The 70,987-nt window shown below is 45.6% G+C and overlaps 2 protein-coding genes across 3 annotated transcripts; both read left to right on the plus strand.

The window, feature by feature from the left end:
* The first annotated feature begins 26,552 nt into the window (after positions 1-26,552).
* On the plus strand, positions 26,553-39,447 carry FBXL16 (F-box and leucine rich repeat protein 16). The gene is made up of 6 exons (XM_081338594.1): positions 26,553-26,739; positions 31,799-32,511; positions 35,234-35,742; positions 37,330-37,414; positions 38,110-38,173; positions 39,220-39,447. Exons 2-6 carry the CDS (start codon positions 31,813-31,815, stop codon positions 39,366-39,368), a joined length of 1,506 nt encoding a protein of 501 aa, XP_081194720.1. The 5' UTR covers positions 26,553-26,739; positions 31,799-31,812; the 3' UTR covers positions 39,369-39,447.
* Positions 39,448-53,721: 14,274 nt separating this feature from the next.
* On the plus strand, positions 53,722-67,875 carry WDR24 (WD repeat domain 24). 2 transcript variants are annotated; one of them, XM_081338106.1, is made up of 10 exons: positions 53,722-53,858; positions 55,114-55,643; positions 57,463-57,640; positions 58,844-59,525; positions 60,770-60,885; positions 62,095-62,216; positions 63,371-63,475; positions 63,920-64,257; positions 66,353-66,537; positions 67,499-67,875. In XM_081338106.1, the coding sequence occupies exons 2-10, from the start codon at positions 55,163-55,165 to the stop codon at positions 67,665-67,667; spliced, it is 2,376 nt and encodes a 791-aa protein (XP_081194232.1). In that variant the 5' UTR covers positions 53,722-53,858; positions 55,114-55,162; the 3' UTR covers positions 67,668-67,875. The 2 variants fall into 2 exon arrangements, with proteins under 2 accessions (XP_081194232.1, XP_081194233.1); XM_081338107.1 differs by lacking the exon at positions 53,722-53,858 and adding an exon at positions 54,080-54,381.
* The last annotated feature ends 3,112 nt before the right edge of the window (positions 67,876-70,987 follow it).

A 70,987-nucleotide genomic window follows, 5' to 3' on the forward strand; every position in this document is an offset into this window, starting at 1 on the left:
TTGTAAGTTGAGGATGGCCTGTAAATATTTGCTGAGTTATAGTTCCCGCAGCGCTATTCTCCTTGTGACTCAGGGCTATTGAGAATAGTAGGCCTCCCCTCCTTGAAAATATATACAGATGCTACAACTGAATTGAATACATCTGTTGCCATTAATATCTCTGTGGTTCATACATAGGCTTAACCATTTAAGTTTGTGCATCTATTTAATCTAATTTATTTTACTAAAAGCCAGTTATGATTCCTCCTTACACCCAATAAAATGTTCTTGGAAGAGTTGACAATAAAAGAGAACCAACATGTAAAAGATAACCCATAAAACCTAAGTACGGCATAAAAGTCAGCAGCAGAAGAGGAAACAAATAGCATAAACCACGCTGCCACATCAACAATAAATTAACAGTTGAAGGACTAGAGATTAGCTGAGATCGTTCCAAAACTAATACGAGAAATCAGTAAATGGGGAGGGAATGAATGGACTGGAATGGAATGCATCCATTGTAGAACATTTCAAGAAGTCTGTACCCCAGTGTTTCTCAATCACAGCAGTTTGAAGATATATGGTCTTCAATTCCCAGACTTCCCCAATCAGCCATGCTGGCTGGAGAATTCTGGGAGTTGAAGTCCACACATCCTAAAGCCGCTGAGAAACATTGTTTTATACCATTGGAATCTACTAATACCTAAGGTAGTTTTCCAAAGTTTGGTCATTGTATATATAGCCCAGGGGTAGGCAACCTTGGCTCTTTTATGACTTGTGGACTTCAACTCCCAGAATTCCTGAGCCAGATGGAATTCTGGGAATTGAGGTCCACGGTCATAAAAGAGCCAAGGTTGCCTACCCCTGGTATAGCCATTTAAACACCCCCCCAGACGAAAGCAGATACAGTTGTCTTTCAAGGAATTATGCAGTAAAGCTTCTTCACAATCCACTTGGTAACAAATATTTTGTAAACTTGTTCCCGTGTTGCTGTAAAGCAACGCTTTTCAAACTTGAGCTCTTTTGAGACGTGTGAACTTCAATTCCCAGAATTCTGGAAACTGAAGCCCGCACATCTTAAAAGTGCCCAAGTTTGAAAAACACTGCTCTAAAAGTTTGTTTCTTTTTCGCCTAACCTGTTACACAATGTTCTGTACCAGCCTGCTACCGGCCCTGCAGCAAAAGCAGGGACGACCCCTTTACAAACGGCAAGAGGCTGGAATAAAGCCTGCCAAATTTATTCACATAAAACAAAGCAAGACAAGACACCAACCATAAAACACGAGCTAAGAAGCAGGAACAATCCAAGCAGTTGCCTTCAGCAAACCAGCCCTCCCACACATTCCCCTTAAATACAGTTCAGGGCGTGGCCTCTCTGTGCCTCCTTCCGAGGTGCCCCATTGCCTTCCTCTGTTTACTCCTGACTGCCTCCTGCGTCGGGCGTCCTTGAACAGGAGGTCATCTTCATCCACGCTGTCAGGCTCACACAGCTGGGTCTGCATCGTGACCAGATGAGAGGGGCCTTGCTGGGGGCTCTCATCAAGCTGTCCAATCCCCTCAGCAAGCTCTTCAACACCCCCCCTCCTCCTCCTCTGAGTCGTCCGACCCAACTGCCGAACCCACAGGCTGACCCTGAATCACAACACACAAACCCAACTGTGGCCAACTCAAGCAACTGCTCAAACCCCATTGCTTTCACAGCATTGAACATTTTCCTGTGGTTTACAGACTATTCAGGAATTAGCAACCTGCTATCTTCCACTTAATTTGAACTACAAGCACCGGTCTACGGTAAGGAATCGTGGAAGTTGCCGTCTCAAATATCTGGAGAAGAATGGGATACCCCTAGTGTGATTTTTCTGGGAATTCCTTCTTTTTCAATTGCCTTACAAGCCCCCCCCCCAAAAAAAAATCTTGCTGTTGTTTTCTAATATTCCAGAGATAATAGGGGAAAAGAGGAACAAATTATTCTAAAACACGTTTCTCATTTGCTGTCAAGAGTAAAATATCAGGTTGTTTAACTGCGGCGTGTGTGAATTTTCACAAGAGTTCAGCGATGCCAACAGTAATGTTTACACCTCTCTCTCTCTCTCTCTGAAATTATCATAATATAAAAATCAAAAATTAAAAAAAAGAAAGGTAATAGGGAAAGAGAAGAGTCGAGGAAGAGGAAAAAAACAAGTTAAAAAAGGGATCACCCTCCAATGTCTTTCAGCAGAGTAAAATAAAAATAATGAAATACCTCACTTTTTTACTTTTACCTACCAGCCATTTCTATAAAACACACTTCTCTAATCAGCAAAGCCTACAATCAAAACTTCATTTTTTCCCCTGTCTTTCAGCACAGAGTCCAGAAGTGCTTTCCAGGTGGAAATATTTTCACTTCTGAGTTTCTTAGCCAGTGAAAGGCCTTGACCCTGAATTAAAAGACCTTGCAAAAGTTGTGTTTTAAAACAACAACCGCCCCCACTTCCAAAAAAAAAAGTCATTGATCACAAGGCATTCCCATAGGAGATACCCAAAAGAGCCATCAGTTTTCATCATCTTTATCAGAAAGCGAAGCATCTGGTCTATGTGCCTGACAGCGATTCAGTACCACAGGTAGATGGCACCGTCTCAAATGGACCAGGATAAGAATTCACCCATGATGCATTGCATAAGATTTTCCCAAAGCGGAACAGCTGATGGGGATCCAGCTGCAAGCTGCCTCCTTCACGAATCAAGTCTGTCTCGTCTTTTAAGGGTTCAGAAAATGGTGAATGGGGAGCCGTATGTTTGCTTTTTCAAAATGTGCAGCAATTCACAAACCCAGGCAAGGAAAGTGAGAAGACGGGAAAGGCAGGGCTGCTGTCCTCAGGAAAAGGATGTCAAAGAAGTGAAACCCAAGCTTGGCTGTGTAAATAGGGCCCTCAGGGGACTGATGGATGCTGTGTGTGTCTTTGCATTGTAGCCAGGCCCATTAACTTGCTGGGAGGAAGGGGGCTTGGGGATGTGGGCCTGATCGTGCCTGGGAGTAAACCTTTGCTCACAAAGACGATCTAAGAATAAAGACTCTATTAAAGGCATTTCAGCCGAACCCAAGAATGCTACAACTCTAAGTAGGTGTATAATTCTAACTATAGGACAATGATGCAGATGAGAGATGGTTTGGTGGAGATGTTAAAAGCACCAGGCTGACACAAAATGACAACAGAATGGATTTCCAAGACAGTATAAGCAAAGAGAACTATTTGGTCTGTGTACTTCCCATAGAAAAACAGGGTGTGCCGATAAAAAGAATAACATAAGACAAGAGTTCCTCCAAGCATCTCAAAACTCTTTTAGCCACCATCAAGAGTAAGCACAGCTTTCTTCCACAGCCCTAGATCCAGCTTTACAAGAATATTTGCCATGGATTTAGAGAGTGTCCAGATCTTAAGACTGTGTCTTAAGATTATGCAGTAATTTCAAGTCTTATTCCTAGGAATCAATACAGTTTCTTTGTATTATCCATATTACCAAATACTTCTGAATTTTCCCGTGCTAGATTAGTGTCAAGTATCGGTTTACACACGTCTCTTCATAGAGTTACTCCACTTCCCATAAATCCAGCTGGGGAACACAACAGTATGAGGTTAGCCCATCGATCTGTCGGTTAGATGTCTCCCATCTAGGAGGGGGGGAAAAAGTCACCAAGTGACAAGGAAAAGTGTCCACGTTTGTTCTTGAACCTTCTATAAGACCTGTTGACACCAACAGGTGAAGCTTCTCAGTACAAAATAATGCAGAATACAGAAAACAGGGCTGGAAGGGACCTTAGAGGTCTTCTAGTCCAACCCACTTGCTTGAGCAGGAGACCCTATACCTTCCAGACAAAGGGTTGTCCGGTCTCTTCTTGAAAACCTCCAGTGATGGAGCACCCACAACTTCTGGAGGCAACTTCCGTTCCACTGGTCAATTGTTCTCACTGTCAGGGATCCAAGATCCAAGCAATCTTTCGAATTCTCATCCACGCATGCGGCACCTGGGTCAAAACCGCAGAGAACAGAGATCCTGCTTTGTTCTCCCAACATGCTCAGAATGCGCTTCCTAGGCAGATCCTTGCAGGCCAATCAAGCTGCCTATTGTGTGGGATGATGAGGCGAACGGCGTCATGCGCTTCATGTGCAGCGCTCCAAATTACGTCTTCATTCACATCTGAAAGGAGAAATCAGCCCATCCGCGCCTTGATGGAGATCGCCCTGCTTCACCAAGCGGCCGTTTCCTTCCCGGGGAGAGAGGCTGGGCTAAGTGCCAGCCCCTCCAGCCTTTCAAACCTAGAGTTGTTGATCACAGCTCTTCCTTGGCTTTGTTATTGCCACGCTGTTCCAAGAGGTGAGAGAAACTCGCAGGTGGAGCGAAGCCGATGGCCACGCTCCCCTACAACCTCACGAAAGCTGCAGTGCTGCTGGCAACGTGCCACCCACACAACGTGGCAATGATAGCCTTTTAGAGAAGCAAAGCAGTTCAGAGAAGGAGGAACGTTCTGGAGAATGGCACAGGTTATGCAAAGGTACATGGTCGCATTATTTAAAGAAGGGGGGTCGCTGTAATGGTTTGGGGCGGGGAAGGGAAAGAGAGAGAAATGTTTCCTTATATATCCATTTCCAAAGATGCGTAGACCAATTGTAGGATGCATGAATGGAAGGGACATGCCTGTTGTTTGGTTATGGCTGAAGAAAGTGGGTGAGCCCAGCAAATCGTGACTTTGTGGGTTGTGTAAATCTCCTTGTTGTGGTGGGCCAGAATCGCTAGCCAAGCCTACTATACTTTGCAGATTCATCCACTTGTTTCTTTATCTGACCTGGGTCAGGATGTCTTAGGAACACTGCCATTGTATAACTACTTGTTGGTCATAGCATTTTTATTGTGGGAGAAAGGTGTTCCTGGCCATGGAAACCCCTGGATATATGTCATAATGCTGGCTTATAGACACCAAGTAAAATAATGCAAAGTAAGATAATGCTGGCTTATACAGGAAAACAAAAATGTGTGTGTTTCAGAAAATCTAAACTGAGAATAAGAACTGAGGGAGTTTTCTTTCCCCCCCCCTCTCCCTTTTCTCTTTCCCTTTCTTTACCAGGAATATTCTGGTGGCCTTGTTTCCTGCTGGATCAATCCAGGTTTAATTTAGGAAGTTTTCCATCTCACCCACAGGTCCACCAGATATATTCAAGAAGCCTGCAAATGGGATACTAACACAACCCTCTCCCCCTCTCTGATGCACCTAGCACGGTGTTTCTCAAGTTGGGCAACTTTAAAAGCCAATAAACGGAATTCTGGGAGTTGAAGCCCACACGTCCTACAGTTGCCCAACTTGACAAACACTGTCCTAGCAAGGAGAGATGGATTTACACCTTCAGATCTACTGGCATCAGAGCTGCGAATTTTGGGAGTTGTAGTCAACATATACAGGGGCCCCTTGGTAGTCAACTGCTTTGAAACTCATCAAATTTGGTACTCAGGGCATTTTGACACGAAAATTTTGTCCTGGTACTCATTGTTTGTTTGGTACTCAATGCACAAGGTAGAGTTGTCGGTGTCGACTATCTTGTGGTCACATGAACAAAACAGGCTTGGCAACTGACACATGACAGTTGCAGCATCCCGGGTGTCCCGTCATCCCCTTTTGCGACCTTCTGACAAGCCAAGTCAACGGGAAAGCCAGATTTGCTTAACAACCGTGTTACTAACTTAACAACTGCAGTGATTTGCTTAACAACTGTGGCAAGGAAGGTCATAACATGGGGCAAAACTCACTTAACAACTGTTTGGTTTAGCAACAGAAATTTTGGGTTGAGTTGTGGCTGTACATTAAGGACTGCCTGTAGCAGGAAAAATGGTTGTTAATGAGGAGTGGATTGTGTGATTATTTTTGAGCCCTCCGTCAAAGGGGAGCAAAGGAACTTGAGATAAGACACAAACTGGAGGAAAATGAGCTCCAGAAATTCGGCTGTTGTTGTTATGCTGTGTTGGTACTTTGTGTTTTGTTTGGACCGTGCTGCTGTCACAGCTTCATGCCTCAAGCCACACATAGGGTTTCATTTTTGCTCTTCCTCGCTTCTCTTGTTCTTGTACACCAACTCAACAAATGGTTCCACATGTTCTTTTACATCAGAGTGTTTGCTCCTGACGCACTGTTGCAGCCTAGATGTTGGTTTTCACACACATTTGCACAGACACCGTGGACCAATATGGCTACAATTGGTTGGATAAATATTTCCTGCATTTTCGAGGACTTGCACAGTCGTGTAACGTGCAAATCTAACCTTTTCAATAGGCTGAACAATCTTTCAACTTACAGCCAGAGATGATGGTTGATGTTTCCTTTCAATTTGTTTTATCCCTAGTGTTGTTTCATTTAATTGCTAGTAAGATACACGCGTCTTTCACGAGGATCTTTCTCTTTCCCTCCCTCCCTCCCTGCTTTCATGCTCACCATACAACTTCACAGTGAAAACTTTCTCCCTCCCTCCTTCCTTCCTTCCTTCCTTCCTTCCTTCCTTCCTTCCTTCCTTCCTTCCTTCCTTCCTTCCTTCCTTCCTCTTTTCCCGACCTTCCTTCCTTCCAACATCTTCAGAGTAAAAAATCCCTTCCTTTCCTTCCCTTCCCTTCCCTTCCTTCTTTCCTTTCCTTGGAATTAACAATCCTCATATCGAACTCTTCTTGGATACATGACCATTAGGTGCAACTTCTAACTGCCCTGTTGCTCACACCTTGCTTCCAGATTTTCACAGTCTTTTATTTTTTGAGAGGAAGAGCACAGATTTATTTGTGGAGTGACTGCATAACACAGTCCCTTAAAAATCTTAATTAGCTTGCCAAGAGGACACCCCCACCCGTCGCCTTTCCACAAAGTAATCAGGACTAGCCATAATTTGTGGGGGAAGGTGTTTGGTTTTGGTTTTTCCCCCCCTCACGTGGTCGCAGGGGAATTTTCACAATAGGGGTAGAGCCTTTGTCCAATCTTTCCTTTTTCCCCAGTTCCCCCAGGCGTGCGAAGGTAAGCAGGATTGACCTGGCTAGTCCTTGAATTGGGAGGCTGTGGTTTATAGCTGAGGCTGCAAACTGGAGAAAAACAATTATCCTCCAAGGGAGCGGGTGACAAGCCACTTCTGTACCGCTGCCAAGAAAATTAGATGGATATGACCATGAGGTCACCCGGAGTCAATTGGCGTTGGAAGAAAAGGTTGGATTCACAAGTTAGTCCTCAATTTACAACCATGATGGGGACCAGGATTTCTGTTGTTAAGCGAGGCCATCGTTAAGTGAGCCCTGCCTGATTTTGCAGCCTTTTTCGCCCTGCTTGTTCAGCGAATCATCTAAACCAGGGGGCTCCAGCCTTGGCAACTTTTAAGACTCGTGGACTTCAACTCCCAGAATTCCTCAGCCAGCAAAGTCCACAAGGTTGGAGACCCCTGATCTAAATTGTTAAGTAAATCCGGCGTCCCCATTCACTTTGCTCGTCCGAAGGTGCCGGGGAGAGTCGCAAATGGCCTTGCTTAACAATGACCTTGAGATGCTCTAACCGTCATAATTTACACGCCGGTTGCTAGGGGCACGAGTTTTGATCACATGACTCTGGAGATGCAGTGACAGTCATAAGCTCAAGACCAGTCGCAAGTCACTTTTTCCAAGTTCAAACGGTCACTGAATGAATGGTTGCAAGTCAAGGACTATCTGTAGTTTAGTGAGACAGGTAGTCCTCGTCTTACGGCCACAACTGAGCCCCAAAGTTCCGTTGCTGAATGAGACAGGAGGTGAGTTTTGCCCCCATTTTACGAGCTTTCCTGCCACGGTTGTTAAAGGGGAATCGCTGCGGTTCAGTTAGTAACCCGGTCGTTAAGTGAATCTGACTTCCGCACTGACTTTGCTTGTCGTAAAGGGGATCACGTGACCCCGGGACACAGCAACGGTCGTAAATGTGAGTCTGTTGCCAAGCGTCTGGATTTTGATCAGGTGACCGTGGAGAGGCTACAAAGGTCGTAACTGTGAAAAATGGTCGTATAAGTCACATTTTTTAGTGCTGCTGTAATGTTGAACAGTCCACTAAATGCCCTACTGCAGATGTAGCCCTTCCCATCCTGGCTACTGTGAGCCTAGTTCAGGGGTCGGCAACCTTGGCTCTTTTATGACTCGCGGACTTCAACTCCCAGAATTCCCGAGCCAGCATAGCTGGCTCGGGAATTCTGGGAGTTGAAGTCCGCGAGTCATAAAAGAGCCAAGGTTGCCGACCCCTGGCCTAGTTCCAATTTCTCCTGTTTTTGTCATCTCTCAAGATCCAGATTCCCTGCCAAGGAAGAGACACATTATCTGATTGTTACAGTTCAGCTCATTTGAAGAGGGTCAAAAGCTTTTTAAAGGAATAGATGGGTGGTCGGGCGAATAATGGATTTTTGCTTGGAAAGACTTCTCTTTTTTTGTTCTCTTTCTCTAATGTCAGTTCTTGGTTTGATGAAAAGCCCAATGGATTCTTTCTTTTCCTGCAGAGGGCCCGTCCACCACACTTGGGTGTGTGTGGTGTGTGGGTGTGTGTGTGTCTGCATTTGAAGAGAGTGAATCTAGTGGAGCAGCAGGAAGCAATTAATTGTTTGGAGAAGCCAAACCATGTTGGCCTCAGACTTTTGACCTGTGGTTAACTGAACTGTGGCTTATTCAGATGACCCAGTTTTCTGAGTTTGCGTGACACACTGAGCCAAAAGAGGAAGGCTGGGGCATGCTTTGTGCAGCATCCTTAAGCTCAAGTGTGGGGGGAACTAGCTTGCACTTCAGGGCAACATGCCAACGTGGCTTACCTGCTCCAAAGGGAGAGAGAAAGTAGAGAGGTAAACCCTTAGATCAGACATGTCAAACACAAGGCCCGGGGGCCGGATCCGGCCCGCAAAGTGGTTTCATGCGGCCGGCGAAGCCATCCTGGAAACAGTGAGGGAACGGCCCCCACTGCCTTGGCCCTGGCCCAGAGACCCTCCTTCTGCCAGAGACCCTCAGATCTGTCCCACTCCTGCCCAGGCCCCCATAGGCACCCTTGATGCGAACGATGTAGAGCTGGCCAAGCCCACCCAGTAGGCCATACGCACTCTAGCCACGCCCACCCAGGAGGCCACGCCCACCCTGGCCATACCCACCCGGCCCCCTGAGGGCAACCACAATGCTGATGCAGCCCTCAATGAAATTGAGTTTGACACCCCTGCCTTAGATGATGTGCTACAGAAAAGTCTCGGCTCTTCTTTGACCTTTCACAATGGACTGCTCCATTTGCAACCTCCTGGGGTTTGCCTGGAAGATTCAAAATTTAAAATTGACCCTTGGATCAAATTTAATGCCGCCCGGAGAAGATACTTGTTGAATGAAGCTTGCAAAACCCACATTCCACTCCGAGCATGTTTGTACATCTTAACATAACATGGATAATAACAGGGTTGGAAGGGACCTTGGAGGTCATCTAGTCCAACCCCCTGATTACCATTTCAGACAAATGGCTGTCCAGTCTCTTCTTAAAAGCCTCTAGCCATGAAAACACCCACAACTTCTGAAGGCAAGCTGTTCCATTGGTTTATTGTTCTCACTGTCAGGAAATTTCTCCTCAGTTCTAGGTTGCTTCTTTCCTTGATTAGTTTCCATCTGCTGCTTCTTGTCCTGCCTTCAGGTGCTTTGGAGAATAGCTTGACTCCCTGTTCTTTGGGGCAGCCCCTGAGATATTGGAAGACTGCTATCATGTCTCCCCAGTCCTTCTTTTCACTAAGGCAAGATATACCCAATTCCTGCAATCGTTCATCATACGTCTTACCCTCCAGACTCTTCATCATCTTTGTTGCTCTTCTCTGCACTCTTTCCAGAGGCTCAACATCTTTTTTTCATCCCGGGGTGACCAAAACTGAATGCAATACGTATTCCAAGTTTAGTCTTACCAAGGCATTATAAAGTGGTATTAACACTTCACATGATCTTGATTCTATTCTGCTGTAAATGCAGCCTAGGGTTGCATTGGCTTTTTTGGCAGCTGTAGCACACTGCTGGCTCATATTTAAGTGACTGTCCATTAGGACTCCAAGATCCGTCTCACAGTTTATTTATTTATTTATTTTATTTTATTTTATTGATTTTATATACCGCCCTATTCCCGAAGGACTCAGGGCGGTTTACAGGGCGAGTTAAAACAATACAAATAAGTACACTTTAAAATAGAATTAAATAAGACTAGCCCACAATTAAACAAATTAAAATTAAAATTAAAATTAAAACCCCCTCAGTCCAGGCCAGCAAGATCAAACAACCAAGTTTTAAGGTCCCGGCGAAACGAGCGAAGGTCTGGGGCAGTCCGAAGTTCTACCGGCAGTTCATTCCATAGGGCAGGCGCAGTTATTGCTGTTGTGCCAAGTTTCACCTAATCTTTACTTGTACATGTGGTTTTTCGTGCCTAAGTGAAAACCTTGGCTTTCTCCACACTGAATTTAGTTTTGCAAGTCTGGATCAAACTAGCTTCTTTTAATATGCCGCCCAGAGAAGATACTTGTTGAAAGAAGCTTGCAAAACCTACATTCCACCCTGAGCATGTTTGCACGGCTTCCGTGCATGTTCTCAAGCTTCTCTTTGAAAATATGGACGTTTTATCCTTGGCGTCACCCACTTATTGGGTGCTGAGAAAGCAAAAGCCAACCTTGGGCCGTAGCATCCAGCAGTTTGTCTGTGCAGCTTCTATGAGGCATGAAATTGCTTCAGTCCCTGTGTGTTGCTGAAAATACACAGCTCTTAAAAGCAGCCAAACAGGATTTTGATTTGGTCTGTCTGATTTATCGGAACCATGACAGCTATTGTTCTGTGGCATCTCCGCTTAGATTTCAGGGTTTTGGTCTTTCCAGAGTGGGTTGGGTTGGGCCGAAGGAGGCCCAACGGATCGGAGCCCTTTCATCCTCTGATGGCTGATCAGGATGGCTGAGAAATGAGAAATGAAACCGGTGCTAATTCTCAGAAGGAGGGGAAGAAGGTCTGAATTGGAGGCATAAATATAGCTGGGTGGGTCATCGGGCTCCAAGAAAGGGAGGGGGCGAAAATGAGATCATAGATGGAGACAAACTCAGTGGCAGGAATGTGCAGCCTTTCATTGGCAGCAGCCCCGCGCACCTCTGAGGCATCGTACAGTGGAAACGGATAACATATATCGATCGGCCAAAGCAAACAACTCAACTGGCAGGGTCAACTGGATGACATCAGCTTGCAGAGTGCTAAGCGCCATCTGCGAACAGGATCCGAGAGAAGTGCATTATTTATCAGAGGGCGCCTCATTAGTTCAGCACCCTAAGCTTGGTGGGTACTTCGTGGCACGGCCAATTAAGCCTCTAGGCTGCCGGCCAAATGATCCAGAGAAGCCGTCCTTTTATTTCTCGGGGCTGGGCTGAGCATCTACATTCAATCATGATTATTTTTTTGTCTTTCTTTCTGGGTGGCAACTTGTAATGCTTGAATGGATGGGGAGGGAACTGAGCGGAAGCCACAAAGTCAGCCGGGGGGGGGGGTTAACCCTTTCTATGTGTCCACTCTGGAAGTGTCCTCTCTATGGTGTCGATGTCTAAGCTCAGATCAGCGCTTAGCCTGCCTTCTTTTTCTCCCTTCCTCTTTTTTCTTCCTCTTTCTTCTTCCTTCCTTCCTCTTCCTCTTCCTGTTTCCTTCCTTCTTTTCTTCTTCTTCTTTCTTCTTCCATCCTTCCTTTTTTCTTCTTCCTTCCTTCCTTTTTTCTTCCTTCCTTCATCTTATTCTTCCTTTTTCCTTCCTTCTTTTCTTCTTCTTCTTTCTTCTTCCATCCTTCCTTTTTTCTTCTTCTTCCTTCCTTCCTTTTTTCTTCCTTCCTTCATCTTACTCTTCCTTTTTCCTTCCTTCCTTTTTCCTTCCTTTTTCTTCTTCCATCCTTCCTTTTTTCTTCTTCCTTCCTTCCTTCCTTCCTTCCTTCCTTCCTTCCTTCCTTCCTTCCTTCCTTCCTTCCTTTTTTCTTCCTTCCTTCATCATATTCTTCCTTTTTTCCCTTCCTTCCTTTCTTCTTCCTTCCTTCTTTTTCCTTCCTCTTTCTCCTTCCATCCTTCCTTCCTTCCTTCCTTCCTTCCTTCCTTCCTTCCTTCCTTCCTTCCTTCCTTCCTTCCTTCCTTCCTTCCTTCCTTCCTTCCTTCCTTCCCTTTTACACAATTGATTGGCTGACCATGGCTTACAGTCATAAAAATAGATCTATACATATACATTAAAACATAAATTAAAACCAAACATGAAAATGTAAGGCCATGTGGGGAAGGCGGGGGGGGGGGGGGGTGAAGCGGGGGTAGGTGGGACCTGATGTTATTTGATCAACCACCTCCATTGTGCTGTTCTGCCATGGGGACCCAAGGCAATTGGCAGGGCAAGGTCTTTAGGCCCTTACAAAAAGAGAGGAGGGTTGGGGTCAACCTCACATGGGAGTGGCGGGGGGGGCAAGATGTTCCAGAGGGCAAGAGCAACAGCATAGAATAGCCAGGCTGATGGGACCTGCGGCAGGCCTCTTCTGCCGGCACGGGGGGGGGGGGAGGGAGGATGGGCCTATCCCAATGGGGTGAGACAGTTTCTTGAGTAACCAGGAGACATGCCAGAATTTCAGGCCGATTTGGGCCTGATGCTTCTTAAAATCAGAATCGTTCAAAGGTCTGGCTGGTCTCTCTCTCTTTTTTTTAATCCCATTTATATCCCGCCCTTCTCCGAAGACTCAGGGCAGCTTACAATCTAAGAAGCACAAATCAACATGCTTAGCAATAGCCTTCATTCTATGTATATGCCTGCTTATTAGGGCTTTCGCTCCCCCCCCAAGCGGCTTTATTACAAAGTCAGCTTATTGCCCCCAACAATCTGGGTCCTCATTTTACCTACCTCAGAAGGATGGAAGGCTGAGTCAACCTTGAGCCTGGTGGGACTCGAACCTGCACTACTTGCAGGCAGCTGGTGTTACTTAAGGAGGCATTAGCCCACTGCTCCACCAAGGCTCTTTTGAAGAACCACCAATTTTACTTCACTGGGTTAGGCACTGTCTAAAATGGAGGGCTTCCATCCAAAGCCCAAAAGCCCCATGTTCTTTGAAAACCTAAGAGCAGCCCACAAAGTCCTTCTGAAACGCTTTGCAAATTATAATTTTTAATGCCACAAAGAGCGTGGGGAATTAGTGAATGATTGAGGGAGTTAGACTGTGTCTAGCTTATCAAAGAGAAGAATTGGGAGGAGGGGGGGAACATAATAACTGTCTTCCAGTATTCAAAGTGCTGTCACGAAGAAGAGGGGATTGACTTATTCTCCCAAAGCACCAGAGGGCAAGACAAGAAATAAGCTTGTGAAAGGGAGATCCAAATCTAGAATTAAGGAGAAATAAGGAGAACAATCAGTGGAACAGTTTGCCTCCAAAAGTTGTGAGTACTCCCATCGCCAGAGGTTTCCAAAAATAGACTAGACAACTGTTTGACTGGGGTAATGTAAGGTCTCCTGCCTTGAGCAGCGGGTTGGACTAGAAGACCTCCAAGGTCCCTTCCAGCCCTATGGTTCTGTGTTTTACGTTCAATCCTAGTTACCGTGTTGTTCGTGGATTTTCACTTTATTTAACTTGCATACAAAGCCTCTCTCTGAGGGGGGTGGGCAGTTAGGAAGTGTGATAAACAAGCAAGCAAATAAATAAATATTTTTGCCTTGTGGTCTCTTGCATATCAGAGCCCCCAAGCTGCTTACCACAGCAGAGAGGTTATTTTCAATATTCCATCTGTTCTTTAAGCCATCTTTGAAGGAGGAGATTCTTGCCTCAGGAGACCCACTTATCCCCCGCTTTTGATTTATTTTTTTAAACAGACTAAAGACATTATCTGATGGTGTTCTTGAGGGTCTTAAAGGCTTGGCTTTTCTTTCAAGCCTTCGACTAGGGTGGAAGGAGCCCATTTTGACATGTCTGTGCTACTCACTAGATGGATGGATTGATAGAATAAATTTATAGGCTGCCCATCTCACAGATGTGAGTCTTGACATCTTGTTCCTTCTTTGATTATATATTGTTGGAGGTTTTCTTGCTGCGACCAGCACGCTGTTGATTGGAATTGGGAAGTACCTAAGAATAAAATAAAATAAAATAAAATAAAATAATAAAATAAAATAAAATAAAATAAAATAAAATAATAAAATAAAATAAAATAAAATAAAATAAAATAAAATAATAAAATAAAATAAAATAATAAAATAAAATAAAATAAAAAATAAAATAAAACAATAAAATGAAATAAAATAAAATAATAAAATAAAATAATAAAATAAAATAATAAAATAAAATAATAAAATAATAAAATAAAATAATAAAATAAAAATAATCTAAAATAAAAAAAATAAATTAAAATATAAAATAAAATAAAATAATAAAAAATATAAAATATAAATAATAATAAAATAAAAACATAAAATATAATATAAAATAAAAATAATAAAAACATAAAATAAAAATAAATATAAAATATAAAATAATAAAATAAAATAAAATAAAATAAATAAAATAATAAAATAAAATAAAATAAAATAAAATAAAATAATAAATAAAATAAAATAAAATAAAATAATAAAATAAAATAAATAAAATAAAATAAAATAAAATAAAATAAAATAATAAAATAAAATAAAATAAAATAATAAAATAATAAAATAAAATAAATAAAATAAAATAAAATAAAATAATAAAATAAAATAAAATAAAATAAAATAAAATAAAATAAAATAAAATAAAATAAAATAAAATATAAAATGCAACCGGTAGTTTGCCATAGTGGTCCGAGATATTATATTAGAAGATGAGAGTGTGAATTTTAATCCTGCCTTAGGCACAAAAGCCAGTCTCTTTTCAGTGCTGTTGTAACTTTGAATGGTCATTAAATGAACGTCAAGGAACACCCATAACTGTTATATCTATAACCAATAGCATTTGAAAAAGTGATAAATAAATAAATGTCCAAAATCAGTTGCTGGGACGATGTATTGCACAGGAAGAAGAAAACCCATTTCTTGCCCTGAAATTTCAAGATCAGGCAAAAGAAGGTCTGGTAGAGTTCTTATATAGAGAACAGTATACAGATAGTCCTCAACTTACAACAGTTAAATATGAGCCAGCAGTGTGCTACAGCTGCCAAAAAAGCCAACACAGTGCTAGGCTGCATTAACAGAGGGATAGAATCAAGATGACGTGAAGTACTAATACCACTTTACAATGCCTTGGTAAGGCCACACCTGGAATACTGCATCCAGTTTTGGTCACCACGATGTTAAAAAGATGTTGAGATTCTAGAAAGAGTGCAGTGAAGAGCAAAAAAGATGATCAGGGGATTGGAGGCTAAAACATATAAGGAACGGCTGCTGGAATTGGGTATGTCTAGTTTAATGAAGAGAAGGACAAGGGGGGACATGATAGCAGTGTTCCAATATCTCAGGGGCTGCCCCAAAGAAGAGGGAGTCAAGCTATTCTCCAAAGCCCCTGAAGGCAGGACAAGAAGCAACAGATGGAAACTAGTCAAGGAGAGAAGCAACCTAGAACTAAGGAGAAACTTCCTGACAGTGAGAACAATTAACCAATGCAACAACCTGCCTCCAGAAGCGGTGACTGCTCCAGCACTGGAGGTTTTTAAGAAGAGACTGGACAGCCATTTGTCTGAAATGGTATAGGGTTTCCTGCCTGAGCAGGGGGTTGGACTAGATGACCTCCAAGATCCCTTCCAACTTGTTATTGTTATTGTTATTGTTGTTGTTGTTGTTGTTGTTGTTGTTCTTCTTCTTCTTCTTCTTCTTCTTCTTCTTCTTCTTCTTCTTCTTCTTCTTCTTCTTCTTCTTCTTCTTCTTATTATTATTATTATTATTATTATTATTATTATTATTATTATTATTATTTAGAGTTCATTTAGTGACCGTTCAAAATTACAACAGCACTGAAAAAAAAGGGACTTACGACTGTTTTTCACAATTACAACTTTTGCAGCAACCCTGTGGTCACGCGATCAAAATTCGGACACTGGGCAGCTGGTTCATATTTATGACGGTCACAGTGTGCCGGCGTCACGTGTCCTCTTTAATGACCTTCTGGCCAGCACAGTCAAGGGGGAAGCAAGATTCACTTAACAACCGGGTTATTAACTAATCGACCGCAGTAATTCACTTAACCACAGTGGCAAGAAATGTCGTCAAATGGGGCAAAATTCACTGAACAAACGTCTCACCTAACAACAGTCGTAAGCCGAGGACTTCTTGTAGTAGCATATGGTTTAGAGCAGGGGCTCGCAACCTTGGCTCTTTTATGACTTGTGGACTTCAACTCCCAGAATTCCTGAGCCAGCATGGGGGAACTATGGCCCCTTCATGACTTGTGGACTTCAACTCCCAGAATTCCTGAGCCAGCATGGCTCAGCTTGGAAACCTCTCCCTTTCCCCTCAGCATGGCTGGCTCAGGAATTCTTGGAGTTGAAGTCCATGAGTCATAAAGCAGCCTAGGCCTAGGCCAGGGATAGGAAACCTTGGCTTTTTTATGACTGGTAGACTTCAACTCCCAGAATTCCTGAGCCAGCATGGGGGAACTATGGCCCCCTCATGACTCGTGGACTTCAACATCCAGAATTCCTGAGCTAGCATGGGGGAACTATGGCCCCCTCATGACTCGTGGACTTCAACTCCCAGAATTCCTGAGCCAGCCTGGCTCAGCTTGGAAACCTCTCCCTTTCCCCTCAGCATGGCTGGCTCAGGAATTCTAGGAGTTGAAGTCCATGAGTCATAAAAGAGCCAAGGTTGCCTAGCCCTGGTTTACAGATTCCACTGAGCTAAAATGAAAGGCTTACAAGTCATCCTTAATGACCTGTTGCTTAGTGGTCATTTGAAGTCACGCCAGACCTCTGCAAAGCTATTTACGATCCGGTTCTAAAGTTCCAATGGTTACACTCCCTCCATGCTGACATGATCACATTTGGAGCACCTGGGAACCAGCTCGCCTTTAAGGCCCTTGGAAGCATCCCGCAGTCACCTGACTGTGATTTTTGGCAGTTTTTTGGCAGCTTTCCAACTTTTCCTTCTAGTTTTCAGCCCATAAAAAAGGCCCATTGAAGAAAATGGATTTGCTGGATGACCATGGCATTCATTTAACAACTGCAGCTTCGCTTAACGACCTCTGTGACAAAGGTCGTAAAATCGGGGGCAACCACATGGTGACCGCCGCTTAAGTACTGCACTGGCTTATGACCTTAATTCTGGGCTCAATTGTGGTTGCAAGACCAGGGCTATCGGTACATTTCAAAATTGTGACAGATGATAAATGAGAGGCCACAGCGAAAAGTGAAAATTTTGGCTGCTCTCCAAAGTGCTGGGGGGGGGGGGGGAACTAAGCACATTTGCTCGCTGTCCAGGGTGCTGAAACGCTCCCCTTGCAACGTTTATGTACCTAGTCTTGTGGGAAATTAAAGAATTTTATTTTTCTTTCCTTAATTACATGGGCTGGATTTTTCCTTTCTTTTTAAGACTCTGAGAGGACTCTCTATTTGCATTCTTTAAACCTTCCCTAACTTCCTCTCTTAGACAGGAAAGCTACCATTTGGAAGAAGATTGTAAATTCTACCATCTGTTTATTTAAAAATGGTTCAGTTTGTATCCCTAACTCAGGGGTAGGCAAGCTTGGCTCTTTTATGACTCGTGGACTTCGACTCCCAGAATTCCTGAGCCAGCATGACTCAGCTTGGAAGCCTCTCCCTTTCCCCTCAGCGTGGCTGGCTCAGGAATTCTGGGAGTCGAAGTCCACGAGTCATAAAAGAGCCAAGGTTGCCTACCCCTGCCCTAACTCATACAGATATCTGCACTAGTCCTGGCAGATGTTTAAGGTGTCTGAACTTGACATGTCAGCTTTTTTCTCCCAAAGACTTTGTTTTAATGACAAACTATTGTTTTGCTCGTGCCAAATATCTTTGCCATGGTCTTGGGAAGCTAAAGATATTCTCAAAGCTGACAGAGACCAATCATTTTCCTATTTCTGTCAAACAATTTACTTGGATGTATCCATTTTAGTTGTCTGCAGCTGAACTTCATCTGAGAGAGTTTTGGCCTCTTCCTATAGGTTGATTCTATTTATCCATTTATTTATGTCTGTTCCTTTGGCTCTCTTTTAACCATAGCAATAAATTATCTAGCGATGTTATATTGAAAGCCAGCTTGATCTTAAATGAGTGGGTGAAAAGACTGCAGTAATTGCTTCTCAGATTGACTGCTTCTGCTTCTCCATAGTTATGCCCATGCTTCAGAAAGGATGAAGCCATTTCAAAATAGCAGCCAGTGAGACACAATGCATGATGTGTCCAAAATCAGTAACAAGAAGCCAGAAGCCAATGACCAGTTTGCTGTGCAATGCATATCCTGTAGCCAGAGTGAAAAAGCAAGAAACTCTTCATTCAATAGGAAACTTAACAAGAAATATTGTTGGGATTTCCTACATACAACCCACAACTGAACCCCCAAAATAGTCATTGAGTTTTTGCCCATTTTATGACCTTTCTTGCCGCAGTTGCTAAGTAAATCACTGCAGTTAAGTTAGCAACACGGTTGTTAAGTGAATCGGGCATCCCCCGTTGACTTTGCCTGTATGAAGGTCGCAAAAAAAATGATCATAGGACCCTGGGACACATGGCAACCATCATAAATACAGGCCAATTGCCAAGTATCCAAATTTTGATCAGGTGACCATAGGAACGCTGCAACAGTGCTAAGTGTGAAAACCGGTCACGTACGTCACAGCATGGCTGGCTGAGGAATTCTGGGAGTTGAAGTCCACAGGCCTTAAAGATTCCAAGATCAAGAAGTCCTGGATAAGTCCTCCCAGTAGTGAAGTCCATTTACATGAAGGTTAAGGTTTTAAAGGTTATGAATGTCAGAGTGCTGCTCTACCATCCTCTTAGAAGAAGGACTGCCAACAGGCAGGTGGTGGTGGCAGGTGGTGGCGGCGGCAGTGTGTATCACTTTTTAATTTTTTTACTGAAATCTTCAAGAGGGCACGGGAAAAATGCACTGACATTTTCTACTCACGGAGGTGTAGATTTATTCACAAGGCTTGGGATGGTATTTTTAACCGCGCAGTAGGGAAAAACTGAACGGGTGAAAGTCAGCAATCTCCTGATAGGTTTTGAGAAGCGAGGGGCTTGTCTGTTGCAAAAAGGGGAAGCTCTGTGAAGGGTGCCCCTCCCTCAGCGCTCTGGATCGGTGGCCCCCAACCATTTGGGCACCAGGGACCAGTTCCATGGAGAAAAGTTTTTCCGTGGACCGGAGGGGGTCTGGTTTTGCATGCTGCCTGCATCCTGCGGATGGGGCTTGTTTGCGCAGCCCAGTGGCTGGCATGCCATGGACCCTTGCCGGTCCACGGACTGGGGGTTGGGGACCCCTGCTCTAGATTATCCAAACTCTGCCATAGGAAAATGTATAATTTAACGAAGACTACTTTATTATAGTTAGAAGATGAAATGGTATGCAGAGCCTAATTTCAGCCACAGCAGAAATGCGCCATACAAGTGCCACTTACAACCACAATCCAGCCCAAATTTTCTATTGCCAATAGGGGGAAGCCAGATTCATTTAACAACTGCACGTTCCGCTTAACAACTGCAATGGCTAACCCTGGCAAATAAAAGCTCTTCAAATTGGACGCGGTTCACTTAACCACCATCTTGCTTAGCAATGGAAATTTTGTTCCCAACTGTCACTGTAAGCTGAGGACTACCGGTAATATTTTTTCTTGGCGGTCTCAAAACAAAAGAAAGAGTAGGCCGATTGGGTTTTGCTGTTGCTGTTGATTGACTGGAAAGAGTCAGCTTAGTAACGTATAGGACTGGGTGTGTTGGGGGCTAAAATTAACCCCTTTGTGATATTACAATCACTCAGCTAAGCAAGCGGTGGGCCCAGAGCTTGTGACCTTGCCTTGCCTCATTGGCTGCCACAGCAGCGGAATGAATGAAACACTGATGATGTGATGCCAGATGCGTCACTGCGAGTCTGGTTACAAAGGAGAGCTGGAAAACGTACAGCATATAGCTCTTCATCTGAGCAACGCTGCAGATTTCTTTTCTGTACGGCCCTTATTCATTCTCCTGACGTATTCTCACTCTGCTCTCCAAGGAGCATCTCATGAAGTAAAAGTCCCCACTGCTATCACCATGATTTATTTCCATCCCTCCGTCCCTGTCTTTCCACTTTTAAGAGAACATCGGTGCAGTAAATTAAGCAACTAGGAAGGAAAAGAAATTTTGAAACCCACCAAAATATTAGGATGATGAAAAGTAAGTTCAGTTCAGAATAACAATAACAGAAGAACAGTGTTGGAAGAGACCTTGTAGGGGGTGTCTTCTAATCCAACCTCTTTTTCAAACAGCAGACCCTAAACCAGGGGTAGGCAACTATGGCTCTTTTATGACTCGTGGACTTCAACTCCCAGAATTCCTGAGCCAGCATGGCTCAGCTTGGAAACCTCTCCCTTTCCCCTCAGCACGGCTGGCTCAGGAATTCTGGGAGTTGAAGTCCCCGAGTCATGAAGAGGCCTAGGCCTAGGTCAGGGGAAGGCAACCTTAGCTCTTTTATGACTCGTGGACTTCAACTCCCAGAATTCCTGAGCCAGCATGGCTCAGCTTGGAAACCTCTCCCTTTCCCCTCAGCATGGCTGGCTCAGGAATTCTGGGAGTTGAAGTCCACGAGTCATAAAGCGGCCTAGGCCTAGGCCAGGGGTAGGCAACCTTGGCTCTTTTATGACTGCTGGACCTCAACTCCCAGAATTCCTGAGCCAGCCTGGCTCAGCTTGGAAACCTCTCCCTTTCCCCTCAGCATAGCTGGCTCAGGAATTCTGGGAGTTGAAGTCCAGCAGTCATAAAAGAGCCAAGGCTGCCTACCCCTGCCCTACACCATTCCAGACAAGTGGCTATCCAGTCTGTTCTTGAAAACCTCCAGTGATGGAGCACCCACAACTTCTGGAGGCAAGCCGTTCCATTGATAAATTTTCTCACTGTTAGGAAGTTTCTCCTTAGTTCCAACTTGCTTCCCTCCTTTTTCAGTTTCCATCCATTGCTTCTTGTCCTGCCTTTTGGTGCTCTGGAAAACAGGTTGACCCTCGCGCTGGCATCCACGATCATTCAAAGATGATGCAGGGATTGTCTTAGGCATGGTTTGAATAATTTCCCCTTTCAATCACAGGGTCTCTGGTTTTAACCCAGTGCTTCAACTGCTAAGCCAAGCTGGCTGTTCTGCATTTTTAGAATGAATATTGCAATGTTCCTGAAATTGCAGATCCAAAACTGTTTGCATCTAAATTGCTGTTAAATTCATTTCTGGAGCAATCCAGAGATTTTTCCACAGGCCATGCTCCAACTGAGAAGTATCACATGGCTTTTAGGGAAGAAGAGACTGTACCGTTATACTAGAACTAATCTAACACATAAAGGGCCAGTTTGGTGTAGAGGTTAAGGTGTCAGTATAGAAATGGGGAGATTGTGAGTTTCAGTCCCACCATAGGCACTAAGCCAGCTTGGTGATCTTGGGCCAGTCACTCTCTCTCAATTCTACGAAGCAGGCAATGGCAAGTCATTTCTGAAATCTTGCCAAGAAAACTCCAGCCAGGGAATTGCCAGGAGCGAACACTGCTTGATTCAAGGAACTACCAAACAAGCAGGCTAACAGTAAACAACAACATCATCAAGGAACTATCATGAATCCTCCTTCCATCACTCAGTGGGCAAGCCACTTGTATATAAATAGAGAACAAACCTCATTCCCTTCTGGTCCTGATGATGTTACCTAGTTGGGTCGTGAAACATCTGCAAGGTAACAACCCAGCTCAGGGAGCACCAAGGAACCCACAGTTCAATCCTGAGCTACAAATATTCTCTTCTATTGGCGCTTGTATATGAACAGAGAGCAAACCCCTTCCCTTCTAGCCCTGATGATGTTACCTAGTTGGGTCATGAAACGTTTGCAAGACAACAACCCAGCTTAGAGAGCACCAAGGACCTCACAGGTAGATATATTTCCTCTGGGGTAATTTGTCCCTAATCTGGTCCTTCAGGTCTTCCAAAGGCACAATCACTCTCTCTGTAACTGGGTCCAGCCACCTCCTCTTCCCTTCTGCCTTTCCCAGCGTTACAGACTTCACCAGCGAACTAAGAGCTGGCTTTTGGTGTCCAAAATGTGATTTTTTTTTCAACCTAGTCATGCTGGGCATTGGACAACTCTGAAGCAAAAGGCCATCTAAGGGGTAGCCACAAAAAAGAGGGAGTCGAGCTATTCTCCAAAGCGCCTGAAGGCAGGACAAGAAGAAACGGATGGAAACTAACCAAGGAGAGAAGCAACCTAGAACTAAGGAGAAACTTCCTGACAGTCAGAACAACTAACCAGTGGAACAATCTGCCTCCAGAAGTTATGGGCGCTCCATCACTGGAGGTCTTTAAGAAGAGACTGGACAACCATTTGTCTAAAATGGTATAGGTTCTCCTGCTTGAGCAGGGGGTTGGACTAGAAGACCTCCAAGGTCCCTTCCAACTCTGTTATTCTGTTCAGTGTTCCAATATCTCAGGGGCTGCCCCAAAGAAGAGGGAGTCAAGCTATTCTCCAAAGCACCGGAGGGCAGGACAAGAAGCAACGGATGGAAACTAACCAAGGAGAGAAGCAACCTAGAACTAAGGAGAAACTTCCTGACAGTCAGAACAATTAATCAGTGGAACAACTTGCCTCCAGAAGCTGTGAATGCTCCAACACTGGAAGTTTTTAAGAAGGGACTGGACAACCACTTCTCTAAAATGGTATAGGTTCCCCTGCCTGAGCAGGGGGCTGGACTAGAAGACCTCCAAGGTCCCTTCCAACTCTGTTATTCTGTTATATGCCAAACTGATCACCCCCTCCTCTCCTTACTTCACCCCACCTCTAGAAGCTGAGTCTCCAAACACCACTAGCTGTCACTGCAGGAAATGGAGACAGACCCGTCTCCCAGCCTACGAGCCCCCATGCTGGGAGCGCATTATGCCTCCGCTGCCAACCCGACAAGTGGCGTGGGAGGACACGGGCCCCTAATTGGCACCTTTCCTTTGAATGCAGAGCCCAAAGCTTTCCCCACCACCACCAACGGGAGGGAGAGGCTCTGTTCTAATCAGCGGGATGACAACGTGGGCAGCCAGCGCGAGGCACACAGCCTCGTCGGTTGCTTGGGACCTGCCCTACCTACCGCACAATTCATGCCATGAATTGCTGCTGCCCACCCACCCAGATTACACATGGAGGCGGCCGTACTGGAGAACCGACGGGCAGGTTAGATAGGACTTTGGGTTGTTCCATTCCAAACTACTGGGGAAAAGGGGGGGAGACGTTATTTATAAATGTTTTCCCCTTCACTTATACCGTAGAAAGCTAGCACAGCAAGGAGAAGGCTTCTGTTCCAAGCAGTGGATCATAGCAAATGTCAATACAGGAAGTCCTTGACTTACAGCAGTTCATTTGGTGACTGTTCAAAGTTACAGCGGCACTGAAAAAAATGTGACTTATGACCCTTTTTCACAGCATCCCCACAATTTACATTCGGATGCTTGACAACTGCTTCATATTTATGACGGTCACAGTGTGCCGGGCTCATGTGGTCCCCTTTTGTGACCTTCTGACAAGCAATAAATGGAGAAAGCCAGATTCACTTCACAACCGTCTTATCAGCTTAACAACTGCAGTGATTCGCTTAGCAACTGTGGCAAGAAAGGTCTTAAAATGGGACAAAACTCACTGAACAAATTTCTGACTTAGCGACATAAATTCTGGGCTTAATGGTGGTTGTAAGTCGAGGATTACCTGTGCAGACTATAAGCTAGTGCACACCTTCAGAGCACACACCTGTGGCATGAAAGCATATCATAAGAATCCATCTGGAAATACCTATTTTGAGAGAGGAGCTGGCAAAAATAGAAATGTGATTAGTGCTGAAATTAGGACACATTTTTCTGTGTATTGTTTTTTTTCCCGTTCCTGTGGGAACAGACATGAGTGACTACCTGGGCAAAGAGGTTGCTGAGTAGAGGCAGCTGATCCATCATTCCTCTTCCTTAAGATCTTAAGGCTGGGAACTTCCTTCACGGCTTGTTGTGGAAGGTTTGACCTCACTGCTCCTTGGATGCCAAAAATAAACAACTGTCAACTTCCAGCTCAAGTATCCAAATAAAAGACCGGGATTATTTTCATTTCTGAAAAGCTTACTGTTTATTGAATACATGGCATGGTAAAAGCAAGGTAACTAACTCTAAAATCCCAAGGCATCAGACCGTAGCATGTAACAACGACTTTCCCAGCCAAATTCCCTCCAGATGTCTACGTAGCTCATGTAAACAGGTCCTCTGTGTTATGAGAACTGTCTGCTATCTTCTTCACACCTGCTGGAATGTCCTTGAAAAGTTTCCATCCTGCCGACTCTCAGCAAGCTTCCGTAGAACTGGAGAGGTTTCCTTTCTCTAACTAACCCATTTGAAAACAACAACAACATCAACAACCCTTATTCTAATGGCAAGATGAAAACAGAGAGGCACTTAACTGCCAAATTTTTACTCTCGACAACAACTTGCAGACCACAGGATGAAAAGAAGCACCATTTTTTCACCAAGTCTGATCACCTTGAGTCCAGCACCATTTTTGGTGATCCACCAATGGACTTTTCATCATCAAGGAGGAAAATGTTCTTTCTCTTTTCCCCAATCTCCCACTGAAGTCCGAGCATGGCTGGACTCTGCTTAGCATTTAACGATAGCCAAGTCCTTGCTCTAGAGCAGGGGAGAGTCCAATCCTGGAAATGTCAAGACTTCTGGACTTCAACTTTCAGAACTGGCTGGGGAATTCTGGGAGTTGAAGTCCACAAGTCTTAAAAGTTGCCAAGGATGGACACTCCCCTGCTCTAGACTAATAGCTAGAGACTGGTATTGGGAAAGAGCGTGGATCCACCTCGGAGAGAAGGGTGACAGGTAATCCTCGACTTATGATGACAATTGGGGCTAGAATTTCTACTGTTAAGCAATGTGGTTGTTAAGTGATTGTGTTTGACTTCAAGACATTTTTTTCCATGGTGGCTAAGTGAATCGTTGCAGTTGCTAAGTAAATCATGTAGTTTTTAACTAATCGGGCTTCCCCCATTGACTTTGCCAGTCAGACGCCAGCTGGGAAGGTTGCAGAGAGAGTGGTCACGTGACCCAACAGATGTCGCAACCCTCATAAATACATGCTGTTTGCCAAGCACTTGAAATGTGATCATGTGAGCATGGGGACACTGCAACTCTCATAAGGGCAAGGACCGGTTGTGAGTCACTATTTCCAGTGCCATTGTGACTTCGAATGGTTGCTAAAAAAAAAAAGTCTGTCTGTTGAGACCTACTTGTATATTCAGAGCTTTCCTAGCTATCCAGAAAAGAAAATGCAGATTAAATAATGCACTATTTAACAGAACAAAATCACAAAGTTGGAAGGGAACTTGGAGATCTTCTTAGCCCAGTCATGTCAAACCCACAACGTCACTTGACGTCGCACGACGTATCGTGACTTTTCCCCCATTGGGGTGGGCACGGTTTCGGCATGCCTGTAGTCCAACCCCTGCTCAAGCAGGAGACCCAATAGTCCCTTCTTAAAAACCTCCAGTGATGGGAGCACCCAGAACTTCTGGAGGCAAGCCCCCGGTTGACTGTCCTCACTGTTAGGAAGTTTCTCCTTAATTCTAGGTTGCTTCTCTCCTTGATGAGTTTCCATCCGTGGCTTCTTGTCCTGCCTTCAGGTGCTTTGGAGAAGAGGTTAACCCCGCTCTTCTTTGTGGCGGCCCCTCAGATATTATTGGAACACTGCTATGTCACCCCTAGTCCTTCTTTTCTCTAGACCAGACATACCCAATTCCTGCAACCGTGCTTCGTATGTTTCATTATTATAAAAGGGTGCGTGCTCTTTTGCTTTCACTTAAAATGGCTGCAAAATCCAGATCTTTCTTGTAACGCTGTGACCCGCGGTTTGAAAACTGGAGACAAGGCTGAAGTGTGGATAACTGTCTCCCTCTTCCCCTTCCAAAAGAAACTGCTTGCCTCTGAATCCCTTCCTGACCAGCTGCTGGCTTGTCCTCTGAATTAAAGGAAGGCCCATGCCTGTTTGTTGGCAGCAAGAAAGCAGCATGCCTCGTCAAGCGTGTGTCTGAGAGGAATTTCTCCAAGCCAGTAAATCTGCATTGGCACGTGATCGTGATCGCAGGAAGCTTGTAGACGGCAGAACCCCAGCCTGGCTTCAGCGTCTCTCAGCCAGAGTCCCTCGAGAGGAGAGACCAGCGCTCTCAACGTTAGGCTGGTGTGCCTGAGACAAATTGGATGTGACAAGCAGATTGTGTGCGTAGAACATTTGGGCAGCCTTTCCAGTCTGGCTGAAGAGCTTGACCTGACACATGGAAGGACCTTGAAGGGGCCATCAATTCTTAACTGGCATATTTAAAGGGAAGCAGAAGATCCAAATCCTGACCAGGAGGCCCCCAGGAGGTCGAGAAGGCAACGTGGTGGCCAGCTGTTCAACCAGCTGTTCGAGCTGAGCTTTAAATAGCAGATTCACCCAGGCATTGAGCCTATGGTGGAAATTCTTCCTGTTTCCCCCTACAAGCTCACATTCGGTGCGGTGAAGCAGATCCTTGCTTTGGAAATGTTTCCAGAGAAAAATCAGGTTTGCTGAAATGTTCTGGTGAGGAGGGAAATGTCACCTTTTCCAGATTTCTTGTCTTGGGCGGAAGCTCGTTAAAGAGAGATCCAATCTAGCAGCAAGGAGAAATTTTCTGACAGTGAGAATAATTAATCAGTGGAATAGCTTGCCTTCCGGAGTTGCGGGTGCTCCATCAATGGAGGTTTTCCAAAAATGACTGGACAACCATTTGACTGGGATGGTATGAGGTCTCCGGCCTTGAACAGGGGGTCAGACTAGAAGACCTCCGAGGCGCCTAACTATTTCTTCCTAACTATTTAACATTGTTAGCTTACTGCAGGGATGGGAAGGGCTCCTCTTCCAATTGCGGATTCAATCCTTTTCCTATTCTTTTTAGAAATATGACATTCCATTCAACACAATAGTTGGGTGACGGAGAATGGCTTAAATTACCTGGTTTTCAGTAGTACTGATCGACGATTCTTGAAAAATCCAGTGCGCCTTTTAAGCTCATCAACAGAGTCTCCAGACAACAGGCTAATCTTTGTGAAATGCGACAGGGCTGGAAATGAGAGCACACAGGAGCTCATCAGACAGTAGGCAACATATACAAACTCGCTCAGTACTGCATGTGGATTTCACAGGTTACAGCAGGTGGCTCTTAGCTTACCTTGGCTCATCTTCAAATAGCTCAGTAGGGTTAGACTTCTGACTAGGATAGGAACTGTCAGGAGTAGCTCAACTGGGAAGTAAAAAAAAACAAACCATCCCAGAATAAAAAGATAGCAAATCATTTTCAGTTTGTTGCCAAGAAAATCTTGGCAGCTTCAAAAAAAAAAAAACTAAGCAGAACTTAAGATTAGTTTCTCAACCTTGACAACTTTAAGACATGTGGCCTTCAACTTCCAGAATTCCCTAGCCAGCATGTAAGCTAGGGAATTCTTGGGAATTGGAAGTCCACATATTCTAAGGCTGCCTGGGGAATTCTGGGGACGGAAGTCCACAAGTCTTAGAATTGCTAAGATTGAGAGAACCGACTTAAGTTTATTGTTTATTGAATTTATATACCGCCCTTTTCCCATAGGACTCAGGGTGGTTTACAAAGTATTTAAAAAACGTCAATACAATACAAAAGTTAAAAACAGTTAAAATAATTAAATTTAATCCCTGAAAAAAATATAAAACCCCATTTAAAAACTCTCAGCCTGGGCCAGAAAGCTCAAAGAGCCAGGTCTTCAGGTCCCGGCGGAATGACCGAAGGTCGGGGGCAGTCCTAAGCTCCACGGGCAGCTGGTTCCACAGGGCAGGCGCACCCACAGAGAAGGCCCTCCCCCTGGGTGTTATCCGCCGGCAGTCTTTTACCAGCGGCACCCTGAGGAGGCCCTCCCTGTATGAGCGCACTGGACGAAGGGAACTTGATGCCGGCAGCAGGTGTTCCCTCAAATATCCCGGACCCAAGCCATTTAGGGCTTTATAGGTCATCACCAGCACCTTGAATCTCACCCGGAGGGCAACCGGAAGCCAATGCAGCTCGCGGAGTAGAGGTGTTACATGGGAGTACTGGGAAACCCCCATCACAACTCGCGCGGCCGCATTCTGCACCAGCTGAAGCCTCCGAGTGGTCCTCGAGGGCAGCCCCATATAGAGAGCGTTGCAGTAGTCTAACCGGGAGGTCACGAGCGCATGGGTGACTGTGCGTAGGGCATCTCGGTCCAGATAAGAGCCTTGGTGGAGCAGTGGGCTAATGCCTCCTTAAGTAACACCAGCTGCCTGCAATTAGTGCAGGTTCGCATCCCACCAGGCTCAAGGTTGACTCAGCCTTCCATCCTTCCCAGGTAGGTAAAATGAGGACCCAGATTGTTGGGGGCAATTAAGCTGACTTTGTAATAATGCCGCTTGGGGGTTTGTGTGAAAGCCCTAATAAGCAGGCATATACATAGAATGAAGGCTACTGCTAAGCTTGTAAACCGCCCTGAGTCTTCGGAGAAGGGCGGGATATAAATGGAATTAAATAAATAAATAGGGTCGCAAGAAACCAAAGGGCTGCAACCCACGCTGGGAAATAGATTCCAGAAAAGGGAAATGACTTCCACATTGTGGGTAAGAGACTAGAAAATTAAATGCATCTGTCTAGGAGTCCAGTCCTAGCTGGAATCCTAGGCAGGTGTGCATTTAGTTTTCTAGACCTGCTAATGACAAGTTTGCCTCCACCCACCTTCACCTGTCTATTATTACCTTCAGTCCGGAAACTCATCCCCAAATGACTATCCTTCAGACATTGTCCAGATTAGGAAGCCCACTTTAAAAGAAAACTAGAACTAAGCTTTATTAAGATGCAATAACAGAATCCAGCAAGTCTGATTGTGGTTTTTTTTTTCTCCCCTCCCTCTCACATCTCCACAGGACATGAAGGAGCCAGCCCCAATCTCTTCCAAAGGCTAGCTCCCCAGCCCCCCAGGGCTCAGTAAATGCTTCTGATCATTTTTATTTTTATTTTATTTTTTTGAGTAACGGCTTCTGAAAATTTCCTTCAAGGCACAGCTCCAGCAAACGTAGCAGAAGCTGGAAGGATTTTGCTGCCAGCTCCTTGCAAATCACAGCTTGGAAGCGTGTTAGGGTCAGAATGATTAAACTACTGAGCTACTTCAAGAATCCCTTGGGAAATAATCCAGGGTATTGCAATGAAGTGATGTGGGGAAAGTCACTGGAATTGGTCTGTTTATAAAAAGTTTGTAGCCGCTTGTTGGTTGGTTAGCTAGTTGGCTGGCTAGCTGCTGGCTGGCGGGCTGGTTTGGCTACCCTCTTTAGAAACACAATTCTGGGCAGCTCAGAAGCCCCCCAAAACACTAAAAGCAAAAATCTGGATGTCAGCCATTTTCCTCCAATGCAGCTAACCTCACCATCTTTAGGATCTAGTTAGGCAGTTGAGGATAAAGCCAGAACGGAAGGCAGGGTGGGAGGAATCAAAAACAACAAAGTTATGCCATCATTTGAATTTACAATAATCATCTGTTATGAAATCATCAACCAGCAGGAGTTTTCTTCAGATTAAGTGTTGGGTCACAGCAGTGTTCCTCAATCTCAGCAACTTTAAGATGTGTGGACTTCAACTCCCAGAATTCCCCAGTCAGCATTCTGGCTGTGGAATTCTGGGAATTGAAATCCACACATCTTAAAAAGTTGCAAAATCCCAGGATTCCCCAGTCAACTTTAAAGTGTGTGGACTTCAGTTCCCAGAATTCTCCAGCCAGCATGCTGATTGGGGATTTCTGGGAGTTTGTAACTTTTAAGGTGTGGATTTCAGTTCCCAGAATTCCCCAGCCAGCATGCTGACTAGGAATTCTGGGAGTTGAAGTCCATACATCTTAAAGTTGCTAACATTGAGAAGTTCTGGATTACTTGTGAAAGATAAGAGATAATAGTTTTAGGGCACACAAAAAAAGCTCAAACATTGACTGGGAGACAAGTGCCTTGTAAAGTCAAAAGAGCCTATGGTAATATGGACAGGGGGAGTCCACAGGGGTCAAAAAAGTCAGGAGTTTGGTCATGACACTTTTAAAAGGATGTGACTGCTATCTTGACAAACAGAACACAAAATCCTTTGGATAGAGGCTGTTTGTAGAAGGTATCTGAGATAAACTGCCCATAAAATGCACCTATTGTGTAAAGCAGAAATTATCAATGATTTATTTTGCTAGCTGCCTAAAGGAAGGCTGTGAGGCAAAATACCGGAGATGACATATTGTGCTTGAATATGCAAATCAAAGCTGGGGAATGCACATAGAATCCAGACAGCCTAAAGTGTCCTTTCCGACTTGCAGCTCAAGACTTGCGTGGACCTGTGTGTGGAAATCAAAGTAATCTATGGTTTGTTTTGCTATTTATTGAAGAAACTCCGGTGGCTGTTTTTCCAAAGCTTACTCGGCTTAAAACGCAAACACTTTATGGCTTAGCACGGTGAGGTTCTCTAGCTAAGCTCCCCTCCGCCAAGAGTTCATGAATTAACTAGGTGGGGATCAATAATTCAAGAACAGTCCTTATCACCCCACGATGACAAGACCTGTCTTTGTAGCCAGTTCTGCCACTTTTGTTCAGCTGGCTGCAGAGATGGCTGGTTTTTTTTTCATGCCAGTGGTAAAACCCCAACCAGTTCCACTTTTGGTCCATCAAAGCCAATTTAAAAAGGAAGTAATTTCATGAGCTGGAGACACGCCGCGCTATGGACCCCTCATGTTATGTTCTTAGCAACGGTATGGAATAGCATTTGGGGTTTTTCTGGCAATTTCCCAGGGAAGGATTCTTCTGAGAATGGCTGAGTTCAGGATGCTACTAATGTGTCGGATTGTGCAACTGAAGGAAGAAGTGTGGGGGAGGGTTTAGTGTCAGCAAGAGGACTGCGGTGTCTCAGGGAAGAGACGGCACATTCCGGACAGGGTCCCAAAACGAGAGACTGCACAGTCCTGAACTGCAATGGGGGAAGGAGGAAGAGGTTCAAGACAGCCACACCCTAAAAACTTTCAGGTACATCTTGATAGCTAGGAGGTTATAGCTTTAGTCTGGCAAGATTCTGTCTAAAGGTTTAAAGGTAAAGGTTTCCCCTGCCCAGTTGTGTCTGACTCTAGGGAGTGGTGCTCATCTCTGTTTCCTAGTTGAGACAGCCAGCATTGTCTAAAGACACTTTTGTGGTCATGTGGCCAGCATAGAACACTGTTATCTTCCCACCAAAGTTAAACCAATTTATCTACTGGCGTTTGCAGGCTTTTGAACTGCTAGGTTGGCAGAAGGTAGCCAAACCCTAGAAACTCCCAGGGTATATCTGTTAGGTTAGAAGAGGGGTGTCAAACTGCCAGCCTGCGGGCTGGATGCGTCATGCCGAAACTGCGCCTGCCCCAGCTCCAGCAATGGGGGAAAAGTGGAGATATGTCACGACACGTCAAGTGATGTTGAGGAGTTTGACCCCCCCCGGGTTAGAATCTGATTATAGCTTTAGTCTGGCAAGATTCTGTCTGTTAGGTATAAGCCAATAAAAATACTGACTGGCTTCTACTGTGTCGTCTTTGGACTTGGGCCTGACATCTAATGCTTCTGTGTTGTGTTCCAGAGTGATCTTGGAAGATGTCGAACCTTAGCAACAGTGACACCAAACCCCCATGTCTACCCCGGAATGGACTTGTTAAACTCCCCACCCAGGCCAATGGACTCGGTTCGGCGAGCATCACCAAAGGGACCCCAGCGATGAAAAACCGCTTGTGCCAGTCTTCCGTGCCTGCAATCATCAGCCCAGCCTTAATGAATCACAGTGACCTGTCCATGCCTGGTCTAACTTCACCGCTGTCTTTGGCGGCTCTGGCAGGAGGGCCATCAGGAGCCACCATGTTAGGACTTCCCTCCGACGAGATTTCTCCAGCCAATGGGGACATCCCATCCCTGGAAGACCTGTCTGGCTCCCCCACCAAAAGACATCTGGCTGTGGATGAAAAGATCCTGAACCGTTTGTTTATGTACTTTTCAGCCTGTGAGAAATGTGTCCTGGCCCAGGTGTGCAAAGCGTGGAGAAGGGTCTTGTATCAACCCAAATTTTGGGTGGGTCTTACGCCGGTGCTGGACACCAAAGAGCTCTACAATGTCCTGCCTAATGGAGATAAGGAATTTGTCAACCTTCAAGGTTTTGCAATCCGGGGGTTTGATGGTTTCTGCCTCGTGGGGGTTTCCGACTTGGACATCTGTGAGTTCATTGATAATTATGCCCTCTCCAAGAAAGGGGTGAAATCTATGAGCCTTAAGAGATCGACCATCACAGATGCAGGTCTTGAGGTAGGTCTTCTGCTTCCAGGCTGATGGCCCTGTCCCTGTTGCAGAATTCAGTCTGGGCTCTCTAGGCTGGAGGTAGCTCCTCAAAAGTTGTTCCCATACTGCCATTTTCTCATACTAGAATAGAATAACAGTTGAAAGGGACCCGGGAGGTCTTCTAGTCCAACCCCCTGCTCAAGCAGGAAACCCTATACCATTTCAGACAAATGGTTGTCCAATCTCTTCCTGAAAATCTCCAGTGCTGGAGCACCCACAACTTCTGGAGGCAGCTTGTTCCACTGGTTAATTGTTCTAACTGCCAGGAAATTTCTTCTTAGTTCTAGGTTGCTTTGGAAAACATGGAACTAATGGAGGAGGTTATGGCATAGGTGACTAGAAACTATGATAAAAAAGGCAAGTTGGCACCCAGGAGGACCTGTTGAAAGGTCCACCTCATTTTTGTGTGACCTGCACACAACAAAAGTGGGACAGTTGGAGGTCTTTCTGCGTCAATCCCACCCAGCCCAGCCCAGTTTAAAGAGGGTCTGACAGGCTTATAGCCCCCTTCACTTTGAAGAAGGGGCCTTTTGGTGACCATGTCACTGCAATACACGCGTCCAGGTTGACCTTGCATAAATCAGATTAAACTGTGGGCTTCCCCTATAAGCTACATTGGAGCACCAGTGCTTCTTACCACCACAAATGCTCATGTGAATGGCTATCAAAATAGGGGACATTTAACAATCCTTAATTTAGAGATTCCAGATGGAATCCACACATTATATGAAGTCTATGCCATATGGTTTCTTTGTCAACCATGGCTTAGTCTCAAGTGGGAACCTAGCCATTGTAGGTTATTCAGTCAACCCCAGTTAAGGTCAACCATGACTTAGCACAAAGTAGGAACTCAACCAATAAATCTTGCTTCCCGTAGCATCTCACTCATGCAGGATTTTGTGACTTAATTCTACATGCATTCATCGCAAAGGAAGCCCTGCTTTGGTGTACAAAATTAACACCAGACTAATTGGACCCAATTCTATTTCTTTTTGTGAGGGGTATCCAACAAGCCACCATTTCTCTTCAGTGCAACCCAGTGCTGTCTCCACAGGCTGCCTAAACCCCATTGGAACAGATATCTTTCTGAGATATTTAAGCAGATGGGTGAAGTTGCTATTAGTGAGCAATTACAATTACAGTAATTGGAAAAGTTGTCTTTGATCGTTTCCTGTGTCCTGATTTGGTAACAGAACTAAAATACAGTAATGAGGGGGAGGGGGAAGAAGCTTAATCTTAAAACATCGTATTGCAGATTATTTCGTTCCCAACTGATTAATCAAGCAAACGGTTCTCAATAACTTTACCAATTAAAAGTGTCAGTTTTATACTGACTGAGACTATATTCCATCTAAAGCAGCACTGTCTGCTTGAGTGAGAAATGATTTGAGCTATAACTGACAGGAAGCTGCAGAAGATTAAACCGGAGGCATTTGATCTACAAAGCATGTCGCAGCAATATCACTTTCTCAAGAGATGAAAATGATGTATTTGGTGTTAGCAGCATCAGAGAAACATAATTTGTGTCACTGGCATGATGGTGTACAAGACACCCTTGTGGCTTCTTGTGGCCTTCCTCTGAAACAAACTGGATGTAGGAGATGACCAGGCTGAGCCCAAGGGAGGGGTCAAAGACATCATCAGACTTGAATCCCTTCAGGTCCACAAGTGATCTGAGTCCAGCTCACTTTTAATTCTGTTGACTCTTATTTGCTTTCAGAGATAGTAGTTCAGATTCTCGTAGAGAGCTTAAGCTTGCAATAAACCCTTATATACATTTGAACTGCCTGGATTTTCCTGATTTCCCTGGCACTTGACACTATAGTAGTTTAAACCAGGGATGTGAACCTTCCCTGGTTACGAAAGAACTTCAGTAAGCCAGGAAGACGCCTCAAACTGAACCGTATGCTATCCAGACTGGGAAAATTGTGGTCCTCCAGACGTTGCTGAGATACATCCTCCAGCATTACTCACTATTGGCTATGTTGAGTGGGGCTACTGGGAGTTGGGAGTTTAGCAATGTCTGGAGGGGCACCGATTCCACACCCAGACCCACACACTCACTTTCATTTAGCCAATATTGAGAGCATCCCAGTGGAAATCAGCTGACAATTCTGAGGCACAAAGTTTCCAAAAGAAAACTCGCAGAAGTTGTAAAAAAAAAAGAGCCATGTGTCTGCTTGGGACATCAGAGATATGTTTCTCTACACCTTATGAGATTCTATACGAAGATCAGCAGGCGTGTTTATAAAGAGGCCAAACTTGATTAATGTCAACCTTGGTTAGTTTTGGGGAGGCTTAAAACTTGCGGTGTGTTGTACAAATCCATCCTCTTGGGTATAATAGATTTTGCATACCTAAAAGCTGGGTTAATTCAGTAACCAGGCTGAGCTTGTTGCGTGAACTCAGCCCACGGGTGGACTTCCTGCAATGGTTGACTACAGTGATTCTCTTAACAATCATGGCAAAGCGGATCATAAAATCGGGTCCAGTCCCAGGATGACCGCATTGCTTAATGACTGCACCGCTTAGAACTGAAATTCCAATCCCAGTTGTGAAAGTTGTAAGTCAAGGACTACCACTACAGCAAACATGTGAAGTGTGTTGGGTGAAGGCAGCCATGGTTTTTTGGGGCTCTCCCAGGTTTAGAGTGAATTTTGTGAACTTAGCCTCCCTGTCGCCCTTGCAGGTAATGCTAGAACAGATGCAAGGGCTTATGCACCTGGAGTTGTCTGGATGCAATGATTTCACCGAAGCCGGTCTCTGGTCGAGCCTGAATGCCCGCATCTGCTCCCTGAGTGTCAGCGATTGCATTAACGTGGCCGATGATGCAATTGCGGCCATCTCACAGCTGCTGCCCAACTTGACTGAGCTCAATCTTCAAGCCTACCACGTGACAGATACGGCCCTGGCTTACTTCACTGCCAAGCAAGGTTACACCACCCACACTCTCCGCCTGAACTCCTGCTGGGAAATCACGAACCACGGCGTGGTGAACATGGTGCACAGCCTCCCCAACCTCAGTGTGCTCAGCCTCTCCGGTTGCTCGAAGGTGACGGACGATGGGGTGGAGCTGGTGGCAGAGAACCTCCGCAAGCTTCGGAGCTTGGACCTGTCATGGTGCCCTCGGATCACAGACATGGCTCTTGAGTACATCGCTTGTGACCTCCACAAGTTGGAAGAGCTGGTGCTTGATAGGTAAGGAGAGCCCTGATCCTCTCATTCAGGTGACAAAATTCGGGCCTGAAATAAGACATCCCAGGGAATTAGGTATACCAGGGCATAGCAATGTTTGGACAGCTTGACAGTCTTTGACGGTCTTCAACTGACAGAGACAAAAAAGCCACTGAGAAGACCTACAAAGGTCACCATCCAAAGAGGCAAAGGGATAAAGGGTAGAGAGTGGAGCAGACATGGATGAGGTAAGGCAATGGAAGAACCCACGAGATGGTCCCAAATTAAAGAAACAGATCTAATTTGGTCCAAGGTAGCTCCCAGTGTTCTATAATGTTCTTCAGTACCTCAAAGGGCCCCCAGTGAGATGCTGATCCTCAAGAACATTTCCTCAAGGACCTACGACTCAAGGTCACTTGTAACCGATGGCCACTTTTATTGTAACACATCCAATAAAGTGTTATGGTGCTATCGTCGTCTCAACACGTGATCCAGCTATTCCTTTTTCCAAATCTCCATTGGTAGCTCACTTGCTCATTATAAGACCAACCTCCCAGGGATACTGCTTAGCGGGTAGATGCACTTTTGAATGCATCTATTCATAGAATCAGGATGGAGACAGGGGGCACACTGCTGCCCTAGCCAGTTTCTCAGTCACCAGAAGTCTTCGTATTTGGTAGTAGGCAAGTTCTATCATCTAAAGATGTTCTCCTCTTCTTCTCCAGCTGGGTATCACTCATCCTCTATGATCTGATCCTGCCCCTGAGGTGTTGGGAATTAGGAGTTGTCCTAGCTCACACATAAGGGATATTGGGAATGTGCTGCCACCACGGGGCTGTTTTGGAAAATTATACATTATGCTAATTTTGGTCAGCCAAACCCCTCCTACCATATGACATATTTCCTCCTTCTCCTGATCATGTGCCTTACACCCCTCCCCTTTCTGGGATGGACTTTCTCCTTCTTCTCTGGGGACTCTCCTCCTCCATAACCGGCAGACACATGTGCTCCTCCATGACCAGCAGACACACGGGCAGACACTAAGTCGCTGCTGTCTTTTGACCTTGAATTACTGTCCATAAATCATCTGGCTACACCTTGTCTGCTGTAATCTCATCTGCATGCAAATAAAGGTATTTCTGGATGATCAAGGTATTTCATGAGTTCTGCTATCTGGAAAAGAGCTGTTAACAGTGATAACATCTGCTTATACAGACCAGCACAGGGGTCGTAACAAGGGGATCAATCACAATACAGCAGTTTGATCCAGAATAGTCAAAAGACAGTATCGACTCCCAGTGTCTGCCCATGTGTCTGCTGGTCATGCAGGAGCACATGTGTCTGCCGGTTATGGAGGAGAGTCCCCAGGGAAGAAAAAGGAGGAAGTCCATCCCAGAAAGGGGAGGGGTGTAAGACACATGATCAGGAGGAGGAAATATGTCATAGGGTAGGAGGGGTTTGGCTGACCAAAATTAGTATAATGTATAATTTCCCAAAACAGCCCCGTGGTGGCAGCACAGGGAAAGCCCAAGTAACATTTCATCACTGGATGCATTTGCATTGTTCTCCTGCTTTTAAATTTACAGTTGTCCATCTTCATTTCTCTGGCAGGTGTGTACGGATAACAGACACTGGGCTCAGTTACTTGTCTACCATGTCCTCCCTTAGGAACTTATATCTCCGCTGGTGCTGCCAGGTAGGCCAAAGGGAGCTGAGATTTTCTCCTTGTGAGCCTCGTCCAGGACAAGGCTTGTAATTTGTAATGGAGCATTGGGGACAAAGTATGGATCTGTATCTGGAAGCATCCGGAAGCTTCTGCTGGTTCAAAATGTGGCAGCCCACATGGTACTGTGCAAGTCTAGATTTGCACACGTGTCACCTCTCTTGAAAGAGCTGCATTAGTTGCCAATTTGCTTCCTGGTCCAATTCAAGGTGACGATTGTCACCTTGAAAGCCCAACAACACCTGGGGCAAAATTGTTTGAAGAACCGTCTTTTCCCAGTCATATCTACCAGATCCATCAGAGTGGGTGGGGAGGGAGAAGATGTTATAGATTCCCTTTCTTAAGGAGGTCCATCTGGTGGGGCCAAGAATGGTAGCTCCCTCCCTGTGGAACATCATCCATGTGGAGATGAAATTGGCCCTCATCTTGATAGTCTTCTGAAGGGCTCTAAAGACAAAGGGACCATGGGTGATATGGAGCCCATCAAATGGTCAGTTTGAATGTAGTTGCCATGGGGCTGGGGTGCATTGGGTTTTGTTTGGGGGGTGGTGGTTCATTTTTATAAGCTGCCTGGAGTCACCATGAGTGAATTGGGCAGCCCTGTACATTTTTTCCCCCCGGAAGTAAATAAATAAAACCTCACAATCCTGTCTTCTCCTCCTCTGTAGGTCCAAGATTTTGGTCTGAAACATCTGTTGGGAATGAGAAGCTTACGCCTCTTGTCACTTGCCGGTGAGTATTGGATTGGCGGGATCCTTTCAGATCCAGTCAGACTTGGGTTTGGAAGAGACTTTTTGGATCCCTCAGGGCCTGAATCCCAAATCCCAAAGCACCCAACTTCCTTTGACCTTAGACCCATAGTGGTGCACCCCAGGCTCAGATGCACAAACTATGATAGATACAGGCACACAAACATATGTGTGCATTTCTGTTTAGACACACACATGGGGCACCCATGATCCCGTGTGCACATGCAGGTACAAACGGGTACGCACCCATACACACAGGCACACCTACATGCACAAATACACTCATACCCATATGGACAAAAGTGTCAATAAGAGATAATTAAACATTCTCAGAATGGAAGGACATCTCCCTGTTTCCTTTTCAAGCAACCTGATTTTAGTCTTTCCAGTGGAGATATTCTTTCTTATTCTTGGTGCTCTCTGAGCTTGCTTGTTTTCTCTGCAGACGTTTGCATTGATGATGCTACCTAGTTTGGGTAATGAAACGTCTGCAAGACAACAAGCAAGCTCAGAGAGAACCAAGGACCCCACAGTTGTCCTCCTCCTCCTCCTCCTTCCTCTCCACAAAGCCCATTCCTTCTAGCACTGATGATGTTACCTAGTTGGGTAACGAAACTTCTGCAAGAAAACAAGCAAGCTCAGAGAGCACCAAAGACCCCATAGTGTAGTCCTCCTCCTCCTCTTCCGCCTTCCTCTCCACAAAGCCCACTCCCTTCCAGCACTGATGATGTTACCTAGTTGGGTAATGAAACCTCTGCAAGAAAACAAGCAAGCCCAGAGAGCACCAGGAACCCCACATTTGTCTTCCTCCTCCTCCTCCTCCTCCTCTCCCTCTCCCCCTCCTCCGTCTTCCGCTCCACAAAGCTCACTCCCTGAAGTTATGTAGTTGGGTTATGAGAGGTCTGCAAGAAAACCACCAAACTCAGAGAGCACCAAGGACCCTCTCATTTCCACCCTGACCTACAAATATTCTCCTTTGTTAGTTCTTTCTTATTCACTTATTCACTTGTTCTGATTTCATTTTACCAGGCTGCCCTCTGTTGACCACCACGGGACTTTCAGGCCTAGCACAGCTTCACGACCTGGAAGAACTGGAGCTGACAAATTGCCCAGGCGCGACTCCAGAGCTCTTTAAATACTTTTCCCAACACCTGCCTAGCTGCATGGTGATCGAGTAAGCCACTCGCTTGGAAGATCTGGCCAAATCCTGGAGCCATGTTCTCCAATCCTAACTCAGCACTGACCAACCATCCAGAGTCAAGGTTTTCTTTATTTCTTCATCATTGATATATAACTGTATATGGAGATATATAGATATATATGGATGATTTCTTTCCAGAAGAGGCTGTTGTGACTTGAAATCACAGGCTCACACATGTACACTCAATGGGGAAAAACAGTGCGATGAACGCACATGAACAATTGAGAAAGAGTTGGTCATTAGGTGGATCGGCCGTGGCTCTAACAAAGCGGAAGAATTGACCCTCGAGTTTGTAAATCCTGACATCGCCATCATCTCTCATCTTCCTCGTAGTGAGCTGTTTAGAAATCTTACCTTTTGGGGTTTTTTTAAAAAAACAAGAATAAAGAAAACACACCCATGTGCACGAAACCCCAACAGCAAAACCAAATGAAAGGGATGTAGGAAAAGCAGTGAGAGAATCCCAGTGGCCGATCAGCCTTGTTGGCAAACAAGCCAACATCACTTCAGTGCTGAATGAAAACGATTTGTGCCCGTCCGGGCATTTCATGCTACAGGCAAAGAGAGGTTCGCCTATTAGCCTACCCAGTCTGGGTGGCGTAAGGATCAAGGGGTCAGCCCTTGTGAAGGCCTTCAAGGTATGGATGTTGGACGGTTGAACCTGCCCGCGAAAGGCAGGCATTGTTTACACTGGAGGTGGGAAGTTGGACAAGTCGAGAACCCACTGGAGAGATTCCTTGGACCAGATGAAGCATCAAGAGTTGTGAAATGGGTCGGCTTCTGAATTCCAAGCGTGGGACACTGTGGAAGTGAAAGGTCACTTGTAAAAGGAAAAGTTGGGGGGGAGGGGAGAGAGGAAGAAGAAGACGACGACGATGGAAACTGACCAATGCTGTGAGAGAAATGGTCCCAGACATTCTTGAAGCTCTGGATTTTGGGGAGCTCCTGATTCTTGGACGTTCCAGAAAGCGGAGCAAAGCTAGAGAGGAAGGAGATCAATTGGAGAAACTCGCCTAAACTGTCCCAGCTGACTCAAAGCTCACGCAACGCACGATCCTTGGTGGATCCCATCTGCCTCCTTTTCTTTCTTCTCTTTCTCTCTCTCTCTCTCTCTCTCTCTCTCTCTCTCTTTTCATTTGGTTTCGACTCTCTCGATTTTGCGAATGAATCAGGAGGGGGGTTCCTCCCCCTTCTCTCGCCCTCTCTTTGGAGCAAAAACCACAGCCTTTGCATGCTCGCTTGCTTTGCGTCTTGTGATAAGGTAGAGTCTGAATTCTGCTTTTGGGCTGTGGGTGGCAGTTTTTTGATCCTGGCTTGGCTCGTCTGTTCTGGTGTTTATAAAAAAAAAAAGCTGATGTGGCTTGTATACCATCCTTGTTCCATTTCTCCAGACCACGCAGATCATCAGCTGTCCATCCCGGTCTTATCCAAGAGGGATGAAGGCATCTCCTTTCCTTCCTCCAGTCCTACCAACCCCAGTTCCACCTTCCATCTTGGGAGACACCCCCATCAATCAACAGATCCCCTTCTTTCCTTCTGACTTCACCCCACCAAACCAAGGGGAAACTGTACGCGTTGGCTCTCTTCCAGCCAAGGTTGCTGCCGACCAGATGTTTGGTGACTCGTGGCTTTCGTCCCATCAGATTTTGAGAAGCCATTTCCAAGGTCCCATGGAACAATAAGGGGCTAAGGGCATTTCTAGCTTTCAGGCATTCATCCTTCAGACCCAGAGATCTGTTCTGGGGCAGAACCATGCACTGGAAAAATGGGGAGAGCTCTGGGCTCTTTAAGCCATGGGTTCAACTTGAATTCCAACCTTAGGATCTCCCCGGGATGGCTGGGCAGATAAAGCCACCTCTTCTGTGCTTTTGAAGAGCTGCAGGGCTCTTCACGCAACCCCAGTAGAATGCCTGCGTGCTTCTGGTTTATTTGGGTTTCTTTGGAAGAGAAAGGAGAGAGAACCCATTTCCAAGGGTAGGTAAGTCCACAGCTGAGAAACTGTTCTCACTATTCCTATCTCCGAGAAGCCTTTGGGATGGGCGCTGGGTGCTTTCTGCTCTCCAAAGATGGTAGGATAAAAACCATATCTTTATTTTATTTTTTCCCCCTCTGCTGCATGGGACAAACTCTGGAAGCAATGTATTCTTTCCCCCCCCCCCAAGATCCTGGCCTGTGCATGCTAATATACCTAGAAAGAAAGAGGCATGGTGATTAATATGAATACTTTCATGTCAGAAGCACCCAAGTGTTTCTGTGGCGATAGGTTTTGCCGGTGAGATCACCGTTGCCTGGGGGATCCCGGGGGGGGGGCTCCTTTCGTATCCCTGAGAAGTTGCCCACCAAAGTAGTACCCATTAATTTACTTGCGGTCGCCTGCTTTCGAACCGTTGGGTCGGCGGGAGCTGCAGCATGTAACGGGAGCTCAACCCGCCCTGCGGCAGCAAAGAGTCTTGACCATGAGGCTGCCAAATCGTCAGCCCAGTGTTCTAACCGCAGGAGCCACTGTGCTCCCGGCACAGTGGTTGAACCTATGGAAGCCATGACTTTGGTGAAACTCTTGTCCTGTAAAACTGGGGAAAAGCCGGCGAGATTGTCTTGAAAGTGGACTTCAAAACAATATTGCGTCCAAGAATTGGAAACCATCCTTGGGCAGCAGAATCGCATGCGGTCCTAGCTTATGTCTTTTCAGGACCCGCAAACAGGGCAGCAAAGGGGACCTTGCCGCAGGCTATTGCATGTCGTTCTAACTCAGGGGTGTCAAACTGCCGGCCAGCGGGCCCGGTTTCATCATAACGAAACCGGGCCCACCCCATTGCTGGCAATGCAAAAAGAGTCGCGATACGTCACGACACATCACGTGACGTGGTGAGTTTGACACCCGTGTTCTAACTTATCTGGAGGACGAGGTTGCCATCAAGGCAGGCAGGCAGGCTGGGGATCATGGAAGGGGTAGTTCAACAGGTCTGGAGAAGCCCCGTGAGGGAAAATTGCCTTTGTGGGTGTCCCACCAGATTGTCTCCCCTAGATCGTGGTCCTGAAGCGGTCGTCTTGCAAGGCTTCTGGCCGTGAGTGCCTTTGGTGGCCACCTTATTTTTCTTATAAATAAAGCCAAAAATAATACTAATAATACACCCACCAAACTACCATATTCCTTCAGCTCTGACCCTGGGGGCAAAGAGAGATGCCAGGCCACAAAGCCTGGCCTGATTCTACTGTCTCTTGAGCTCTTCCAGCAGCTGAGTGATGCCCTCTATGTATACCAGCGGACCACAAGCACTGTGTACCACTATGGCTTTGGCGTCTTCCCAGCACGAGCATCTGACCCCGGGATTCATCTGTGCCTGGAGTTTCAGTGCCAGCCATGCAGTTTTGACAAAATGGTGTGCTTGGCTGCCACTCGTGTTTCCATTCTTTTCCCCAAGCTGCCAATCTCGTTTTTGGTTAGCTTTGGGGTGGGGGGGAATTGCACCGATCAGATCAGGTAGATCAGGGGTCCCCAACCTTGTCCACTTTATGATTTGTGGACTTCAACTCCCAGAATTGAATTGCTGGCTGAGGAATTCTGGGAGTTGAAGTCCACAAGTCATAAAGTGGACAAGGTTGGGGACTCTGAGGTAGATGAACGAGACACAGGTAGCGTCTCAACTGAGTCCAACATGTCTGTTTCTGAGGGAGACAATTGTTAAGGGAATTTTGGCCCACTTTTATGACCTTTCTTGCCACAGCTGTTAAGTGAATCACTGCAGTTGTTAAGTTAGGAACACGCCTGTGAAGCGAAACTGGCTTCCCTGTTCACTTTGCTTTGTCAGAAGGTCGCAAAATGACCCCGGACACCGCAACCGTCATAAATATGAATCATTTGCCTAGCGGCTGAATTTTGATCATGTGACCCTGGGGATGCTGCAATGGTCGTGTGAGAACCCGTCATAAGTCACTTTTTTTCAGGGCCATTGTAACTTAGAGCAGTCACTAAACGAACTGTTGTTACAAGTCGAGGACTATCTGTAATGCAGTCAGATAACAGACCCCTTTGGACCTGCTGTTGATTTCTTCAGCTCAGGTCAGTGAGCTGCCTCTCCTATGGCAGAACGCTTTCAAAATTCAGAAGAAAATGTCTTTGCTGCATATTTATATATAAAAAAAACAAAAACAGAAAACCACCACCACCCTTTGCTCAATTCCCATGCAGAAATTATCGTAGTTTGCAGAACACTCCGTCAATTCCCGACCAATATTTTCCCCAAGGCTGTACTTTTATACTTATCCAAACAGTAAAGGCTATGATTTCATATTTTATATGATTGTTTTTAGGCTGAGAAATAGTTACATTACAGTGTGGTAATTAAAAAACGAGGCAGGCCATTCTCCCATCAATTTATGATTCAAATGAAACGGTGTCATCAATTGTAAAAATCAGAAATTATTTATTTATCTACATATTTATTTATTTATTTATTTATTTATTTATTTATTTATTTATTTATTTATTTATTTATTTATTTATCTACCTATCTATCAAATTTATATAGCCATCCATCTCATCCAAACTGGCTCTTTGGTCTCCTGGGAATTTGGCTTAATGGGAATTAATTCCCATTGGTTTCAGATTTCCTATTAGAAAATGTGTACTGGCTAAGGAGTGGAAACTATAATTAGAGCGCAATTCATAACAGGGAGCAAAGGGAAACCAACGCCATGGACATGGTATAATTTCAAGAGCAGATTGACTCTGAACTAGACGGATGATCTATTTACTTATTCGCCCATACAATATATAGTCAGGCAATATTTTGATCATGTCCCATAATCTGCTGAGACGGTGATCTAGCTTGCCAGAAGAATCAATAAAGACTTATCCAAAAGCCAAAGTTAATTTTGCAGCTGTCAATTAAATTATTTATTTTAACATTTAATAAACCCATAATATAATAAGCTATTAAGCACATTATTTAAATAAATTAAAATGACTTGCTCTTAGGGCAATCCCCGATCTCTCTAACCCAGAATTAGTCCAACTGAATTCCATTAAGGTTTATTTCTAGGAAAGAGCCTGGGAATCTCTATAGGGTAAAAAAAAAGTCACAGTTGAGGCTACCTGCTTTGCTGTGCAGGAATTGGTTTGTCATGGCCACCATCCTGAGGACACCCCTTACTTATCCATTTTCCCAACAGTTTCTAAAATCCCTACCATTTCACTCCTGGATTTTCCTAAGTCACAATTAAATGTCTACTCCAACTTGCAGAGCTCCAGATGGGTGGGACTGCAAGGCCAATAATTCCCATCCAATATGTCAGGGATCTGATGGATCCTGAGGAATCTGGATGAAAGAAGATAGCCTGAACTGCTTCTCACTACAGAGCAGTGACCGGGGAATAAAGCATCACTGACTTTGGGGGGGGGGGGTAAGAGATAAATATATGAAATACAGATCTAGCATTGGATAATAGCCATAGTAAAAAGATATAAAAAAGATGCTGGGGCCCTAGAACAGGGGTCTTCAGACTTGGCCCTTTGATGACTTGTGGACTTCCAACTCCCAGATTTCCTCAGCCAGCGTGCCTGGTTGAGGAATTCTGGGAGTTGAAGTCCACAAGTCATCAAAGGGCCAAGTTTGAAGAGACACCTCTGCCCTAGAAAGAATGCAGAGAAGAGCGGCAAAGACGATTAGGGCCCTGGAGGCTAAGCCATATGAGGAACGTTTGAGATAATTAGATATATCTACTCTAACAAAAGGGACGCGGTGGCTCAGTGGGTTAGGACGCTGAGCTTGTTGATCAGAAGGTCGGCAGTTTGGCGGGTCGAATCCCGAGTGCCGCGTAGCAGAGTGAGCGCCTGTTACTCGTCCCAGCTTCTGCCAACCTAGCAGTTCGAAAGCACGTAAAAATGCAAGTAGAAAAATAGGGACCACGACGGTGGGAAGGTAACAGCGTTCCATGTGCCTTTGGCATCTAGTCATGCCGGCCACATGACCACGGAGACGTCCTCGGACAAGCGCTGGCTCTTCGGCTTTGAAACGGAGATGAGCACCGGCCCCTAGAGTCGGAAACAACTAGCACGCATGTGCGGGGGAACCTTTACCTTTACTCTAACAAAGAGAAGGACCAGGGGTGATATGATTTGAGATAATTAGATAGATCTACTCTAACAAAGAGAAGGACCAGGGGTGATATGATAGCTGTCTTCCAATACCTGAGGAGGTTGTCACAGCGAGGAAGGGGTTGACCTATTCTCCAAAGCACCTGAGGGCAGGACAAGAAGTAATGGATGGACACTTACAAAGGAGAAAACTATGGAGAACTTTCCTGACAGTGAGAAGAATTAATCAATTGGACAGCTTGTTTCCAAGAGTTGCAGGTGCTCCATCACTGGAGTTTTTCAAGAAGAGATCGGACAACCATTTGTCCAGAAAAGTATAGGGTCTCCTGCGTGATCCGGGGTATTGAACTAGAAGACCTGCAAGCCCTTTCCAACTCTATGTTCTAAAGAAATAAATGATAAACATCCACAACTTCTAAATTGGCAGTTGTTACTCAACTGTTACCAAATTGCTCTTCCCACGATTCCTAAGACGAAAAGGGAAGGAAATTAATTTAAGCTAAGTGATGAGATAGGGTGCAGCTCTTAATGTGAGTGAGATTGATGGCAGCGGCAATGTGGTAATTGAGCTTCTGCAAACACAGACCAGAGCAAAGACTCCCATTGTACCATCTCGGCTGTCATCTTGACTGTTTTTGACACAAATCTTGCAGATGCCCCTGCCAGGTAGGCCTATAGTCTGCCCACAATCAAGTGGCTTTCCTATTGTCATGGTCAGCTCTAGGATCTTTGGGCCCACCAGGGGGTTCCTGGTGGCTTTCCAGCCTGCAGTTCCTCCAGATCAGCTGCCCTTAAGAATTTCTTGCAGATGCTTCATCATTTTCTTCAGTACACAAGACTGAAATCTCATGCTCATCATCTTACAGGGAAGTGGTGCGACCACAGGCTAAATATCCTGCATGGACCTTTTGATAAAACCCAACTAAATATTCAGAATCATAGAAAGGGGCCGCGGGAGGTGGGGGGGGAGTTTTGAATTTTCAAAGATTATCGTGCATGAAGAGAGATGGGGCTGATGGGAGGGTGTGGGGAAGAAAAGTCCATTTATTTGTGAATCTTCTACCAAGAGGCCATCTGTCTGTCTTCCAATCACATCTTCACCTGGGCCAGTTGATTCACACGATATGTTTGAGGGATGGTCTCTCCATATAAATCTCCACCATCCAGTCCTACGTTGGATGATCAAACCCATGCCATTTTAACAGATGTGCCTGGACGTGGCCTCCTTCACTACCATTTTGAACACACTCACTGACAAATTTCGGTTAACAACTGCTTTCTTTAAATATATATGCTATCACGAATCATAGAAATGTGAAGGTTTTGCTGCTGTGGCATCTCTGTAAAGGGAGGAGGAGGAGGAGGAGGAAGAGGAGGAGGAAGAGAAGAAGAAGAAGAAGAAGAAGAAGAAGAAGAAGAAGAAGAAGAAGAAGAAGAAGAAGAAGAAGAAGAAGAAGAAGAAGAAGAAGAAGAAGAAGAAGAATTTCCTTTTTTTTGGCATGTTTCCTCAACCTAACATCCCGTGGAAATCCATGGTTGTTAGCGGAAGGTGTGACACAGAGTGCGAATGAGTTTGGAGGTGAGGATTGAGTTCCAGATACAGGTGGAGAGCAATGTTTCTCCAGTTTGTCAGAAGCTCTCAAAAGCAGATCACATGATCCTGGGAAACTGAACCCGTCATAAAGACATGCCAGTTGCCAACTGTCCGAATTTCAATCATTTGACCGTGGGGATGCCGCAATGGCCCAGGAAAAACAGCCGCTTTTTTCAGTACCGCTTGTACCTTCTGTCACTAAGCAAATGATTGTAAGTCAAGGACTACCTGTATGATGTAAGGCAGGTTACATGAATAGGAGAGTCTTCAGCAGAGTCAAAAAAAACAACAACAATTGAGAGGAGTGTGGCTGCCACTCATTTTTCGGCCACCCACCGCCACATGGATCCCTGTGGATAAGACGTTTGAGAGAAATCAGAAGAAAAAAAAGCCATTGAGAAGAGTGCCTTTTGAAAGGGTGCATATTTGTTATCTTCTGCTAAAGGAGAGGGGTGCTAGCAATTTATTTATTTATTTATTTGGGAGCAGAATGTTGTGGAAATTGCTTTCTGTCTTGCTGGAATCAATGTTATCAGAAGGAGCAGTGCCAAAAGTCGGTGGCCCAATGGGGAGGCAGGAGATCGGATTCCCGCTGTCGAATCAAGTCCAGGCAGGAACATTTCTAGCCGTAAATGAGAAAGATGCGGCTTTGCTGTTTCTTGTATGTTCGGTGGCGCTGTTTTTCCCCCCCTGAATCACCAATAATGTGTTATACGCTCATTTTACAGTAGTTTCGGGATTACAATGGATGAATGAGAGGCAGGAATGGGATGGTTTATAAGCTTTGAGGTGTGATTCCAAATATTCTTAGTTCAGGTTTTATCTCTGCCCCCCCTCCCACTTCAGCTTCCGTGAGCTTGTCGATCAGATGGTCGGCAGTTTGGTGGGTCGAATCCCGAGTGCCGGGAGTGAGGGCCTGTTACTTGTCCCAGCTTCTGCCAACCTAGCAGTTCGAAAACACATAAAAATGCAAGTAGAAAAATAGGGACCACTACGGTGGGAAGGTAACGGCGTTCCGTGCGCCTTTGGCGTCTAGTCATGCCGGCCACATGACCACGGAGACGTCCTCGGACAAGCGCCAGCTCTTCGGCTTTGAAACAGAGATGAGCACCGGCCCCTAGAGTCAGAAACGACTAGCACGCATGTGCGGGGGAACCTTTACCTTAATAATGACATACTTCGCATATTTATGATTAGGTAAGAATCCAATCCATTTTCAAGTGGATTAGACGGCAAAGTCATTTTGTTATCCTATGCGATAGGACCATCCAGTCCTTTCAAAATTTCCCAACTTTAAAAAACAACAACACAACGATTATATATCGTCAAATTGGTATCTACTCTTGGCAACCCAATCAGTTTTTCAAACTTGGCCACTTTAAGAGGCCCAGAATTCCTGAGCCAGTGGCCGAGTTTCAAAAAAAAAAAAACCCACATTGAGAGATCACCCAACATTACAAAATTAGCAAACTTCCAAAACTGGCCCTCAACCGCTGAGGCTCTCCCTACGATGAAATTTAAAGATGCCCCTTTTTTGTGTGAATTTTGAAGCAATTACAAGCGAAAAAGGATTGCGGTGCGCAGCAGTGTGTCCTAGTTCTGGTGTTCTGAATCTCTTGGGTTCGACCTGCCGCACCTCTGCAGGCAGCAGTGGCGAGAAAGGGAGTGCAAACGTTTCAGATTCCAACTGTCCCGTTTTGAGCATCCCACAGCCGCTTCCAGTATTTCGGCACGGTTTCGGCTTCTTCATTTCAAGACGGCGACGCTTTCCAAAGGATTGAAAGGGCCTTGGAATTTGGACGGTCGGAGACTCCAGATCCTTCAAGGAGCTCTCCTGTCTGAAGTCCAGCCGCAGAACAGATCCGAGAGAGGGGGGGCCTGGCTACACAGGTAGTCCTTCAGTTACGGCCACAATTGAGCCCAAAATTTACGTTGCTAACTCTTTTGTTAAGTGAGTAGTTGGCCCATTTCACCACCTTCCTTGCCGCCGTTGTTAAGTGAACCTTTGCAGTTGTTAAGTTAGTCACATGGCTGTGAAGTGAATAGGCTGTGCTGATCGGAAGGGCGCAAAAGGGGATCAGGTTACCACCTCCGTCAGGGGGGACACTGCGACCCTCCTAAATGTGAAACGGTCGCCAAGCCTCTGAATTTTAATCACGTGACCACAGGGATGCTGCGACGGTTGTAAATGTGAAAAACAACCATCAGTCACTTTTTTTCAGGGCCATTGTAACTTTAAACGGCCGTTAAATGAACTGTTTTAAGTCGAGGACCACTTGTATTAAGATTGGGGTTTAAGTCAGCTGTCTGGGGCAAAGAGTTTTACCTGCTAGCTAGCTAGCTAGCTAGCTTATTTATTTATTTATTTATTTATTTATTTATTTATTTATTTATTTATTTATTTATTTAATGAATGAATTGTTGATGTTGCCCGTCTCCCCTACAAAGTCGATCCTTGTATTGTACGCCATGCTAGCCCCCCAATTTACATCTGTTTTACTCCACGGGCTGGATGCCCCAGTAAAGGATGCGGTCTTATACCTGGAGGTTGGACTACTAGAAGACCTCCACGGTCCTTTCCAACCCTGTTATTTTTTATTAAAGGAAGAGAAGTTGACGTAAAGTCACTGGGTTTTTTTGTGTGTTTTTTTCAAAAAGGAAGAATGCAAGCTGTTCTAGGGAGTGGACTCCCATTTTCTGCAAGGGTTTCGTCAAGATCTTGGTCCAAAGACAGGGCACAATCCTCGGGGTTATTTTTATTTTTATCTTTCTCTGTGCAAGTTCTCCTGGCCCAAACAGGAACTGCTTTTCCATTTCCACCAGTTTTGCACAAGAGACCTTTGTTGAGGATTGGGCTCCAGGAATCTTTTCAGCACCCCTACTTAAAGTGTCCGCTGGTCCAAAGTGTTATTTAAAGCTACTGAAAGAAGCTGTAATATTTCAGACTGCTATTTAGAAAAAAAAGGGAGGGGGGATTCTGAAAACCATTTTCTTATTGTACATACACACCTCCTTCTCCTGTATATTCTGAAGATATAATCTTATATTTGGTAAGTGTTTCTTGTGCTATTTTACCATGTGATCTGTTTATAAAAATATATATATTAAAAAAAATAAAAACACAAGCCATCTGGCGTTGGGGTTCTTTTTATGCCTCTGTGATATATGTGTGGATTTAATCGCACAGTATATATATGACAATTTTTTCCCAACAGAAGTTTCTAATTCACCTTAGAAGGAATACCATAATGGGTTTCCTATTTCTCAACATCGGCAGCTTTAGGACCTGTGAATGTCAACTCCAGAATTCCCCAGCCAGCGTGGCTAGCCGGGGAATTCTGGGAGTTGAAGTCCACAGGTCTTAAAAGCAGCCAATGCAATACAGAAATTAAGTGCACCAAAGAAGGAATCCCTAATATTAAAGCATCTTTTATACACCAGGAGTGCATTTCTGCAATCCCCCCAATAGCAGCGCAGAGTAATGTTAGCTGTTTTTATCTAGTGGGAATTATAGTTGGTGGTTTTAAGGACAAACTGGATGCATCATTTCAGAATGATTCCTCCCCCCCCCCGCTCCCAAAAGTGTTGAGCTTTCCATTCAGCCATTTAGAGTACACTCTTACCAAGCTACACAACACTGGGTGTTATAGACTACACTTTGCACAATAATGTCATTGCATCTCAGTATCTGTCGGGTGCAAAGAATCAGGACCACGTGTTAAGTTCCAGTTAATCCAGTGGTGAGATTCAGCCGGTTCGCACCACTTCAGCAGAACCGGTAGCTAATTTTTTGTTGCCCAGGACCAGAACGGACTTCCGGAAGCAGCATCTACACAGAGAACCGGTTGTTCACCTATTTGAATCCCACCACTGAATTAATCTGACTTATTGCTCATGGGTTAGGATGCTGAGCTTGTCGATCAGAAGGTCGGCAGTTTGGCGGGTCGAATCCCGAGTGCCGCGTAGCAGAGTGAGCGCCTGTTACTCGTCCCAGCTTCTGCCAACCTAGCAGTTCGAAAGCACATAAAACATGCAAGTAGAAAAATAGGGACCGCTATGGTGGGAAGGTAACAGCGTTCTGTGCGCCTTTGGCGTCTAGTCATGCCGGCCACATGACCACGGAGACGTCCTCGGACAAGCGCTGGCTCTTCGGCTTTGAAACGGAGATGAGCACCGGCCCCTAGAGTTGGAAACGACTAGCACGCATGTGCGGGGGAACCTTTACCTTTACCTTTATACACAAGAAATTAGTCAACTAAAACCATCAGCACAAAATTGGCGCTAGATAAAGAGTTAATGGAATTCAAATAAGTTGGATTGTTTGTGAGAATGTAATGACTCCAGACTGATTCCTCTTTTGACTTCTCCCCCAGGCTTTGCCTGTCCTTCTACAGTACTGTATTAGCAAAATAAAAGCTTTGCTGAAATACTACATATATGATACTCAGGTTTTTTTAAACCACATTTTTATTACAATGTTATTGGTTAGGTTTAAAATAGATTCTCTATGTTGCATCACACTTGTTAAATATCAAACCACAACTTTCTGCTAATTCTAATTGCCTGACTGATCACTCTAATGACCACAAATCTAACCACTAATGCAGAGGGAAAGCTAATGGTGGCTACGCTTTAAAAAAAATCTTGCTATGTTCAGGAGCCCTACGGTAAAATATTTATTAACATTCAAATTGCTTAATTTTTCCCACAGTCCTTACCCTTATAAATTTATAATTCATCATTGTGAGGAGCGCCATAAAAGCAGGGATTCTGGGGAAGCAAAAATCCATCCTACTGACTGGTTTTGTGCCACAGGATTATTAACAGAGAAAGATTAGCAGGTTGTTTTGTTTTGGTTTGCACTGCGTGACAAATTTAATCTTTGTTTGTAATTATTTAACCTGATCTGCATATCTGGTTCTTTCAGTTTCTTGTTTATTTCTTTATTTTAGTGGGCTTCTCCGCTGCTTCAAATGGCCAATGAATTTTGGATTTCTATTTCTGTCCCTGGTTTAAGATTCAAGGAATTGTTTGAATTTGTAATAGTGGCGAATATCTGTAGAATACCGATTTGTTTGAATCTATAAACTGAGATGACTCAGTTCTGTTTGTTGTGTGAATGCAGTTCCCGAATGCACCTTCACTGGGTGAAGACAGCAAGCTAAACCAGAATTTCTCGATTTTGATCATTCTTAATAAGTGAAAATTTTACCCTGGGTTAAGATGAGCAGCCAATAAATTTCATAAGTAAACTACAACTTCCCCCAGCAAGTAGCTCAACTGTATTGTGAGGTCCACACAGCTACAAAGTTGCCAAGGTTGCAAAACTTGGGTCTAAACCAGGGGTAGGCAACCTCGGCTCTTTTATGACTCATGGACTTCAATTCCCAGAATTCCTGAGCCAGCTTGGCTGGCTCAGGAATTCTGGGAGTTGAAGTCCATGAGTCATAAAAGAGCCGAGGTTGCCTACCCCTGGTCTAAACCATAATGCACCTTGTTTGGCTTTAGTTCAGGTGGATGCACAAAACTGGCTATTAAAGCTTGGCCATCATAGCTTGTGGTTGATCACCAATGGCTGATTCGATAAACCACAGTTTGAGCTGTGTTGGATAAACACGCCCCAAATATAATTGGCAATTATACTTAATATGAGCCTTGGTGGAGCAGTGGGCTAATGCCTCCTTAAGTAACACCAGCTGCCTGCAATTAGTGCAGGTTCGCATCCCACCAGGCTCAAGGTTGACTCAGCCTTCCATCCTTCAGAGGTAGGTAAAATGAGGACCCAGATTGTTGGGGGCAATTAAGCAGACTTTGTAATAATGCCGCTCGGGTGTGTGTGTGTGTGAAAGCCCTAATAAGCAGGCATATACATAGAATGAAGGCTACTGCTAAGCTTGTAAGCCGCCCTGAGTCTTCGGAGAAGGGCGGGATATAAATGGAATAAAAATAAATAAAAATAAATAAATAAATATATATCTGTATATTATACACACGCGTGTATTATTTTTATAACTGCATAATTATTGTTGGGCAATTATCATGATATAGGTGCTGCCCAGAGTCACAAGCCTGAGATGGGCAGCCACATAAATTTCATATATATAAACCAGAGGTCTTCAAACTTGGCCCTTTTATGACTTGTGCACTACAACTCACAGAATTCCTCAGCCAGGCATGCTGGCTGAGGAATTCTGGGAGTTGAAGTCCACAAGTCATAAAAGGGCAAAGTTGGAAGACCCCTGATATAAACAATGTCTCTGACCAACGCTGCTGCATTGCTACCTTTCCACTGGCGCTCCCAAGGGTGCTTTTTCACGAGGCAACTGGACTTTCTTTTTTCTCTTTGAAGACGTTTCGCTTCTCATCCAAGAAGCTTCTCCAGCTCTACTGGAGCCTTGCAAGAAGAAAGGCAGCGATTGGAGAATTCCAACCAGCTGGCTGTTTCTACGGGTCAATCCAACGCAAACTCGAGAAATGCCGCCGTCCCCCCTCCCCCGCGTCGGGTTCTGCAATGGTATGATCCACCCTGTTCTACAAACTCCCGCAGACTACGTCACGTTTCCAAAGGGGAGGGGGAGGAGGAGGAGGAGGGGAAGCGGCCGGGAAAGAAGGCCTCCGGCTTCTTAAGCGCCGAGAGGCCTGACGGGTAATCCAAGATGGCGGGCGAGCCTTAACCCGAGTTGGGCAGGCCGGGTGCGGCTGCCCCGTGTGGCGAGGTAGTCTGGGGGCTGCGGCCCTGCTCCGGTGCGGAAGACCAGTGGAGGCCGTCGCCTGAGGTGAGGAAGGGAAAATGCCGCCTCTAAGAGAGCGTGGCTGGCGCTGAGTGGAGGTTCCTGCCTCGAAAGCCGGGGCCGGAAGTACTCCTTCCCAACCCCTCCGTCCCGCCCTCGGAAACCCCGTCGAGGTCTTGTTTGCTAGACCGACCCCTCACGTGCCTTTGGTAGAGGAAAGAATGCTGACGCATGCGCATAAGCATGGAGTCATAGCAACCAGCTTTAATTTTTGTATTTATTTTCGATTTTGGACAGATCCATGGATTTGCAGGTCAAAATCGCCCGCATTTGCCCCCTTGCCTTTTAGTCAGCAGCAATCATTGATGTTATTTTCTTTTGAGGCGGGCACACGGGTGTGTAAGATAAGCGCCCAAATTTGCACACGTGCAATTTAACCACTACCAGCATTTTTTTATATTTTTATTTTCCTTTTAGACGAGACAAACGAGTTTGTATGTCGTTCTCTCTCCTCAGCCCAACCCACTTCACAGGCTTATTGTGGGGAAAACAGGAGGAGGAAGATTAAGTATGTTCTCTGCCTTATTATAAAGTAATAAAGGGATCAAAGTCTAATAAATAATATATAAAATACCAGATGAACTAGAGACTATTGGCAGCCCAGATGTTCACTGTTTTTCATTATAAAGAACATACATAGTTTTTTTAAAAAAAGAATTCTGTGCAGATAGATTGTGGCAAAATAGCAATTTTCTGCTCTAATTCTTGCTTTCATTTACTTTGTTTTTTAAGACAATTGGTGTTTGAGCGATTTTCCCATTCCTTTCTATAGTTGAGTAGAAGTGCATACAGGTAGTCCTTGAGTTAACAACCATTTGTTTAACAACTGTTCAAAGTCAACAATGGTACTGAAAAAAATGACGACCGTTTTTTCACCCTTAACGACCATTGCAGCACCCCCAACCTCACATGATTAACATTTGGGTGCTTGACAACTGACAGGTATTTATGATAGTTGCAATCTATCTCTGGGTCATGTGATCCCCATTTGCAACCTTCCCAGCCGGCTTCTGACAAGCAAAGTCAATGACGGAAGCCAGATTTGCTTAAGGACCACCTGATTCGTTTAACTGGCTAAACGAGGTCAGAAATTTGGGCGAAACTCACTTAAAAACTGCCTTGCTTAGCAACAGAAATCTGGGCCTCAACTGTCGTATATCAAAGATCTACTTGTATGAGAGGTTGACTTGCAGTTTGTCGCAGATTGCTTTTAATATTACAATGTTTCTTCACGTTACAGTTGTTGCTGTTGCTGCTGCTTTGGACAAACCTTTGGATTTGTAGGCGCCATGGAGAAAATGGCCAGAGTGACCACCGCTCTTGGTGGCAACACGATCACTGGACGGACCATGTGCTGCCACCTGGATGCCCCTTCTAATGCCATCAGCGTGTGCCGTGACGCTGCTCAAGTGGTTGTGGCCGGCCGCAACATCTTCAAGATCTACTCCATCGAGGAAGACCAGTTTGTGGAAAAACTGAATTTGCGTGTCGGCCGCAAACCGTCTCTGAACTTCAGCTGTGCCGATGTGGTGTGGCACCAGATGGATGAGAATTTGCTGGCCACGGCGGCCACGAACGGGGTGGTGGTGACGTGGAACCTTGGCAAGCCCTCTCGGAACAAACAGGACCAGCTTTTCATGGAGCACAAGCGAACGGTGAACAAGGTGTGCTTTCACCCAACGGAGGTCCATATGCTCCTTAGCGGGTCTCAGGATGGCTATATGAAGTGCTTTGACCTACGGAAGAAGGATTCGGTCAGCACTTTCTCAGGTAAGGATCCATGTTTGGGAGTTGCTGACTTCTTCATGAGTAGAATAGGATGGGGTGGAATTATCTTACGCTACTGAGGACAGAAATGTTCTAAAAACATTTAGAACATCTAGCGAGCCTTGGTGGAGCAGTGGGCTAATGCCTCCTTAAGTAACACCAGCTGCCTGCAATTAGTGCAGGTTCGAGTCCCACCAGGCTCAAGGTTGACTCAGCCTTCCATCCTTCCGAGGTAGGTAAAATGAGGACCCAGATTGTTGGGGGCAATAAGCTGACTTTGTAATAATGCCACTGGGGGGGGGCGAAAGCCCTAATAAGCAGGCATATACATAGAATGAAGGCTATTGCTAAGCACATTGATTTGTGCTTCTTAGATTGTAAGCCGCCCTGAGTCTTCAGAGAAGGGCGGGATATAAATGGGATTAAAAAAACACAAATTCTTGAGGTTCAAGTGGTATAGAAGTTGCAGAGTCTTCATCTGAATATTCAAGGGGGATGTCATGGAGAAGAGGGAATCGACTTATTCTCCAAAGCACCAGAGGGCAGGACAAAAAGTCATGGGTGGAAGCTTGTTAATGAGAGATCCAACCTAGAAGTAAGGAGGAATTTCCTGGCAGAACAATTACCTTCAGAAGTTGTGGGTATTCCATCACTGGAGTTTTTCAAATGGACTGGACCACCATTTGGTATCAGGACTCCTGCCTTGAGCAGTGGGTTGGACTAGAAGACCTCCAAGATCCCTTGCAGCCCCCCTATGATTCTGTGTTCTTCTGACTGTTTTTATAGCAGGTGCAAATGAAATGTACATTAAACCCTTTCTCTAAGGTTACATCATAACGTTCATTCTTTAAATCCTTTATTAGTATTACTGATTATATAGCATCATTTCACCATTTCGTTTTGCACAAAAAGTCCCTTTGAAAATGGGGGAATCTGACCTTGTCATGAGGAGGCTTCACTTCCCATAATCCCCAGCACCCAGGCTGGCTAGGTCATGGGTTGGCAACACGTGCCTCTGGAGCCACATGTGGCTCTTTCAGCCTTCTGCGGCTCCCAGTCCTCCTCTGCCATTTGCAGAGAGAGACAGAGACAGAGAGAGGCACTTGTGCTTCTCTTCTCTCTCTCTCTCTCTCTCTCTCTCTCTCTCTCTGTGTGTGTGTGTGTAAAAGAGAGTGGCCTCACGCTGTTCTCAGAGAAGGTGACAAGCTTATTGGGTGGGGCTCCTGCCTTTGCTGCGTCTCCGCAGGAAGCAGCAGAAAGCATGGCAGGAGACCCAGCCCCATGAGAATGTGAGTCAGCTTGTCCGAGAACAGCGTGAAGCCAGCTTGCCAGGTGTGCAGAAGATCAGAGAGAGGGAGGGAGAAAGAGAGAGAGAGAGAGAGAACTCATGCACAGCAGCCTCTATTTCTTTTTAATTAAACTTTTCAATTAAGTGCTCCATCTTGCGTGCGTGTATGCACGCACGCACATGGGTTTTGCGGCTCCCAGTGTTTTTTTTTCCTCTGGGAAATGGGTCCAAGTGGCTCTTTTAAGTGCTTAAGGTTGCCAACCCCTGGGCTAGGAGGTTATAGGCACTGGAGCCTAACACATTTGAAGGAGCACCAAGTTCGGGACCGAACCTGTTTTTGGAGGGGAAACGTTGCCTGGATGATTTACCAGGTAGAACAAGGCTCTCGCAAGCTTGGCAACTTTTAAGACTTGTGGCATGCATGCATGGCTGGCTGAGGAATTCTGGGAGTTAAAGTCCACAAGTCTTAAAGTTGCCACATTTGGAGAGCCCTGAGGCAGAAGATGAACCTGATGTGGTTTCTACCTCCTTCAGGTCAGTCGGAAAGCGTGCGTGACGTCCAGTTTAGTATCCGTGACTACTTCACCTTTGCTGCCACCTTTGAAAATGGCAACGTTCAACTGTGGGATATTCGCCGGCCGGATCGCTACGAGAGGATGTTCACAGCCCACAACGGACCTGTATTCTGTTGTGATTGGCATCCAGAGGACAGGTATGAACACCTGTGGAGGGGGGGGTGTCTTTTCGGTCTCAGATGCTTTTCTCTGCCTGCCTTGCTTTGTAGCACCTTAGAATTAGAATAGAGCTGGAAGGGACCTTGGAGGTCTTCTAGTCCAGCCCCCTGCTCAAGCAGGAGGACCTACACCATCTCAGACAGGTGACAGAGCATCTTCTGACAGAAAAATGTGGGTTTCTGCTTTCAGCAGCTTGTTCAGTTCCCCTCGCTTCATGCAACTTCTCTGCAAAGCATTTTGTTTGGAAGTGTACGTTGCTCTTCATATTTTAAGCATCATTTTGCTGGTTCAGCTAGATTTTTACCATTTTTAAGGTGGTTGTTAAGCAAATCACCCTTTTTGTTAAGCCAACCACACAGATATTAAGCAAATCCTGTTTCAAGATTGCATCTTGGGTGCTTGGCGACCAGCTCACCTTTACAGCCATTTGCAGTGTCCTGCAGACACATGACCACAATTTGCAATGTTGTTGCTATGTTCCCACTGTTTACTTCTGATTTTCAGCCACTGCCACCCCCCACTCAGTGATGAAAATTGATTACCCTAATAATTGCCATAAAAAAGGAGACAAAAAAATGGGACTAGTCACATGATGCTTTGACTTATGACCGTAATGACTTATGATCGTAATTCCCAGCTCAGTTCTGGTCATAAGTCAAAAACTAACTATGGCATCTAGAACAGTGCGCCCCCCCCAACCTTTTGGGCACCAAGGACCGGATCTGTGGAAACAGGAAGGGGTGTGGTTTCACATGCTGCGTGCATCCCACAGATGGGGCTTCAGCTTGCTTGCGCAGCCTGTTTTCTGGCATGCCGTGGACCGGTGCCGGTCTATAGACTGGGGGTTGAGGACCCCTGACCTAGAAGACTGTTAGTTCTCCAGTCCTGCTGCAGCAACTTAAGAGATTGTGGCTGAACTTTATTTATTAGTCTCCTAAACTCTGTGTTTTCACGTCTGTGGAGATTCTCAGTCATCCAGGTCACAGCTGTCCCAAAGTTGCTTTTTTTACAAGGCAAACTGGACTTTCTTGTTTTTCTCTGAAGACGTTTTGCTCCTCATCCAAGAAGCTTCTTCAGCTTCTTGGATGAGAAGAGCAACGTCTTCAACAAAAAACAAGGGAGTCCAGTTTGCCCAGCGAAAGAAGCCCCTCTGGGATATCTTTGCCTTTTTCTTTCGTTAGAGGCTGGTTGGCCACAGGCGGCCGAGATAAGATGGTGAAAGTCTGGGACATGAGTACCAACCGGGCCAAAGAGATCTACTGCGTGCAAACGATTGCCTCTGTCGCCCGGGTCAAGTGGAGGCCCGAGTGCAAACACCACATTGCCACTTGCTCCATGATGGTGGACCACAACATCTACGTCTGGGACATCCGGCGCCCGTTCATCCCCTCTGCCATGTTTGAGGAGCACAAAGACGTCACCACCGGGATCGTCTGGCGTCACCTGCACGACCCTTACTTCCTCCTCTCGGGATCCAAGGACAGCACTCTTTACCAGCACATCTTCAAGGACGCCAGCCAGCCGATCGAACGGGCGAACCCGGAGGGTCTCTGCTACAGCCTCTTTGGGGACCTGGCTTTTGCGGCCAAGGAGAGCCTCGTTGCCTCCGACTCGAACCGGAAGCCCTACCTTGGGGACCGCCGCCATCCTATCTTTTTCAAGCGGAAGCTGGACCCGGCGGAGCAGTTTGAGTTCATCTCCTCCTCCAGCGCCCTCAGCGTCTTTGAGGCAGACGCCGGGTGCGATGCCAGCAGCATGGAATGGTTTGTGCGAAGTGCCAAGCAGTACCTCCTGAGCGGGCGACCGCTGGCAGAGCTGTGTGACCACAACGCCAAAGTAGCCAAAGAGCTTAAGCGCAACCAGGTAAAGTTCCACCCCTTAATATGGCTGTTCCAGCTCAGGGCTTCCTCCCTTAGGGCAGTGTTCCTTCAACGGATAGTTAGGACTGCAGAAGAAACCGTCGCAACCAGCCTGCCTTCCATTGAGGACCTGTATCCTGCACGAGCAAGAAAGAGGGCTGTGGAAATATCTACGGAGCCCTCACATCCCGGACAGAAACTGTTTCAGCTTCTCCTCTCAGGATGCTGCTATAGGGCATTGCTCGCCCAAACAGCTAGACACAAAGATAGTTTTTTTTCCCTGTGCCGTCACTCTGCTGAACATCTAATTCCCACAGCACTTTCTTAGTCCTAAAGGGCCTTGGTGGAGCAGTGGGCTAATGCCTCCTTAAGTAACACCAGCTGCCTGCAATTAGTGCAGGTTCGAGTCCCACCAGGCTCAAGGTTGACTTAGCCTTCCATCCTTCCGAGGTAGGTAAAATGAGGACCCAGATTGTTGGGGGCAATAAGCTGACTTTGTAATAATGCCGCTTGGGGTGTGTGTGTGAAAGCCCTAACAAGCAGGCATATACATAGAATGAAGGCTACTGCTAAGCTTGTAAGCCGCCCTGAGTCTTCGGAGAAGGGCGGGATATAAATGGGATTAAAAAAAAAAGATATTGTGGTATGTTTAGGACTAAGTAGGGCTACATTGTTATTATCCTTCTCTTCTTTCTCATCTTCTCATTTCTCATCTTCTCATCTTTCCTACTACCGTATCTTCTCCTGTTGGTACTTTGCGATTTATCACTTCTTGTTTGTACCTTATGATTAATGATTGTAAATATGCTTTATGATCTGTGACGTGTCACTTAGTTGTACACTGAGAGCTTATGCACCGGAGATAAATTTCTTGTGTGTCCAATCACAGATGGCCAATAAAGAATTCTAGTCCAGTCTAGTCTACATTCCAGTCCAACAGCTGGACTTCAACTCCCAGAATTCCCTAGCCAGCATGGGAATTAAAATCCACACCTCTTAAAAGTGGCTAAGGTTGAGAGACAGTCTACTAGAGCAGGGGTCTTCAAACTTGGCCCTTTTATGACTGGTGGACTTCAACTCCCAGAATTCCTCAGCCAGCATGCCTAGCTGAGGTATTCTGGGAGTTGAAGTCCACAAGTCATAAAAGGGCCAAGTTTGAAGACCCCTGTACTAGAGGGTTGGTTTACAGTCCTTCAAATGACAGACCTAGCCGGTAGTTTCTTAGCCTTTTCTGTTCTTTTTCTCCAGGTTGCTCAGACATGGACAATGCTCCGGATTATTTATTCAAGCCCTAACATCGTCCCTGCCACGAACCTCAACCACAGCCTGGGGAAAAGTAGTGCTAGCCTTCCACTCATGAATAGGTAAAGAGAAGGGGAGGGGGTTGCATTGCAGGACAAGTGCTCTCAAGGGTGACTTGGGGCAAATCCAGGTGAGGCCCTGTAGCCCCCATTTAGATTAGGAATCTGGGAGCCTAAGTCCACCCATCTTAAAGGTGTCAAGGTTGAGAAACATTGCCTAAAGACTCTGGAACAGCCAATCCTTGGAGGTTTTGTCAAATGCCAACAGGAAATATTACAAAATGGTAAATCAAAATAATTCAGAGATATTGCTGATTAGTCTGTATGTGTTTGTAATGATGATATAGTGTGGGTAAGCCTGGTTCTTGGTCATGGTTATATTAAATATGGAATACGAGCATTCTTGGCTGCCCTATTATTTTTAATTTGGGTTGTTTTTGCTGTTGTTTTCTTTTGTTGGCTACCCAGAGTCATGTATATAAGATCGGTAGCCACCTAATATCATTGTTTTGATTCATCGCACACTCAGCCAGATGGTAGACTGGATTTTTGGTATTTTATATTTGCCTATTGAGTCCTTTCCAAGGACCTGTTGCCATGATTACATGAGATTTCTAAGCTGCCCAGCAACTCTGGGCAGTTTAAAAAGGTAAAGGTAAAGGTTCCCCCGCACATGCGTGCTAGTCGTTTCCAACTCTAGGGGCTGGTGCTCATCTCCGTTTCAAAGCCGAAGAGCCAGCCCTTGTCCGAGGACGTCTCCGTGGTCATGTGGCCGGCATGACTAGACGCCAGAGGCGCACGGAACACTGTTACCTTCCCACCGTAGCGGTCCCTATTTTTCTACTTGCATTTTTTACGTGCTTTCGAACTGCTAGGTTGGCAGAAGCTGGGACGAGTCACAGGCGCTCACTCTGCTACGCGGCACTCGGGATTCGACCCGCCAAACTGCCGACCTTGTGATCGACAAGCTCAGCGTCCTAACCCACTGAGCCACCGCATCCCGCCGTTGACAAATTTGTTCAAACATTAAAACTAGAAAACGACAGAAAGCAAACGAAACACGGTAGAGATAACAAAGCAAGACAGGAACAAAGAAAAAGAAGGAATTATGTTAAATAGATAAGAGATAGCTGAGCTGGTGACAAGCTCAGAATTAAGAACCATCGCACTTAGCCAAAATTGCAAGCATTGCAGACATAAAGAAGAAGGGGGGGTACGGGAAGGAAATTTTTACGATGGACTCCTCCTCAGCCTTTTCTGCTTTTCTCCCAGCTTTAACTTGAAAGATATTCCCTCCGGAATAGGCACTGAGTCACGGCTGGAGAGGAGCAAGGTGGAGAACCGTCCCGAAGCCATTCTCATGGATTCATCCTCAACTCTGATCAACAACGATGGTGAGCAGACCTAGAAGCCGGGGTGGACAGCCGTACAAGGGAACTGGGTATATTCAGTCCAGGCAAAAGAGGGCCGAAGAAGCAAAATACAGAAGAAGCAAAACTACAGCTGGGACCCAGAATTTCTGTTGCCAAGCAAGGCAGTTGCTTAGTCAGCCTAAGTCAGCCTTTTATGACCTTTTCGCCCTGCTTGTTGAGTGAACCACTGCATTTATTAAGTGAATGGAGCCTTGGTGGAGCAGTGGGCTAATGCCTCCTTGAGTAACGCCAGCTGCCTGCAATTAGTGCAGGTTCGAGTCCCACCAGGCTCAAGGTTGACTCAGCCTTCCATCCTTCCGAGGTAGGTAAAATGAGGACCCAGATTGTTGGGGGCAATTAAGCTGACTTTGTAATAATGCCACTTGGGGGTGTGTGTGAAAGCCCTAATAAGCAGGCATATACATAGAATGAAGGCTATTGCTAAGCACATTGATTTGTGCTTTAGATTGTAAGCCGTCCTGAGTCTTCGGAGAAGGGCGGGATATAAATGGGATTAAAATAAAAATAAAAAATAAAAAAAATCATGGATCCAGCTTTCCCCATTGACTTTCCTTGTTGGAAGCTGGCTGGGAAGGTCGCCAATGGCGTGTCAAGTGACCCCAGGATGCTGCAGCCATTGTAAATACATGCTGGCGGCCAAGCACCTGAATCCTGGTCACGTGACATGGGGATGCTGCGATGGTTATGCATGCAAGAACCAGTTACACTTTTTCAGTGCAACTGCAACTTCAAACGGTCATTAAACAAATGGTTATAAGTCGAGGACTACCTGTATGACACCATTCATTCAATACCCAAAGAGGGGTTTCCTAAAAGAAGCTACAGTCTCCTTTTAGTATCTAGGACGTGGAACAATGGATCCATGCTAGGTGAAGGCAGATTCTGATCAAACTTCTAAGTAGCCAAGTGGCTCGACAGCCAATCTTGGCGGAAGGAATGAACTTCTCTCAATTATTTTTGTTCAAGTGGAGTCTAGACGGGCACTAGACTGCCACTGATCAGAGGTGCTTTAATCTGAATTCCTGCACTGAACAGGAAGCTGAATTCTGTGGCCAAAACAGCCCCATCCAACTCTATGTCTCTACTTGTAAGCATTTTTTTTCCTGGATGTCTAGAGAACGAAGAGACAGAAGGAAGTGACGTTCCTGCCGATTATCTCCTGGGCGATGTGGAAGCTGATGAAGATGATCTGTACATGATGGACCATGAGAATCCTCACAGTGAGTGCCTGTCCTATTTTAATGCCTAACCTGTTGTTTTTCTTTTCTTTTTCTCTCTTTGCAGAGCAGAGAGATTGGAGAAGAAGGGATTGTAGGAGAGTAAGCAGGCACACAGTGGGGGATACAAGGCGGGTTTATCAAAGCATGCTCGTGGCTGTTGGGTGTCCATGCATTGCTTTGGATGTGTATTCTCTGTTGTGTGCCTGCTTACTCTCTTGTAATCCCTTTCTCTCCATTGAACGTAAATAAAAACATTCCTTTTTCATTATCCAGTGCTCGTTGAGCACTCCAAAGGGCAGAGCGATTAGGAGGCAAACAAAAGATGACAGTGTGAAACCAATTAGTTTTATGAGCTATATAATATAATTTTATATAGGGGGGGAAGAATTGGAGTGGTTTGAGTCTGCTTTCTTTCTCCTTCATGGTTCCGTGTCTTTCCTGCAGCCGAAGAACAAGAGTACATCCTTCCCCAGGAAGGCTTCCCTTTGCGCCACGAGATTGTAGACAACCCCTCTGCACTGGACCACCTGCAGGACAAAGCCGACTCGCCCCACGTCAGTGGCAACGAGGCGGAGACCGTTTCTCTCACTCCTGTGGAATCGTTCTCTCTCATTTCCATTTCACACTCCCTATACGAGAACCGCCTGCCGGCCGATTTCTTCAACCCCATTGTCCGTGACATGCTGCTCTTCTATGCCGAGCAGGGAGATGTCCAGATGGCCGTGTCAATCCTGATTGTGCTGGGGGATCGCATCAAGAAGGGGATTGATGACCAGACACAGGTACCTATATCCAATGCTTTTCAACCTTCTCACCCATTGTACCACTTTTAGGATATGGCAACGTCCGAGTACCACCAGTCGCCTAGCAAGGTGTCAAAAACTTGATGGCCAAAAAAAAGGGAAAAAGTGATGAAGTACAGGTAGTCCTCAACTTACAACAGTTCGCTTAGTGACTGTTCAAAGTTACAATGGCACTGAAAAAAGTGCCCCCCAAGCCACAGCCGAGCAAGACATCTGCCTGCCCGCCCGGCGGTGCTCTTCCTCCTGTCCGAGGTTTTCATTGTTGTGAGCATTTCTGTTCAGGATTGGCAGCGGGGGTGGAGTGGGGGGGAGTTTGGTTTTTATTCCTCCCCCCTCCATCTGCTGGGTGGTTGCAGCAGGTTTTGGTCACTTCACATAACCCTGGGACACTGTGACCGTCATAAATATGAATCAGTTGCCAAGCATCTGAATGTAAACCACAAGACCCTGGAGATGCTGAAACATTCCAGCTGATCGGCGCTTCTTCTGGGCTCAGCAGAAGCGCCAGGATCAGCGCCGAGCTCCAGCTGGAGCCTGGCGCTGATCCTGGCGCTTCCGCTGAGCCCTGACAGCCCCGAAGAAGCGCTGATCCTGGCGCTTCCACTGAGCCCTGATAGCCCTGCAGCTTCAGCCGTCTCTCGCTCAGGCTTGTGCGGTGCTGCCATCGGTTCAGCTCATTCCCCACTACCACTTTTCTAGGTTGGTCGCGTACCACCTGCCAGGTGCCAATGTACCACAGGTGGTACCTGTACCACTGCTTGAAAAGCCCTGCCTATATCCACAGATATCAGTCAAGCACCAGCTAAGTCTCCTGTCCCGGTAGTGGGCGCTAGAGAAAAAACCTTGCCCACTGCTGCTGCTTTTCCTGACCATGGCTGCCTCTTTACTTGCCCTACTCAAGAGAGAGACTTAGGAAAAGGAATGCAAGTAGTCCTTGACTTACAAACTGGCCTGCTAGTAACCATTCGTGGTTACGCTCAACCTTACGACCCAGATCCAAACTTCCGGTGATCACGGTCCTCCCCTCTGCAGTCACACGTCTAAAGTTTGGGCATTCAACAATTGGGCCGCATTCATTACCTGAACGTGTTTTACTGCGGCTTTGCCAAAAAAATGGCATTTTCGGGGGGTGTGTGTGGCAAAACCGCAGCCGTAGTGAACCAATGGTTCGTTTAATGACTGCAGCAGTTGCTCAGCGACTCCTGCAAAAGAGATCATTTGGCTCACACGTCGTTTGACTTCTCCCAATGTCTGGTTTTAGAAAATGGCTGAACTCTTGTGTGAAAGGGTCGCCATCTTGGAAGGTTTCCGCTGTTTAACCTGTTGCATTGGGCACCTCTGCCCTCTTTCCATGGCACCTAAATAGTTGCCACTTGGTGACTTTGCATTTGCTGACTGCTGCTCGGCTAAAACCAGGGTGGAACCCATGTCAGTCCATTTTCATGTGCAGAGAAAATGTCTTAACTGCTGCGTTCCTTTTTCCTTCCACCCCACCAGTTGAACATCCCGGTGAGATCCTCCAATTTTAATTTAGCCATGTTTTTGAGCCAAAAAAGCAAACATGTCAATACGGAGAGCCCCCGACTCTCTCATTTTAACGCAGGCCGGAATTTCCGTCGTCAGTCATGCAGTTGTATGTCAAGGCAGCCACATGACCGGAATAATTTTACGATTTTCGTTGTTGTTGTTGTTTTTGCTGCAGTTATTAAGCCCGTTAATGCACTCCTGCGATCTTGTTTTGCAATGAAAGGGTTGGAAAAAAACACTAAAATGCATTGTCGGCCATCCCACTCAGTCATCTAACCTCCTAAACCGTGGTCACAGAACCACGGAACTGGCCACAAAGGTGAACTGCGTTGCCAAGTGCCTGCAATGCAGCCCTGTGTCCGTGGGGGTGGTAGAGCCGTTGGAATTCCAGATCTGGGTTGTAAGTAGCTTTGGGTGGTTCCGTCATAACTTCAAATGTTATGCTAAGCAAGGATTACCTGTATAAATGCTTCCGAGTCTTGGGAGAAGCATGCAACGGCTTCTGATGTTCGGGATGCCCCAATATCATCGTCTTCCGTTTCCACAGGAACATTGGTACATGTCCTACATTGACCTGCTGCAGCGGTTCCAGCTGTGGAACATCTCCAACGAAGTGATCAAGCTGAGCACCTGCAGAGCCATCCACTGCCTCAACCAGGCCTCCACCACCCTGCACATCAACTGCAGCAACTGCAAGCGGCCCATGAGCAACAAGGGCTGGATCTGTGACCGGTGAGAAGCTCACGGCTGCTAACACACAGCCTGCATGTGGTACAGCTAATCCTCGACTGGCAGCTTGGTTAGTGACCGTTCAAAGTTACAACAGCCCTGGAGAAAGCGACTTATGACCATTTCTCACACTTAACGACCGTTGCAGTATCTCCCTGTGGTCACGTGATCAGATTTCGGACGCTTGGCAATTGGCATGTACTTACGACAGTTGCAGTGTCCCGGATTCATGTGATCCCCTTTTTGCGACCTTCCGACAAGCAAAGTCAGTGGGGAAGCCGGATTCACTTAACGACCGTGTTACTAATGTAACAACTGCAACCATTCACTTAACCCCTGCGGCAAAAAAAAGGCATACAATGGGGCAAAACCCGCTTAGCAAATGTCTCACTTAACAACAGAAATGTTGGGCTCACACGTCGAGGACTACCTGTATTTGTCCTGTTCCTTCTCCAAAGCTTGTGAAATAGCCTAGGGCTGAGAAGAGAAAGAAAGAAAGAAAGTCAGAGACAGAGAAAGAAAGAAAGAGAAAAAGAGACAGAGACAGAAAGAAAGGCAGAGAGGGGGGGGAAAGAAAGAAAAAAAGGCAGAGAAAGAAAGGAAAGAGGCAGAGAGAGAAAAAAGAAAGAGACAGACAGAAAGAGAAAAAGTCAGACAGAGAAAGAAAGTCAGAGAGAAAGAAAGGAAAGAGGCAGAGAGAAACAGAAAAAAGAAAGAGTCAGACAGACAGAAAGAAAGAGAAAAAGTCAGGCAGAGAAAGAAAGTCAGGCAGAGAGAGAGAAAGAAAGAAAGAAAGAGAAAGAAAGAAAGAAAGAAAGGAGAGAGAAAGAGAATGGGTCAAATAACAGGCTGAGCTTCATGACTGAAGAAAGATTGGAATCACGCTGGGGCTTGGAGGCTCTGCTCTCCCCCTGCAACCCTAGCCGTGTCCTTCAGCCGCTTCTCTCTTTGTGGTCTCTTCCAGGTGCCGGCAGTGTGCCAGCATGTGTGCCGTGTGCCACCATGTGGTCAAGGGCCTCTTTGTGTGGTGCCAAGGCTGCAGTCACGGTGGTCATCTGCAGCATATCATGAAATGGCTGGAAACCAGCTCCCACTGCCCTACAGGATGCGGTCACGTTTGTGAATACACCTGAATTTAAAAAGAATGTTTATGTCCGTTGAGGGCCCCCCCCCCAAAAAAAAACCTGGGCGCTGCCTAGAACTGAGAACCTCACTTTGGGGGTGGGGGGGGAGAAAGGGAGGGAGACAGTCACTGTGGTTGCTAACCTAGATAACTGCCATGAAACCACAGCAGGTTGGCTGTTGCAAAATGGACTGTAATTTTTCTGCTTCCTGGGGTGGGGGGGAAACCCAGCACAGCCACACGCTCAGGAGATTCTGCTAGAAAACTTCACTGAGACTTTTTCTTCTAATGTGGAGGCCGTTGGTTGTTAACCGTGGTTCTGTACAAAACCTGCTTTATTAGCCAGGATGACTCCAGAAACTTTTCAGGCAGTTCTTTTTCTACCGAATTAAACAAAAAGTGAAACTTAACCGCTTTTTCGTTTGCATTTGCGAAACTTTCTGTAGAAAGGTTGCTAAATAACCCGGCCAGCTACAGAACAGGATTTATTTATTATTATTATTTATTAATTCGGTTTATATACCGCCCTACTCCCGAAGGACTCAGGGCGGTTTACAAGGCAAAATTTAAAAACAATACAAAAATTAAAATTAAAATTAAATTAAGTCTAGCCGCAAAAATTAAAATCACAATTTAAAAACATTAAAACCCCTCAGTCCAGACCAGATAGCTCAAAGAGCCAGGTTTTTAGGTCCCGGCAAAATGAGCGAAGGTCAGGGGCAGTCCGGAGTTCCGTTGGCAGTTGATTCCATAGGGCAGGCGCGCCCACAGAGAACGCCCTCCCCCTGGGGATCGCCCGTCGGCCATCCTTGACCGGCGGTACCCTGAGGAGGCCCTCCCTGTGGGAGCGCACAGGACGATGGGAAATTGACGCTGGCAGCAGGTGTTCCCTTAGATAATCCGGGCCCATGCCATTTAGGGCTTTATAGGTCATCACCAGCACCTCGAATCTCACCCGGATTGAGGCTTGAGGCTCTCCTCAAAAAAGGAGACACCAGAATCTGATCTGGGCCAAAAGTTAAATTTCCAGCTCACAGCTGGAGAAGGTAATGGTTGGGGCTGAACAAGAGAAGGTTTTATATTTTATTGAGATAGTTCTAGGATTTCATGCAGAGTAACTAAACAAGAACACTTGATCCGATGAGAGTAACTTTAGAGATCCTCTGTTCTTAGCAAGCGACTACAGTTTTTAAACGGAAAAAAAAAATACTTGGTTATGTACGGTGTTCTTACCAGTCTCAAAAATTCGTCCATCTGTTCTAACAGAATTTAATCTCGAGTGCATAGAATTATAGCCTTATTCTTGTTGACACCAGCATTCCTCGGCTTCAGCAAACTTTAAGCTGTGTGGATGTCAACTCCCTGAACTTCCCAGCCAGCAATGCTAGCTGGGGAATTCTGGGAATAACAGAATAACAGAGTTGGAAGGGACCTTGGAGGTCATCTAGTCCAACCCCTTGCTCTAGAAGGAGACTCTGTACCGTTTCAGACAAATGGTTGCCCACTCTCTTCTTAAAAACATCCAGGCTTGGAGCATTCACAACTTCTGGTGGCAAGTTGTTCCACTGGTTAACTGATGTCACTATCAGAAAATTTCTCCTGAGTTCCAGCTTTGATCTCTCCTTGATTAGTTTCCATCCGTTGCTTCTTGTCCTGCCTTCAGGAGCTTTGGAAAATAGTTTGACCCCCTCTTCTTTGTGGCAGCCCCTCAAATATAGGAACACTGCTATCATGTCATCCCTGGTCCTTTTCCCCCCCACTAAATTAGCCACACCTAGTCCTATGATTTAGCCTCCAGGACCCTGATCATCTTTGTTGCTCTTCTGTGCACTCTTTCCAAAGTCTCAAAATCTTTTTTATAATGGGGTGACCAAAACTGGATGCAGTATTCCAGATGTGGTCTTACTAAGGCTTTGTAAAGCGGTACTAGTACTTCACACGATCGTGAGCCTGTCCCTCTGTTAATGCGACCTAGGATTGCATTGGCTTTCTTTTGGCAGCTGCCACACACTGCTGGCTCGTATTTAGATGATTGTGTACTAGGACTCCTAAGATCCTCTCACAGTTGCTGCTATTCAGCCAGGTTTCACCCAATCTATATCTGTACTTTTGTTTTTTCTTGTGTGAGACTTCACTTTTCTTTACGTTGAATTTTGTTTTGTTAGACAGGGCCCAGTGTCCAAGTCTGTTGAAATCCACCTGGATTTTGAGCCTGTCATCTGGGGCGTTGGCTATTCCTGCCAGCTTAGTGTCATTGTTAGGGAGTTGAAGTCCACACATCTTAAAAGTTGCAAAGGTTGTGAAACCCTGCGTTAGGGTATTAAAGTACAAATGAAGAATGTTGTGACTTGGTTTGCTGAATCTCCATTTTTCCAAAATTTCTGCTCGAATGGATTTAAAAGGTAAAGGTTCCCCCGCACACGCGTGCTAGTTGTTTCCGACTCTAGGGACCGGTGCTCATCTCCGTTTCAAAGCTGAAGAGCCAGCGCTTGTCCGAGGACATCTCTGTGGTCATGTGGCCAGCATGACTAGACGCCAAAGGCGCACGGAACGCTGTTACCTTCCCACTGTAGTGGTCCCTATTTTTCTACTTGCATTTTTACGTGCTTTTGAACTGCTAGGTTGGCAGAAGCTGGGACGAGTAACAGGCGCTCACTCTGCTACGCGGCACTCGGGATTCGACCCGCCAAACTGCCAACCTTCTGATCGACAAGCTCAGCGTCCTAACCCACTGAGCCACCGCGTCCCTTCTCGAATGGATTTACCGTGCAACAAAAGGGCATTTGATAGGAATTGCTCATTTTCAAATTGCTCTTTTCATCTTTGAAACCCTCGGATTGCTTTATCATATCTCACCCCTCCGTAAATCAGGCGTAAAATGGATTTTTGCTCTCCATCTGCTTTCTGCCCTTTTAAAACCACGGACCTCTTTTAATTGCTTTCTCCTAGTTTTGCTCCTTGGGTGTCATATCCACATCTCATCTTTCAAAAAAAGATTTTTCCGCTTTTGGGTCATAAGACCTGGTGTCTTCCTGATGGCAGAAACCAGCAGATGAACAACATGAAGAGACAGCTGCGTATTAAGTGTGTGGATATTTCTATGCGGTCCCCAGTTTCAGCATCATTGGGTGGGTGATAGGTGCAGCTTTTCAGTTACCAAATTTGAAAGACCACGAGGGCAGTGAAGCATGTGCATGTGTTATGAAGAGCAAAAAAAAACACCCTTTAAAAAGATTTAGGAAAAGCTACTGCTACCAAAACACCAGAAGGCAAGACAAGAAAATTAATCGAGAGAAGCAACTTAGAACTAAGGAGAAATTTCCTAACAGA

This window comes from Vipera berus (genome assembly GCF_964194415.1).
Source record: "Vipera berus genome assembly, chromosome: 13".
NCBI classification, from domain to species: Eukaryota; Metazoa; Chordata; class Lepidosauria; order Squamata; family Viperidae; genus Vipera; species Vipera berus.

Excerpts from the sequence above, each read along its gene's own strand:
- FBXL16 (XM_081338594.1), top strand. The coding sequence starts at position 31,813 with ATGTCGAACCTTAGCAACAGTGACACCAAACCCCCATGTCTACCCCGG. Across the intron at positions 35,743-37,329 it reads GAAGAGCTGGTGCTTGATAG|GTGTGTACGGATAACAGACA; the intron begins GTAAGGAGAGCC and ends TTTCTCTGGCAG. Across the intron at positions 37,415-38,109 it reads ATCTCCGCTGGTGCTGCCAG|GTCCAAGATTTTGGTCTGAA; the intron begins GTAGGCCAAAGG and ends CCTCCTCTGTAG.
- WDR24 (XM_081338106.1), top strand. The coding sequence starts at position 55,163 with ATGGAGAAAATGGCCAGAGTGACCACCGCTCTTGGTGGCAACACGATC. Across the intron at positions 59,526-60,769 it reads AAGAGCTTAAGCGCAACCAG|GTTGCTCAGACATGGACAAT; the intron begins GTAAAGTTCCAC and ends CTTTTTCTCCAG. Across the intron at positions 64,258-66,352 it reads GGATTGATGACCAGACACAG|GAACATTGGTACATGTCCTA; the intron begins GTACCTATATCC and ends CCGTTTCCACAG.